Raw genomic sequence first — 72,089 nt, 5'->3', positions numbered from 1 at the left:
GTGGGGTGGGGGTTGTGGTGGAGACCTTTGCAATCTGTTCAGAATTATCAAATGGAAACACATGTTCATGGAAGCGGACATGACGGGAAATATAAATACGGTGAGATGCAATGTCAAGACATCGATAACCAAGATGTGAGGAACTATATCCAAAAAACACACATGGAGAGGAACAAAAATCCAATTTATGATTATTATATGGACGCAGAAAAGGAAAACAAAGACACCCAAAGGTACGCAAAAAATGATAATCAGGAGACCGTTGAAATAAACAATCAAACGGAGAGCGATGGGCAAGAATAGGAGTAGGCATGCGATTTATAAGATAAATAGAGGTTTCAAAAGCATAATTCCAGAATCGAAAAGGTGTTTTACATTGCCCTAAAAGAGTAAGACCTGTTTCCACAATATGCCTATGACGACGCTCTACTGTTCCATTTTGTTAATGAGTGTGGGGACAAATCAGACGATGATGAATACCAATGGTCTGAAAAAATGTGGATAGTTTTCGGTATTCACCACCCCAATCAGTTTGAACAGATTTTATTTTTAAGGAAAATTGACGTTCGACAAGAGTTTGAAATTGATGAAAAACAGAGTAAACATCAGACTTGGCAACTAGAGGATAATACGATACATATTTAGTATAAGCATCAACGAAGATAACAAAATAACGATAGCCATCTGAAGAAAAAAGAGGAGCAGGGCCCCATACATCACTAAAAATTAATTCAAGTGGAGCAGAAATTTTGTGACCAGTAGGTCCTAAAGACAAACGCGATGATTTTCCTAAAGGACAACTTTGACATTGAAAATTAAGACGTTTGTTGTTACAAATAATCTTATTTTTCGAGATTAACAATTGAAAGATACGTGAAGTAGGATGACCTAGTCGACGATGCCATAAATCGGCAGAGGCAGAAGTGCAGGGAGACCAATAGGCTTGAGGAACTGACGTGACAGAAGACTTGGTCAGGGCATAGACACCATCTTTACTCTGACCTGAGAGAAGGACTTCATGGGTGTTGAAATCCTTGACATAAAACACATGAGGGTGAAATTCAAAATAAACATTATTATCAAGACAAAATTTCTGAACAGAGAGCAGAGGTTTTGTGATTGCAGGAACATGAAGAACATTAGATAAGGTGAAAGAACGATGTGGTGTATATATTTTTGTATGACCAAGATGAGATATAGGAAGGCCCTTACCATCACCAACATGCAAATTATCATTACCAAGGTACGCTTCTGAAGCGGTCAAGGTGGCAAGATCAGGTGTGACGTGTTGATTGGCACCGGTATCTGGAAACCAATCAACAGAACCGGTTGAGGAGAGATTGCGCTACACCAGGTTGGCAGTAGGTTGTTGGCCATAACCTCGTTGCTGAAATTGAGGGCAATGGGGAGCTGTATGGCCGAAATTCTGACACAGTTGACAGCGTGGATTCTGCCCCCTATTACGCTGCCAAGAGCCTTGCCTATTGTCACCGAAGGAGGAGTTTTGGAAGCTGCGGTGATCAGGTCTGGAGCCAGCAAATCGGTTGCCTCTGCTGTTGGACTGGTTGGGATGCCAGCCACCGTTGAAGCGGCCCCTACTACGGCCAAAATTGCCAAAAGTCTGGCGCTGTGCAACAAGAGCAGAAGATGGAATGCTGGGTGTGGGCAGCAGAGGAGCATGTATGGAAGCAGAAGATTTGTGAAGAAATTCATGTGTGAGGAGATGGTTGTGAAGATCTGCATATGATAAAGGTTCAGCCTTGGTAATAAGACTGGTAACTAAGTCTTTAAACTCTCCCCGAAGACCACGAAACACATATTAATTGAAATCTTCAAGTGAAACTGGCCGACCAGCAGCGGCCAATTCATCAAATAAGGCCTTCGCTTTTTGCATAAATTGAGTTACTGATTCATCACCCTGTCGAAGATCCTAAAGAGAGCCGTGAAGTTGCATAATACGAGAGTTGGAGGTGGAAGCGAGAGCTCGCTCAAGAGTGCCCCAAGCTGAACAAGAACTTTGACAACCAACAACAAGATGCAAAACTTCCATAGATAGGGAGGAAAGAAGAGCACTTAGAATGAGTTGGTCCTGTTGTTTCCAGGTTTGAAAAAGCGGATTTACCTGAAGAGGGATACCATCATGGGCAAGAACATGTGTTGATGGACATGTGTTGGAGCCATCAACAAAACCAAAAACTCCTTGGCCTAGGAGATAAGGTAGCATTTGCATACACCAATATAAATAATTGGTGTTTGTTAATTTGAGGGAGATGACTTGATGAGTGTGAGAAAGAGAGATAATGCTTGCGGTAGTAGAGGCAGCAAACATGGGCTGCAAGATGAGGCATTCACCAGCCATGGCAGAGGAGAATCCAGGCGGTGACGTAGTAGAGGAAAGCAGAGGAGGCGCTGCAAGAGAAGAGGGCTGCACTGTTGGAGAAGAAGAAAGCTGGACTGCTGGTGCTGCAGAATTTGAAGATGTATGTGGTGGCTGTTCCATTGAAAAAGGGAGGTTGGGAGGCTATGAGAAAATTAGGTTTAATTTATTTTAGGGTTTTGTAGCTCTGATACCAAGTTGAGAATAATAGAATGTGTTGGGTTGTGCCTTAGCCAACCTTCCTATTTATATAGAGGCAGTAGAACACTGCAGTAACTGTAATGATTACAACATCCTATATTAGAATCCTATTCTGATAGATACATGAGTAACTGTAATGATTACAACATCCTATGACTCTTAGACCGCGGCAGCCGAAGACAGCTAATCTAGTTGCTTCCACTGCCGCTACTTCTACCTCCACACGGGTACTGTATTCTCCCTCTTCTGAGCCTTTTGCATTCTCTGATGCTGACCGATATGCAGTTTGGCATAGTTCTATGTGTGATGAGATCACCGCTTTACGCAAAAATCGCACTTGGTCTTTGGTTCCATTTCATCCTTCGATGAACGTTGTTGGTAGTAGATGGGTATATCGGATCAAACGTCGTGTTGATGGTAGTATTGAGCGCTATAAAGCGCGCCTTGTTGCTAGAGGTTTTACCCAGCAGGAAGGTATTGATTATTCTGAAACCTTCAGTCCAGTTATTAAGCAAGCCACTGTCCGATTGGTTTTCTCTATTGCTGTTTCGTGAAATTGGAAGATTCATCAGCTTGATATTCATAATGCCTTCCTCAATGGTGTTCTTACTGAAGAGGTCTATATGAAACAACCTCTAGGTTTCGTTGACTCTTCTCTTCCATCTCATGTGTGTAGATTGCACAAATCATTGTATGGTTTGAAACAGGCACCGAGAGCATGGTACACTCGTCTAAGTGATTTTTTGCTCTCCATCGGTTTCCGAGCTTCCAAGGTTGACACCTCCCTGTTTATCTTATCTGATGGTACTAATATCTTTTATCTCCTGGTGTATGTTGATGATATTCTGCTCACGGGTAGCAACTCTACTATGCTTCATCACCTTATACAGTTACTCAGCTCTGAGTTCAAGCTTCGTGACTTAGGTGTTGTTCACTACTTTCTGGGTATTGAAGTTCAGTCTACCAGTATGGGTTTAATGTTGCGTCAACATAAATATATTCTTGACATCCTCACTCGAGCTGGTATGACTTCCTGCAAACCAGTTGATACTCCAGTCTCCCCTTCGAAAGTCATTTTATTATCGGATCATTCATTCTCTGATCCTACACGATTTCGTCAAATCGTGGGTGCTCTTCAATATCTTACCTTCACCCGTCCAGATATATGCTTTGTTGTTAACAGAGTTTGTCAGTTTATGCATGCTCCTACAGATTCTCATTGGGCCGCTGTCAAACGTATTTTACGTTATCTTAAAGGTACGACATCGTATAGTTTCCATATCACTCGAGGCTCCTCTTTTGCTCTACATGGCTTTACAGATGCAAATTGGGCTGGTAGTATTGATGATCGCAAGTCTACGGGCGGCTATCTTGTCTTTTTTGGTCAGACGCCGATTTCTTGGAAATCCGGCAAGCAACGCACTGTTGCTCGCTCCTCTACTGAGGCTGAGTATAAAGCCCTTGCTGATGGTACCGCTGAAGTCATTTGGCTTCAATACTTGTTAACAGATTTGCAGGTTCCCTCAGTCTCTGCCCCTACCATTTGGTGTGATAATCTTGGTGCTACCTATCTCTCAGCAAATCCTATCTTCCATGCTTGTACTAAGCATGTTGAAGTGGATTATCACTTTGTTCAAGACCGTGTTGCCAAGAAAGAAATTCAGATTCGTTTTATTCCCTCTCGAGATCAACTTGCCGATGTCTTCACTAAACCGCTTCCTGTTGCATCCTTTACTGCTTTTCGATTCAAGCTTCGGGTTGATCCCCCACCCTCAGCTTGAGGGGGCATATTATAGAATAGGATTCTAATATAGCTCTGATACCAACTGTTGCGTGACCACGTGATCACGAGGTTCGCATCACTTAGGGAAGATCATGACCTCTAAGCCAAGTTTGCATCTTTAGCTAGAAAAGTCGAGGCACTAGAATTGAAAAAGAGTGGTCAATTAAAATTTGTTCAAGACATTGTGTGTCAAATCTGTGAAACAAATGAACATGCAACCAATGATTGTCCAACTTTGCCTTCTTTCAAGGAATGCCTCTATGAACAAGCCCATGCTTTAAACAGTTTCCAAAGGCCTAATCATAACCCATACTCGCAAACATACAACCCTGGTTGGAGAAATCACCCTAATTTCAGTTGGAAGAGTAATAACAACAATGCACAAACTTCACAGCCACCATTTCAAGCACACTATAATTTCCAAAATTCTCATAGATATATACCTTCTTATGCTCCACCTCCTAGAAGAAATCTTAAGGAAACATAACATGCATTCTTTGAAAAGCAAGAGACAATCAACACTCAACTTGCTCAAAGCATGACACATTTTAAAGATTCTCTTGCAAAATTCACATCTGCTCTCAGTTTTCAAGCCTAAAACAACAATAATTTTTTTTTATATACTTGACACACATGGTTCCGGAATTGACGAACTTGATCCCTCACATCATCAAAATACAATCCATACAATCAACATTTCATTTAAAAGTGAATCTTACAAAAACACATAATATTATGGTTGCATGATTAGAAGTTCATATTAAAAATATACATACATAGACATGAGTTTGCATTCCTGTCATACTAATAGCCATTACGAATTTAAACAAAAGGATCTAATAAAAGTTATACATTCAGTACATTGGTTCATACAAAATACATTATGATTTAGAATGCATCTACATGATTCCTTGCAAAAGTAGGTTCCCATACATTAGGTTTCCTAGACATTTCGTTAGTGTGACGTCCTTGCTGCAGCACAAAACATTTAAGTGAGTGCAATTAATTAATAATAATAATAATGATATTAAACGGTCTGGTAGTTAAATGAAGCATTAACATTTATAGTTTCTTCATGTACTTGGTATAAACAACATGTAGTACATATAGATACACCAATTCTTGCAACCAACCATAATCTTAAACCTGGCTATCCTCTTAAGGTATCATTTGTTGAGGTTAACCGTTCACTCACCCCGGTCATCCATTTTGGATGCCATTAGTCAAAGCTAATCAATCGTTCGATCCGGTTATCCACTCGGATGCCATTAGCCGAAGCTAATCAATCTTTCGTTCCGGTCATCCAGTCGGATGCCATTAGCCGAAGCTAATCAATCTTTCATCTCGGCCATCCAGTCGGATGCCATTAGCTGAAGCTAATCATCCATTTATCCCGGTCATCCATTTGGATGCCATTAGCCAAAGCTAATCAATCTTTGATCCCGGCCTTCCAGTCGGATGCCATTAGCCGAAGCTAATCAATCATTTATCCCGGCTATCCATTCGGATGTTATTAGCCAAAGCTAATCAATCATTTGTCTCGGCTATCCATTCAGATGCCATTAGCCGAAGCTAATCATTCACTTGTCCCGGTCATCCATTTGGATGCCATTAGCCAAAGCTAATCAACCATTTGTCAACGTTTAAGCGTTCGACAATCTAATATCTGTTCTAACACAATATGGTAACATTCATGATAAAGCATTTTATTATTCAACGTATGAAAAAGGAAGGTGCAAGTCACCTACCTGCTCCATCTGCGAGTTGTTCTGGTCTTGACGATGGTCCAATCCCAGTCGCACCACCTAAAACATCAATGGTCACAAATAAGTACATAGGTATCTTTGAATCACATTCGTCACCACACTTATTTCAAGAGTTCATATGTTTACATTCAAGTTTCCCACATTTTACATCATCATACCATGAAATTGTTACTAGCATATAATTCATTTCAGCCTAGGAGGCATATTGTAGAAATTGGCAGCGAAAACTGGTTCGCTGCAGGCTGCCAATTCAGTAGCGAAGCTGGTTTTCTGCTGGTGGCCAATTCGTCAGCAAAAACTGGTTCACTGCAAGTTGCTGATTCGGCAGCGAAAACTGGTTCGCTGCAGCTTGCTAATTCGACAATGAAAACTGGTTTGCAGACAGCTTAATTTCGGTAGCGAATGTTAATTCGCTGCAGCCGACATAGTTTTGGCAACGAATCACAATTTCGTTGTTGAACACCCAATTCGGCAGCGAATGTTAATTTGCTACAGCCGATCTAGTTTCGGCAACGAATGTTAATTTGCTGCAGAAACTCAGTTTCGTCAGCGAAACACAAATTCGCTGCAGAACACATCATTCGGCAGCGAATGCTAATTCGCTGCGGACGACACAACTTCGATAGCGAATCACAATTTCGCTACAGAAAACACGATTCGACAATGAATGTTAATTTGCTGTAGCCGACATAGTTTCGGCAGCGAACCACAAATTCGCTGTAGAACACGTCATTCGGCAGCGAGTCCTAATTCGCTGTGGACGACACAGCTTCGGCAGCGAATCACAAACTCACTGTAGAACACACAATTCGGCAGCGAATGTTAATTCGTTGCATACGATACAACATCGGCAGCGAATCACAATTTTGCTGTAGACAACTAAGTTTCGGCAGCGAATGGTCATTCGCTGCAGCCGACACAGTTTCGGCAGCGAATGTTAATTGGCTGCAGAAACTCAGTTTCGTCAGCGAACCACAAATTCGCTGCATAACACGTCATTCGGCAGCGAATGCCAATTCGTTATGGATGACACAACTTCGGTAGCGAATCACAAACTCGATGCAGAACACACGATTCGGCAGCGAATGTTAATTCGCTGGAGAAACTTAGTTTCGTTAGCGAACCACAAATTTGCTTCAGAACACGTCATTCGGTAGCGAATGCTAATTCACTGCGGATGACACAGCTTCGACAGCAAATCACAAACTTGCTGCAAAACACACGATTCGGCAGCGAATGTTAATTCGCTGCAGATGACATGGCATCGACAGCGAATCACAATTTTACTGCAGATAACTCAGTTTCGGCAGCGAATGGTCATTCACTGCAGTCGACACAGTTTCAGTAGCGAATTTTAATTTGCTGTAGAAACTCAGTTTCGTCAGCAAACCATAAATTCGCTGGAGAACATGTTATTCAACAACGAATGCTAATTCGCTGCGTACGACACAACTTCGACAGTGAATCACAATTTCGCTGCAGAACACACGATTCGACAACGAATGTTAATTCACTGCAGCCGACACAGTTTCGGCAGCGAATGTTGATTCGCTGCAGAAACTCAGTTTCGTTAGCGAATCACAAATTCACTGCAAAACACATCATTCGACAGCGAATGCTAATTCACTGCGGACGACACAACTTCGGTAGCAAATCACAATTTCGCTGCAGAACACACGATTCGGCAGTGAATGTTAATTCGCTACAGCCAACACAGTTTCGACAACGAATGTTAATTCGTTACAGAAACTCAGTTTCGTCAGCGAATCACAAATTCACTACAAAACACATCATTCGGCAACAAATACTAATTCGCTGTGGACGACACAGCTTCGACAATGAATCACAAATTTGTTGTAGAACACACGATTCGACAGTGAATGTTAATTCGGTGCAGACGACACAACATCGGCTGCAAATCACAATTTCGCTGCTGAACTCATTTTTTGGCAAGAACACACACCTCACATGTTGTAACAATTACAGCATATCAGCTGTCACTAAGTTCCAGCAGAACACACACACATTGAAATCATTAATTTCAACATATACTCTTTCAACAATTTCCAACAAGACACACACATTCAATCCATTAATTTCAACACATAATCCTTCAATACTTCCAGCAGAACACACATACATTCATGCTGGCCAACCCTATAGTTAAGGCCAGGTCTCTACCATAATTTGTTATTTCCATTTTATTCACTTTTCTTTGTTAGATGTTCTGGGAATTTGGCCTCATTTCGTTTCAATTTCCTACATAGCTAGCTTAGGTCAATTTTTCTTAGGGTCTTCTTCTTCATTTTCGGTTTTGGGTCTTAAAGAGAAGAGGAAGGGAGTTTCACGACCCATACCTTTCGAATCTAACTAAGTTTGAGAAAGGTTTGACACTATTCTATCTCTTCTCCTGCTGGTTCTCCTCCTCCTTCTTCCTCTCACGTTTTCTAGCTGCTGGTTCTTCCTCCTTCTAGGCAGCTGTCAAATCTTCTCTCAAGGTCTCATCTTTCCCTTACACGTTCACAAGGCACTCTCTTCTGGTTTGGTTTAGGTTTCTATTGGGAAAGAAAAGGGGAAGAACGACATGCAATTGTTGGAGACAGCTTTGGGAAAAGGATGGGTCATCCTCTCTCTCTCTCTCTTCCTTGTATTTATACTCCCCATTAAATGAGGTGGGTTGTTTGGGGTTGGTTTAGATATGTTCTTATCCTTGTCTTGGTCTATCTAAAACTGGTTTTACCCATCCCTCTCAGCTCTGCGTCGCTGCCGATCAAGAAATCGGCAGCGAAAACTACCTTGCTGCCGATTTCTGCATCGACAGCAAAAACTGCGTCGCTGCTGATCAAGAAATCGGCAGCGGAAACTGAGTCATCAATTCTATATATATATATATATATATATATATATATATATATATATATATATTGGGTGTTTACATTCTCCCCTCCTTAATATGAATTTCGTCCTTGAAATTTAAGAAGTTTCACACTCCATACCTGGTATTTCAAATAAATTGGGGTACTTTTTCGTCATATCAGCCTCCCTCTCCCAAGTCTCTTCTTCTATTTGAGCATTTCTCCATAAGATTTTGACAATGGGGATCTTTTTGCTCCATAGCTCCTTCACTTCCTGATCTAGTATCCTTATGGGTCTCAATTCCAGTGTTAAGTCTTCCTTTACTTCTACTGGAACTTGGGGTAGAATTCGGGCGGGGTCCACGTCAGCCTTCCTTAACAAGGAGACATGGAACACATCATGGACTTTGGCTAACTGTGGGGGCAAGTCCACTTTGTAGGCTACTAGCCCTACCTGCTGTAAGATTTTGAAGGGTCAAATGAAGCGGGGAGTTAACTTCCCTTTCAATCCAAACCGTAACATGTTCTTCCATGGGGCTACCTTCAGGAACACGTGGTCCCCCATGCTAAACTCGAGAGGTCTTCTCCTCACATTAGCATACTTCTTTTGTCTATCCTGTGCGGCTTTGATGCGATCCCTGATAGTTCTCACTTTCTCTGTGGTGACTTGGACCAACTCCGCGCCATATAACTTTCGGTCCCTAATTTCCTCCCAACATAAAGGAGTCCTGCATCTCCTACCATACAAGGCTTCATATGGGGCCATCCCTATTGTGGCTTGGTGATTATTGTTAAACATGAACTCCACCAATTCCATGTGTTCCTCCCAGTTTCCTCCAAATTCTAGCACACATACCCGTAATAGGTCTTCCAAGACTTGGATGACTCTTTCTGATTGGCCATCCATTTGAGGGTGAAACACAGTGCTCATGTCCAATCTTGTCCCTAAGGCATGTTGTATGCTCGGCCAAAGTCGAGAGGTGAACCTGGGATCTCGATTTGATACAATGGACACCAGAATCCCATGGAGCCGTACCGCCTCATTTATGTAGATCTTGGCAAGTTTGTTCACCGAGTCGGTCATCTTTATAGGCAAGAATAGTGCAGATTTTGTCAACCGATCTACGATGACCCATATCACGTCATTTCCTTTCCTCCCTTTGGGAAATCCTGACACGAAATCCATGGTGATCATCTCCCACTTTCATTCTAGAATTTGTAATGGTTGTAATAGTCCCGCAGGCCTTTGGTGTTCAACCTTGACTTGCTGACATATCCCACACTTAGACACATACTCAGCTATTTCCCCTTTTATATTAGGCCACCAATAGAGGTGTTTCAAGTCTCGATACATCTTAGTGCTGCCAGGATGTATGGAGAACTTGGACTCATGTGCTTCTTATAGAACCATTCGTTTGACTGTTTCATCATTAGGCATATACAACCGTTGTCCCATCATTAAGGATCCATCATCCGCTACCCAGAATTTTGTTTCTAGCCCCGCCTCCATATTCTTCCTAATCTTGGATCCCTCTTTGTACTGGCATTGGGCATGTAGTATCTGTTCCCAATACGTTGGTCGCACCAATAGTTGGGCTACTAACCCACCTCCTGCATTAATTCCCAAATCTGCACCCATCTCTTTCAATTCCACCAATTGCCGCTCCTTTCCCACTGTTAACCTTCCCAAAGAGGCTTTATTTTTGCGACTGAGGGCATCTGCCACCACGTTTGCTTTCCCCAAGTGGTATTCTATGGTGCAATCATAATCCTTAATGAGCTATATCCACCTTCTTTGTCGCATGTTCAACTCTTTTTGCGACATCAGATACTTCAGGCTCTTATGATCAGTAAAAGTTTGGGTTCGAGACCCATACAAATAGTGTCTCCATATCCTCAAGGCAAATACTACAGCAACCAAGTCCAGGTCGTGCAACGGGTAGTTCACCTCATGAGTCTTTAATTACCTTGATGCATAGGCGATCACCTTCCCATGTTGCATCAAAACACACCCCAATCCCTTCCTTGAGGCATCACTATATACCACAAAACCCTCGATCCCTGAGGGAAGGGTTAACACTGGAGTAGTGGTGAGCCTCCTCTTCAATTCTTGGAAGCTTTTCTCATATTCTTCCGACCACACCCATTTCTTATCCTTCCTAGTTAGCTGGGTCAAAGGGGTTGCAATCAGGGAAAAACCTTCGATAAATCTCCGATAGTATCCTGCAAGTCCCAAGAAGCTACGTATTTTGGTGACCGAAGTCGGTCTTTCCCATTTCAAGACTGCTTCAACTTTTTGGGGGTCAACAAAAACACCTTTGGCTGAAATGACATGTCCCAAAAACGTCACTCTCTTCAGCCAAAATTCACATTTACTTAGTTTTGCATATAGCTAGTGATCTCTCAAGGTTTGTAAGGTTTGTCTCAAGTGTTCTTTGTGCTCCTCGAAAGAATTCGAGTACACCAGTATATCATCAATGAATACCACCACAAACTTATCCAGGTATGGTTGGAAAACTCGATTCATCAAATCCATGAAGAGGGCTGGGGTGTTCGTCAACTCGAACGGTAGCACCAAAAATTCATAGTGTCCGTAACGAGTTCTAAATGTGGTCTTTGCTACATCCGCTTCTTTAATCTTCATCTGATAGTACCCTGATCTCAGATCTATCTTCGAAAATGCCCTCGCTCCTTTTAATTGATCAAACAAATCATCTATCCGAGGTAACGGATACTTGTTTTTCATTGTTATTTTGTTCAACTGTCGATAGTCAATACAAAGTCTATGGGTTCCATCTTTCTTTCTCACAAATAGGATCGGTGCTCCCTAAGAAGAATTACTGGGCCGTATGAACCCTTTGTGTAATAATTCCTGTAATTGAGTCTTTAACTCATTCAGTTCTGCTGGAGCCATCCGATATGGTTGTTGGGCTATGGGCGGGACTCTAGGAAAAGTGTCTATAGACCCCTCTACCTCTCGCTCCGGGGGTAGTCCCGGTAGTTCTTTGGGAAACACATCTGGGAATTCCTTCACCACAGGAATATCCTTCAGTCGTGGACCTTCATCATCAGAGTTTAAGATGTATGCGAGGTATCCTATACATCCCTTTCTTAAAAGTTTTTGGGCTGTTACCACCAATATTAAGGCATTCAGTTTGAGAACTCTCTCTCCTTCAAAAGTCATTCTCTCGCCCTTAGGTGTTTGGAAAGTAACAGTTTTAGCATAACAATCTATTAGAGCCTTGTATTTACTCAACCAATTCATGCCTAGGATTATGTCAAAATCATGCAGCTCTAAGGGAATCAAGTCTACTTCTGTTTCATACCCAGATAAACTAACCCCCACATCCACATATACAATATTTGTTTCAACCATGTTTCTCATTAGAGTTCCAATTACGAACCCCTTCTCTACTATTTCTACTCCCTTTCTCAGTTTAGTGACAATTCTCTTAGCAATGAATGAGTGGGTGGCACCCAGATCAAACAACACATGCACATTAAAATCATTCAATAGTAGTGTACTTGCCACCACATCCGATACAGCCTTGGCCTCCTCTTGTGTCAGGTGGAAGACCCTCCCAAGGGTCCAATTATTTTGTGCCCTCGGTTTCCCTCGACTGGAGTTTGCTCTTGATTGAGTAGATCTCACTAACCTATTCATGGTGACTGACTGTTGGTGGCTTTGACTGGGCTGCCTATAGCTCTGTACCTATCTGGTGTTCCTTTTGGGGCAATCCCTCTTGTAATGACCTCTTCCACCATAGTAATGACACCCTTGACCAAGATACTGGTAGTTCCTCCACCTATGACCCTCTCCTCTGCACACAAAGCATCGCCCGGGGGAAACTGAGCAGTCCCCAGGGTGTTTTTGTCCACATTTTACACAAAAAGGATAGTCAACACTCTTGCGGTCACCGGTCCCAGTTGAAGAGTTTGCCCTTGAGTGCGACTGTCCAACCATCACTCTCCCACTTGACTGTTGGTGAGGCGGTAATATCAATCTCCTTTTTTTCCCGTACTGCTCAAACACTCCACGTTTTCCTTTCTCCGGGAGCGGTGGTCTGCCACTAAAATAATCCCCATCTCTCTTTTTGCTTATACCTTGATACCCTCCTTGGCTTTCTCCAATACATGCCTCTAGAGCTTGTGCAACCTCAATTAACTCCCTCATAGATTTAAAATGCAAGGCGATCAATCCTTGTCTCAAATCCTGTCGTAAACCATCTCTCAACTTCTCAATCATATATTCCTCTATTGGCACATATTGTGGGGCGAACAATGAAAGGTCATGGAATCTCCTTTCGTACTCCAATACCGACATATCACCCTGTCTTAGTGCCAAGAACTCTTGTTCTTTCACCTTGTGATGGTACTTGGAATAAAACTGATTCTCAAACTCTGTCTTGAAGTCACTCCAAGTTAGTGTCTCGGTTGCACGCCTCAGTTAAACTATTTCCCACCATGTCATGGCCCTATCAGACAGTAACTAGGTTGCATAATTTACCATCAAACCCTCGGCTATGCTTATTTGAATCATGGTCTTTTCTACCTTCCTAATCCATCTTCCAGCTATCTCTGCATCTTGTTCCCCCATATACGGTTCACAACCCATTTCCCTCATACTCTTAACTAGTCGCACTAGTGGCACCACATTATCCATGGTCATGCTAGTCATAGGGGTTGCCTGTGGAATCTGCGTGGCGGGAGTTATTTGTGTCGCCGAACTAGCCATACCCTCCATCACTGCTTTAACTATTTGTACGAGGAGTCCCGCGTTTATGTATTGTGGGGGCACACCAGTTGGAATAGTAAATGGTTGTGCTTCTGATCTTTCTCGCTGCTCTGCTACGACTGGGGGTGCTCCCTCTATCTGGTTAGGCCTCGGGTCTTCCCCCGCCACTGCATCTTCCCCCTGCAAGGTTTCGGGTGGTATTATTAGAGCATGAGATGCCGTATCATCCAAGGGATCTTCATCTTGCCAATCTTAGGCACCTTGGTTCATGCCCCTCCTTTCTAAGGAGGGCGGCTCAGTTCATGTCCCTTGTCGGGTGCGTACCATCTTGAAATTCACCGCAGCAACACAATTATTAGTGATCCTCAAGATCCAGACCAAGTGCTCTGATACCAACTGTAACAATCCGGCTTTTCAAGCCTAAAACAACAATAATTTTTTTTATATATATATACTTGACACACATGGTTCCGGAATTGATGAACCTAATCCCTCACATCATCAAAATACGATCCATACAATCAACATTTCATTTAAAAGTGAATCTTACATAAACACATAATATTATGGTTGCATGATTAGAAGTTCATATTAAAAATATACATACATAGACATGAGTTTGCATTCCTATCATACTAATAGCCATTACGAATTTAAACAAAAGGATCTAATAAAAATTATACATTCAGTACATTGGTTCATACAAAATACATTGTGATTTAGAATGCATCTACATGATTCCTTGCAAAAGTAGGTTCCCATGCATTAGGTTTCCTAGACATTTTGTTGGTGTGACGTCCCTGCTGTAGCACAAAACATTTAAGAGAGTGCAATTACTTAATAATAATAATAATAATATTAATATTAAACGATCTGGTAGTTAAATGAAGCATTAACATTTATAGTTTCTTCATGTACTTGGTATAAACAACATGTAGTACATATAGATACACCAATTCTTGCAACCAACCATAATTTTAAACCTGGCTATCCTCTTAAGGCATCATTTGCCGAGGTTAACCGTTCACTCACCCCGGTCATCCATTTTGGATGTCATTAGTCAAAGCTAATCAATCGTTCATTCCGGTCATCCACTCGGATGCCATTAGCCGAAGCTAATCAATCTTTCGTCCCGACCATCCAGTCGGATGCCATTAGCTGAAGCTAATCATCCATTTGTCCCAGTCATCCATTTGGATGCCATTAGCCAAAGCTAATCAATCGTTCGTTCCGGCCATCCACTCGGATGCCATTTGCCAAAGCTAATCAATCTTTCATCCCGGTCATCTAGTCAAATGCCATTAGCCGAAGCTAATCAATCATTTGTCTCGGCCATCCATTCGGATGTCATTAGCCAAAGCTAATCATTCACTTGTCCTGGTCATCCATTTAGATGCCATTAGCCAAAGCTAATCAACCATTTGTCAACGTTTAAGCGTTCGACAATCTAATATTTGTTCTAACATAATATGGTAACATTCATGTGAAAGCATTTTATTATTCAACGAATGAAAAAAGAAGGTGCAAGTCACCTACCTACTCCACCTGGGGTTGTTCTGGTCTTGACGATGGTCCAATCCCAGCCGCACCACCTAAAACATCAATGGTCACTGATTAGTACTTAAAAGTGCATATTTATCAAGGTTTTATATCATCATTTTGCACTTAAAGTATCAATAACTCCTTAACTAAAGCATGTTTTATAATAACAAGTCTAATACTATAAAATGCCTTAATATATGGTAAATGTTCATCTTAAATGCAGGCCTATCACATAAATCAAAGGATTGATTGATGAGTTCAAGTATGGAAATTGAAAGGACAAAAAGAGGGCCAAACTTAGAAAATAGATGTTGGTGCAGTCCAAAATGGAACACTATCGGTAATTGGGTCATATCTCGAGTTCTAGATGTCCAAATGACCTTAAATGTTTACACAGATTCAGTAAGACATAGGCCTACAACTTTTATGTTTTCATCAAGATCTAAAAAGGTCGTTTTCAAGTCCAAATTATAGCAACAACAGAGAAGTCCAAATTTGTCCTGCAGCCTGAACATTGTTCAGTGTTTGGCCCATATCTGGAGTTCTAGAAGTCCAAATGACCTCAAATTTTCACACAGATTTGTTAAGACATTTTTGTTTTATTCAGATAAGAAGATAAGGATTTTCACAAAGTCAAGAGTTGGCCACCCACTCAACAATTAGTCATCAAATCAATAATTCCGAATTTTGGCCTATAAAAGGAGGCATTTGCCATGTATTTGGGAGCTTGGTTGTTCAGATCAAATTCATGCTCTTTATTTCTCTCTTTATATTTTTTGTAATTCTTAAGTTTTTCTTTCATTAATTTCTTATTTATGCTTTTCATTTCCTTTCCTGTCCTTAGTTAACTTGTATCTTATTTATGTTCTTGTTTTGTTTATTTATGTTTCTCTTCTTCATTATGTTTAGCTAAATTTATTATGTCAAGGTGCAAAGGTTACACTAATGGTGTAAGAACAATTATGGTGTAAACTCAACATAGACCTTAATGTTTAATATTAACATGTCTTATCTTTTTATCTTACTAATACTTAATACCTTGCTTGTTAAATGGTTAATCTAGATTTGTGTTGTATAACACTTGGTACAACAAATGCTTGGCACTCTCATAGCCCAACCGTATGGTATTACCTACACCTGGGCTATGAAAGGAACTTGATTTGTTGTTAACATCATGAATTCCTGACAATATTTAAAAGTTTGGTGTTATGTAAATAAGATAATTAATATGATCATGTTAATAATTTATAATGAGATATTAATGAAAAATCATCCGATTGGAACCTCCTTCGTGTGTGCTTTCCAAATTGAGTAATAAAAGTTTATACTATACTTGTTTGAAATACCATTGGTGGATCCTCTAACCTTGACATTTGTTTTTATCATTGATTAATCCTTACATTAATCTTCCATCTCAAAGTTCTCATTAATTTCTTCCTCCTCTTCTTTTTTTTTTTTTTTATTATTATTATTAGTACTACTACAACTTAATTTCTTGTTTATGCTTTTCATTTCCTTTCCTTTTCTTAGTTAACTTGTATCTTATTTATGTTCTTGTTTTGTTTATTTATGTTTCTCTTCTTCATTATGTTTAGCTAATTTTATTATGACAAGGTGAAAAAGTTACACTAATGGTGTAAGAACAAGTATGGTGTAAACTCAACATGGATCTTAATGTTTAATATTAACATATCTTATCTTTTTATCTTACTAATTCTTAATACCTTGCTTGTTAAATGGTTAATCTAGATTTGGGTTGTATAACACTTGGTACAACAAATGCTTGGCACTCTCATAGCCTAACCTTATGGTATTACCTACACCTGGGCTATGAAAGGAACTTGATTTGTTGTTAACATCATGAATTCCTGACAATATTTAAAAGTTTGGTGTTATGTAAATAAGATAATTAATATGATCATGTTAAGAATTTATAATGAGCTATTAATGAGAAATCATCTGATTGGAACCTCCTTTGTGTGTGGTTTCCAATTGAATAATAAAAGTTTATACTATACTTGTTTGAAATACCATTAGTGGATCCTATAACCTTGACATTTGTTTTTATCATTGTTTAATCCTTACAGTAATCTTCCATCTCAAAGTTTTCATTAATTTCTTCATCTTCTCTTTTACTACTACTACTACTATTTACATTCTTGTTATATTTTATGTACGTTAAGTATGCTCTGTGTTTGATCAAGGATCCTGACATTGTTGGTCTTGCCTTGTTCATTCGCATCAGAAATCTGTTTATATTATATAATATATCTATTTGATCTTTTCATAAACTCAGTATATAGCTGGAAACCTGTGACCCGATCTTTTAGATCATTCTCAGATATAACAACGCCACGTACTAAGTATAATAATAATAATTATTATTATTATTGTTGTTGTTGTTGTTGTTGTTGTTGTTGTTGCATTGTTATTTATAATTTATACAGTTAACCTCTCTGTGGTTTTACCCTGTTCTTGCCGTGTTATTTATTACTTCGATACTCCTGCACTTGGGAGCAGACATCAATCTTTTGGTCGTGTCATTTGACGCTGAAATATTCAGCATAAAGACTACAACTCACTCACAAACTGTTGACGAAAACTAGGACCCTCCGAACTTAGAAATCAACCTCTAAACCAAGGTCAACGGCTAACGCTGAAATCTTGAGCGCACATAGACTATAGCAGACTCAGAAACCGTTGTTGAAAATTGGGTCCTTTTAGACCCAGAAATCATCATTGCAACCCAGTTGTACGGCTGACACTGAAATCTTCAGCGCACATAGACTACTGCTTCCTCAGAAACCATTGACTAAAAATGGGACCTTACAGACCTAGAAATCATCCTCGCAATCCAGTTCATCGGCTAACGCTGAAATATTCAGCTCATATAGACTACTGCTGCCTCATAAACGTTGACGAACACCGAGTCCCTATTGATCCATAAATCATCCTCGCAACCCAGTTCAACGGATGACGCTAAAAATCTTCAACGCACATAGAGTACTGCTGACTTAGAAACTGTTGATGAAAATCGAGTCCCTGCTAAACCAAAAATCATCCTCGAAACCCAAGTCAATGGCTAACGCTGAAATATTCAGCGAACCTACACTACTGCTGACTCAGAAACCATTGACGAAAACTGGGAACCACCAAACCCAGTTCTGTTGCTGACGTTGAAATATTCAGTTCAAGTAGACTACTGCTGCCTTACAAATTGTTGTTGAAAATGGGGACCCTACGAACCTAGAAATCATCCTCCAAACCAAGTTTGATGACTGACGCTGAAATCTTTAGCGCACATAGACTACTACTGACTCACAAACCGTTGATGAAAATTGCGTACCTACGGACCTTGAAATCATCCACGAAGCGAACTTCCACGCCTGACGCTGAAATATTCAGCTCACCTACATTACTGCTGCCTCAGAAATCGTTGACGAAAACTGGGACCCACCTAACCCTAAAAAATCCACCAAACCCAGTTCAACAGCTAACGCTGAAATCTTCAGCGCACATTTACTACTGCTGACTCAGAAACCGTTGATGAAAACTGATCCCTGCTGACCAAAACACCATCCTCAAAACCCAAGTCAATGGCTGGCCTTGAAATATTCATCTCACACAGACTACTTACTGCAGACTCAGAAACCGTTGATGAAAACTAGGACCCACGAACCTAGAAATCAACCTACAAACCAAGGTCGATGGCTAACGCTGCAATCTTCAGCTCACACACCCTCTCAGAAATTGTTGACGAAAACTAAGTCCTTGCTAACCCAAAATCATCCTTGAAACCCAGTCTGACGCGTGACGCTCACATATTCACCATATATAGACTATTGCTGACTCATAAACCGTTGCCAAAAATTGGATCCCACCGGACCCATAAATCATCCTCGCCACCCAGTTCTACGACTGACACTTAAATCTTCAGCACACATAGACTACTGCTGACTCAGAATCGTTGACAAAACCAAGTACTTAATGACCCAAAAATCATCCATGAAACCAAGTTTTATTGCTAAAGTTGAAATCTTCATAGCTCACAGACTACCGCTTCCTCATTAGGGTTTTTGATGCTTTTGGTTTTTGGGTTGATGCCGTCAACGCTTGATTATGGTAGGGTTTCATCTACCTTCCAGCTCTGTAATCTGGTATAGCATGATGTTGCGCACCTCATCTTTTGGTGGTATCGGTTTTTCTACTATAAATGTCCTGTTCTTCTCTTAGCTATGCCCTATTGGAAGGCTAGGTGAATTGTTCTACTGATTTGGCTGTATGATGACTAGCTTGTTGCTTCTTTATGTAGCCTGATATGCTGGGATTTTTTAAGCCCACTAGTGTATAGTTTGCTAGAGTTGTTGTGTGCTTCCCTGGCTTGTTGCTTATGGCTTGATACCAAGGTTACTTTTTCTATCCTTCATTCCTGCTGTGTTGAAGTGGTTGGTGATGTTGCTGTTGTCAGCTTATTACTTCTTCCATTACAAGAATGATTGTTGCTGCTATATGCAGCTTGGATTGCTATGGCTAGACTTTTGGTTTGCTAGAGTTGGATCTCTGGCTTGTTCTTTCTCTTCCCTTGCATGTTCTCCTTGCTGGATATGCAGGTTGCTGCTGTCGTTTGCTTGTGAGATGCTTGCTGATGGGTGGTTATGGTTTGATGGCTTTCACTATAGGTGGAGGCTCTCTTGTTGTTGCTATATGCAACTAGATATACTGTTCTTCTTAAAGCTGGCTGGATATCCCTTGGATATACTGCTTGTTTTTGGGAGTGCAGGTTGCAGGTGTTGTTAGCTTGCTTTGCTAATGTGCGGTTCCTGGTCCATATGTTGGGCTAGTGCTGGATTTTGGGTGCAGGTTTGGACCTCAGTGGAGCAGCCTTGCTGTTTGTAGCTGGTTGCTGGATTTTATACTAGCTTTTGCTAGTCTTGTTGCTGCCATATGCAGGTTGTTTGTTGTGCTTCTTAAAGCTGCAGCTGGGTTTCTTACTCTATTACAGCTGGAGTAAGGATGCATTTGATTATGTTCTTCTAGTTTGCAACAAAAGAGCCTGTGTAGCTGCAACATGCAGCTTTGTTATGCTAATCTTTACGCACCAGAACAACGGGATGTTTCTTGTTGCTGGCTTGTTAGGATTGCTGGAGCCGATGAGTGACTCTTCTCCTTGCGGGCCTGCTTGGAAAGTTGGAGGCTGTCCCTGTGGACTGCTTGTCTACTAACTGCTGGATATTAGCTTCATATCTGTAAAAGGGAGTCTGTTCCCTTGATTTTTACCTGCATGGGGGCTGTCCATGCTTCTGTATATGGGATCCTATTCCTTTTCTCGGATTGGATGGTGCTAGGGAGAATGTTCCCCTGTACTTGTCTTTTGTGTTTACTATAGTTTGTTCCATGGAGTCTATTCCCTATGCTGATATATGTAATGTTCTGCTAGTTTCCAGCTTGTACTGCAAGCTTGTCTTGCTCTTTTTAGATCTATATATTTCTTACATTTGACAAAAAAAAAAAACATAATAATAAAGAGAGCTTTGAGATGTGATATTGATATAAGGATTAAACAATGATAAAAACAATTGTCAAGGTTAGAGGATCCACTAATGGTATTAGAAATAAGTATAGTATAAACTCTTTTTATTACTCAACTAGAAACCACACACAAAGGAGGTTCCAATCGGATGATTTATCCTTAATAGTTCATTATAAATTGTTAACATGATCATATTAGTTATCTTATTTAAGTAACACCATACTTTTAAATATTGTCAGGCATTCATGATGCTAACTTATGTTAACAACAAATCAAGTTCCTTTCATAGCACAGGTGTAGGTAATACCATACGGTCAGGCTATGAGAGTGCCAAGCATTTGTTGTACCAAGTGTTATACAACACAAATCTAGATTAACCATTTAACAAGCAAGGTATTAAGAATTAGTAAGATAAAAAGATAAGTCATGTTAATAACAAACTTTCTTGGATATAAACATTAAAGTTCATGTTGAGTTTATATTATACATATATTCTAACACCATTACTGAAACCTTTTCACCTTGACATAATAAACTTAGCTAAACATAATGAAGAAGATAAACATAAATAAACAACATAAGAACATAAGTATAGTAAAGGAAATGAAAAGCATAAATAAGAGATTAAGGAAAATATAACATAAAATAAAACTTAAATATTACAAAAATATAAAGAAAATAAAGAGCATGATCTTGATTTGATGACTAATTGTTGAGTGGCTGGCCAACTCTTGACTTGATGAAAATCCTTATCTTCTTGTCTGAACAAAACTTCATTGCTAACATCAAAATTGAAAACATCTATATGCATAAAAGTTCTAGGAAATTGTCTTATCTTTCAAGGGAAAAAAATTGAGGTCATTTGGACTTCTAGAACTCGAGATATGGGTTGAATACTGAACAGTATCTAAGCTGCAGGACGGATTCAGACTTCTCTGTTGTTGCTATAATTTGGACTTGAAAACGGTCTTTTTAAATCTTAGACACCGCATGAAAGTTGTAGGCCTATGTCTTACCTTTCCTTCCATATAAAGCAAACCTAAATCTGAGATCTACAGCTCCAGATATGACCCAATTACCGAATAGTGTTCCAGTTTGGACTGTACCAACATCTCTTTTCTAAGTTAGGCTCTCTCTTTGTCCTTTCAATTTCCATACTTGAACTCATCAATCAATCCTTTGATTTATGTGATAGGCTTGCATTTACGATGAACATTTACTATATATTAAGGCATTTTATAGTATTAGACTTGATATTATAAAACATGCTTTAGTTAAGGAGTTATTGATACTTCAAGTTCAAAATGATGATATAAAACCTTGATAAAATGCACTTGTAAGTACTAATTAAGGTACATATCCATGAGAATTTTGGAAATTATGGTGTGCTTGAAACAATGGCTGTGAAGTTTGTGCATTATTATTATCACTCTTCCAACTTAAATTTGGGTGGTTTCTCCAACCAGGGTTGTATGTTTGCGAGTATGGGTTATGATTGGGCCTTTGGAAATTGTTTAAAGCATAGGCTTGTTCATGGAGGCATTCCATGAAAAAAGGCAAAGTTGGACAATCATTGGTTGCATGCTCATTCATTTCACAAATTTGACGTACAATTTCTTGAACAAATTTTAATTGACCTTTTTTTTTCAATTCTAGTGCTTCGACTTTTCTAGCTAAAGATGCCAATTTGGCTTGGAGGTCATGATCTTCCCTAAGGTTGTACATACCTCCAATAGATGTATGAGCTTGAGTTTTACCTAGTGCCTCATAAGTGTCCGTAGTGTCCTAATTTTGAGCATTTTCAGCTAGCAAGTCTAGGTACTCCATTGCTTCACTAGGGTCTTTATGTTTAAAAGTTCCATTGCACATCAATTCCACCATTTGCCTATCTTTAGGTGTTAAACCTTCATAAAATTGTGAAACCAATCTCCATGTTTCAAAACCATGATGAGGGCAAGTATTAAGCAAGTCTCGATACCTATCCCAACATTGGTAAAAAATTTCACTTGGTTTTTGAGTGAAAGTGGTGATTTGTCTTTTGAAAGAGTTGGTTTTGTGAGATGGAAAAAAACTTCTTTAAAAATTGTTGTTGCATTTCATCCTAAGCACGAATGGATCCTGACCTAAGATTTTGTAGCCATGTTTTAGCTTTATCTTTTAATGAAAAAGGGAAAAGCTTTAATGTAATGGTATTCATGCTACAATTTAAGTCATTATAGGTGTTACAAACTTCTTCAAATTCTCTCAAATGCAAGTATGAATTTTCTAGATCTAAGCCATGAAAAGAAGGTAAAAATTGAATAATGTCTGGCTTAAAATTAAAATGAGATGCATCAGGAGGGAAAACTATCCATGAGGGTGCACTTGTTCTTGTGGGATTTATATGGTCTCTAAGTGTTCTAACACGGTTATTCTCATTATGAAGTGATTGGTTATCTTCTTCGGCTATATTTTCTGAAAATGATAAGGATACCCTACAAAGTCTACCACTTAATGTACGTGACCAAACACTCATGCACGTGTAGAAAGAGAATAAAAGGAAGAACAAAATAAAAGAAACAAAGTTAGATACAAGAAAAGTGAAAAGAGAAAATAAAATAAATACTATAATTTGTACAGAATTTACCTCCTTGGCAATGACACCAAAAACTTGACACGACCAAAAGATTGATGTCTTCTCCCAAGTGTAAGAGTGTCGGAGTAATAAATAACCCGGCAAGACCAGGGTCGAACCACAGGGAGGTTAATTATATAAATTATAGACAACAATAATACAACAACAACAACAACAACAACAACAATAACAATAACAACAATAACAAACAGTAGTAGTAGTAGTAGTAGTAATAAAAAAAAAGTTGATGAGAATTTTGAGATGGAAGATTAATGTAAGGATTAAACAATGATAAAAACAAATGTCAAGTTAGAGGATCCACTAATGGTATTTCAAACAAGTATAGTATAAACTCTTATTATTCAACTAGAAACAACACACAAAGGAGGTTCCAATCGGATGATTTGTCATTAATAGCTTATTATAAATTGTTAGCTTGATTATATTAATTATCTTATTTAAGTAACACCATAAATTTAAATATTGTCAGGAATTCATGATGCTAAGTTATGTTAACAACAAATCAAGTTCCTTTCATAGCACATGTGTAGGTTATACAATACAGTTGGACTATGAGAGTGCCAAGCATTTGTTGTACCAAGTATTTTACAACACAAATCTAGATTAACCATTTAACAAGGTATTAAGAAGTAGTAAGATAAAAAGATAAGACATGTTAATATTAAACATTAAGGTCCATGTTGAGTTTATACTTATTCTTACACCATTGGCGTAACCTTTTCACATTGACATAATAAACTTAGCTAAACATAATGAAGAAGAGAAACATAAATAAACAAAATAAAATATAAGTTAGCCAAGTAAAGGAAACATAGACTATTGTTGCCTCATGAAAACTGGGACCCACCTAATCTAGAAAACATCCACTAAACACAAATCAACAGATGACGCTGAAATTTTCAGTGCATATAGACTACTGTTGCCTCAAAAACCGTTGACGAAAACTAAGTCCCTGTTAATCCAAAAATCACCCTCGAAACCCAGGTTGATGTTTGATGCTAAAATATTTAGCGCACATAGACCACTGCTGACTCAGAAACTATTAACGAAAATTGGGACCCACCGAAACAAGAAATCAACCTCGAAACCAAGGTCGACCGCTGATGCTAAAATCTTCAGCGCACATAGACTACTGCAGACTCTGAAACCGTTGCTGAAAACTGGGTCCCTCCGAACCAATAAATCATCCTCGAAACCCAGTTCTACGACGACACTGAAATCTTCAGCGCACCTAGACTACTATTGACTAAGAAACCATTGACAAAAACCGAGCCTTTGTTGAACCAAAAATCATCCTCGAAACCAAGTTTTGTTACTGATGTTGAAATCTTTAGAGCACACAAACTACTGCTTCCTTAGAAACCATTGACTAAAAGTGGGACCCTCTGGACCTAGAAATCATCCTCGAAACCTAGTTCGATGGCTGACGATGAAATATTTAGCACACCTAAACTACTGCTGACACAGAAATCGTTGACAAAAACTGGGTCCCACCCAACCCCAAAAAAATCCACCAAACTCAGTTCAACGGATGATGCTGAAATCTTCAGCGCACATAGACTAATTCTTACTCAGAAACCGTTGACGAAAACTGAGTCCCTATTGAAACAAAAATCATCATCGAAACCCAAGTTGATGTCTGATGCCAAAATATTCAGCACACCTAGACTACTGTTGACTCAAACATCATTGATGAAAACGGGGGCCCTCCAAACCTAGAAATCATCCTCCAAACCAAGGTTGACGGCTAACTCTAAAATTTGCAGCGCACATAGAATACTACTGACTCACAAACCATTGATGAAAACTGAGTCCCTACGGACCTAGAAATCATCTACGAAGCAAAGTCCCACGCCTGACGTTGAAATATTCAGCTCATATAGACTACTGCTTACTTAGAAACTGTTGACGAACACTGAGTCCCTAATGACCCAAAAATCATCCTCGAAACCCAATTCGACGACTAACGTTGAAGTATTTAGCGCACATAGACTATTGCATACTCAAAAACTGTTAACGAAAATTGTGAAGCACCGAACCCAGAAATCATCCTCCAAACCAAGGTCGACGACTGACGCTGAAATCTTCAGCACAAATAGACTACTCCTGACTCCAAAACTGTTGACGAAAACTGAGTCCCTGCTAACCCAAAAATCATTCTCCAAACACATTTCCACGGATGACACTAAAATCTTCGGTGCATACAGACTACTCCTGACTTAGAAATCGTTGATCAAAACTATGCCCCTTCGGACCCATAAATCATCCATGAAACCAAGTTCGGTTGCTGACGTTGAGATCTTCAGAGTACATAGACTACTGTTTCCTTAAAAACCATTAACTAAAAATTAGGTTCCTCCAAACCCAGGAAATCATCCTCGCAACCCAGTTCTATAGCTGACGTTGTAATCTTCAGCGCACATAGACTAGTGCTGACTGGCAAACCAATGTCAATGGTTGAGGTTGAAGTATTGAGCGTACGTACACTACTGCTGAATCAGAAATCGTTGAGGAAAACTAGGACCCACCTAACCTAGAAAACATCCATGAAACCCAGTTCAATGGATAACACTGAAATCTTCAGCACACATAGACTACTGCTGACTTAGAAACCGTTGACAAAACCTGAGACCCACCTAACCTAGAAAATATCCACTAAACCTAGTTCATTGGGTAATGCTTAAATATTCAGTTCATATAGACTATTGCTGACTCACAAACCATTGATGAAAACTGGGGCCTTTCGAACATAGAAATCATCCTTCAAACCAAGGTCGACAACTGACGCAAAAATCTTCAGCGAACATAGACTACTACTAACTCACAAACCGTAGACGAAACCTACATCCTTCAGGACCCTGAAATCATCTACGAAGTGAAGTTCCACGGTTGATGCTGAAATAGTAAGTGCACATAGACTACTGTTGACTCAGTAACCATTGATGAAAACATGGACCCACCTAACCCAGTAAACATCCAACAGATGGAGTTCAACGACTTATGCTCAAATCTTAAGCGCACATAGACTATTGCTGACTCAGATATCGTTGACGAAAACAGAGTCCATGCTGACCCAAAAATCATCATCCAAATCCATTTCCACGACTGACGCTGAAATCTTCAGCGCACATAGACTACTATTGACTTAGAAACTATTGATGAAAATTGTGCCCTTACGGACCCATAAATCATCCACAAAACCTAGTTCTGTTGTTGACGTTGAGATCTTCAAAATACACAGACTACTATTTCCTCAGAAACCATTGACTAAAAATGGGAACCTCCGGACCAAGAAATCATCCTCGCAACCTAGTTCCATGGATGACATTTAAATCTTCAGTGCACATAGAATATAGATGACTCAGAAACGTTGACGAAAACTAAGACCCGCCTAACCTAGAAAGCATCCACAAAACCTAGTTCAACGGATGACGCTGAAATCTTCAGCACACATAGACTACTACAGACTAGAAACCGTTGACAAAAACTGAGTCCATGCTGAACCAAAAATCACCCTTGAAACCCAGGTCGATGGTAGATGCTGAAATATTCAGCGCACCTAAACTATTGCTGACTCAATAACCGTTGATGAAAACTAAGACCCATCTAACCCATAAAACATCAACCAAACCTAGTTAATAGGATGACGCCGAAATCGTCAGCACACATAGACTACTACTAATTGAAAAACCGTTAACAAAAACTGAGTCCTTGCAGAACCAAAAATCACCCTCGAAACCAATGTCGATGGCTGAGGCTGAAATATTCAGCGCAACTAGACAACTACTAACTCAGAAACTGTTGAGGAAAACTGGGACCCACCTAACCTAGAAAAAAAATAATGAAATCCAGTTCAACAAATGACACTAAAATCTTCACCACACACAGACTACTACTGACTTAGAAACCGTTGACAAAAACTAAAACCCACCTACCTAGAAAACATCCACTAAACCCAGTTCAACGGAAGACGCCAAAATCTTCAGCGCACAGAAACTACTTTTGACTCAAAAACCGTTGACGGAAACAGAGTCCCTGTAAACAAAAAATCACCCTTGGAACCAAGGTCGATGGCTAATGCTGAAACATTCAGCGCACCTAGATTGCTGCTAACCTAAAAACCGTTGAGGAAACTTGGACCCACCTAACCTAGAAAACATCCATTAGATCGAGTTCCACGCCTTATGCTGAAATCTTCAGCGCACATAGACTACTACTGACTAAGAAATCATTAACGAAAATTGAGTCTCTACTAACCCAAAAATAATCCTCCAAACCCATTTCCATGGCTAAAGTTGAAATCTTCAGCACACATAGACTACTGCTGACTCAAAAACCATTAATGAAAAATGAGCCCCTGCGGACCCTTAAATCATCCACGAAAGCAGGTTCAGTTGTTGATGTTGAAATCTTCAGAGCTCATGGTCTAGTGCTTACTCGTAAATTATTGATGAAAACTGGGTCCCTCTAGACACAAAATTCATCCTCACAACCTAGTTCCATGGCTGACACTTAAATCTTCAACGCTTATAGATTACTGCTGACTCAGAAACCTTGGACCAAAAAATAATCCATGAAACCAAGTTTTGTTGCTCAAGTTGAAATCTTCATAGTATAGAGACTACTGCTTCCTCAGAAACCATAGATAAAAAATGGAACCCTTCTGACCCATAAATCATCCTCGCAACCTAGTTCCACGGCTACCACTTAAATCGTCAGCACACATAGACTACTACTGACTCAGAAACCGTTGATGAAAATTGGGTTCCTTCGGACCCATGAAATCATCCTCGCAACTAGTTTAATGGATGATGCTGAAATCTTTAGCGCACATAGACTACTACTGACTCAAAAACTGTTGACAGAAACAGAGTCCCTACAAAACCAAAAATCACCCTCGAAACCAATGTTGATGGCTGAGGCTGAAATATTAAGCGCACCTAGACTAATGATTAGTACTTAAAAGTGCATTTTACCAAGGTTTTATATCATCATTTTACACTTGAAGTATCAATAACTCCCTAACTGAAGCATGTTTTATAATAACATATCTAATAATATAAGATATCTTTAATTTATGGTAAATGTTCATCTTAAATACAGGTCTATCACATAAATGAAAGGATTGATTGATGAGTTTAAGTATTGAAATTGAAAGGACAAAGAGAGGGCCAAACTTAGAAAAGAGATGTTGGTGCAGTCTAAACTGGAACACTGTTCGGTAATTGGGTCATATCTCGAGTTCTAGATGTCCAAAAAACCTCAATGTCTTGGAAACATTCGGTAAGACATAGGCTTACAAATTTTATGTGGAGTCCAAGATTTAAGAAGGCAGTTTTCAAGTCCAAATTATAGCAACAATGGAGAAGTCTGAATTTGTCCTGCATCCCAGACATTGTTCAGTGTTCAGCACATATCTCGAGTTCTAGAAGTCTAAATGACCTCACTTTTTTTTTCTTGGAAAGATAAGACAATTTCCTATGACTTTCATGTGTATAGGTGGTTCCAGTTTTGATGCTAGCAATGATATTTTATTTAGACAAGAAGATAACGATTTTCACCAAGTCAAAAGTTGGCCACCCACTCAACAATTAGTCATCAAATCAATAGTTCTAAATTTTAGCCTATAAAAGGAGGCATTTGCCATGCATTTAGGCATCTTGGTTGTTCATATCAAGATCATGCTCTTTATTTCTTTCTTTATATTTTTGTAATGTTTAAGTTTTATTTCATTTTATATTTTCCTTAATCTCTTGTTTATGCTTTTCATTTCCTTTACTATACTTATGTTCTTATGTTGTTTATTTATGTTCTTATGTTCTTATGTTGTTTATTTATGTTTATTTATGTTCTTATGTTCTTATGTGTTTTACTATACTCATCATAGTCTTGGGAATCTGACTAAAAAAAGACCCGGTTTGCTAGTTTTTAAGAAAACTGGATGGGAAGCCTATCCCCGACCTATAGAGGGCGTTTAAGTCGTTCTTGGACATAAAACCATGGAAAGATGTGAGCCACAATCACAACTACCTATACATTCACATGCTTTATTTAAAAAAAAAAAAAACAACAAAAAAAATGAGAAGAAAGAGAGAGAGACTCTAGTTGGCTTCTATATAGGTGATATGATTGCATTTCCTTTTTCTCATCTATAAAACCTTCTTCTTCTTCCCTTCATTTCTACTCAACCCATACATTCTTCAAGCATAGATAGGTCTTGAAATGACAGGATTCTCAGCTCTTAAAATAAAAAATATTTGTGTTTTTTGTGGATCTAGTCCTTGGAAAGAAAAAGAGTTTATAGAATCCGCAAATCATCTTGGTCAGATACTAGCTGAGAGAAAGATTCATTTAGTATATGAGGGAGGCAGCCTTGGGTTAATGGGGAGTGTGTCAACAACTGCATTCTTAGGAGGCAGTCAAGTTTTGGGGGTTGTCCCCAAAGCTTTAGCACAAGGGGACATCATTGGAAAAACAATTGTAGAGGAACTACAGGTCTCCACAATATCTGATTGAATGAATACAATGTTTAACCATGCTGATGCCTTCATTGCCTTACTAGGTGGTATGGGCACATTGGAAGAGATCTTTCATATTTCCTCTTGGGCCCAACTGCACATTCACCATAAACCTATAGGTTTGTTAAATTTTAATGGTTTTTATGATAATTTGTTATTTTTTCTTGATCAAGCTGTGGAATAGCAATTTCTAACATTTTCGGCACGACAAATCATAATCTCTGCTGCTACTGCTAAACAATTGATTGACAAACTACAATCTTTCATCCCTGTAATTGATCCCTCAATGAGTCGCATAAATTGGTCAACTATGGAAAGCCACAAAAAGTTTAAATTGAATTTGAGCTTTCGTTTGTGAAACATTGTGTCTTTTGGTATTGTTAATAACACATTATTTTTTTTTGTTATTTCTTATATTTGTTTAAGTATGTTTCAGGTTTGTTAGTGTTCATTGTTTCAGGTGATGTCTTCTATATTCCATCTTTCTACCTTAGGACATTGAGGACAATGTTTCGTTTTGGTTGGGGGGAGAGGGTAGTAGTTGACATTAAAAAAAAAATTACTAACTGTTTTTGCTATTATTAAAACCATTTGACAAAACTATTATTACTAGGATGACAGAGTAAGGGAGAATTTTATTGACTCTTGAGACGCATCTTAGTAAACATTTTCCAATGGTTATTTGCAATATTTATAATAAGGTCTATCAGAATACTTCTTGAAATATTCAGGTTTACAAACTCTCGTATTGTTATCACTTGATTATGCTCATATGTTCATTTAACAAGTATTCTTAAATCTTCATTTTCACACACACACACACACTTTAACATATGATTGTGGGTTGCACATTAGATTATTACATTTTTTATGTTCTTTTGTTAAAGGTAACAGCTAAGGGAAAGGGATAGTATATAATATGAAAAAAATAAAAACAAAAAAAACAAAAACAAAACAAAATAATAATAATAATTAAAAGGTAGATAAGTTTGGTTTCGTAGCCTCCCTAACCTAAGCAATTAAGCCTGAAGGGGTGTTTTAACACTTAATACCCTAAAGTTAACTGACTTGAGAGCTATTGGTCCAACGCTTGCTACATGAGTTGAGGAGAAAAGCTTAAGGGAATCAAAAACTTGACACAACCAAAAGATTGATGTCTTCTCCGAAGTGCAGGAGTGTCGAAGTAATAAATAACCCGGCAAGACCGGGGTCGAACTACAAAAGGTTAATTGTATAAATTAATAATAATAATAATAATAATAATAATAATAATAATAATAATAGAGAAGAAGAAGAAGAAGAAGAAGTTGATGAGAATTTTGAGATGGAAGATCAATGTAAGGATCAAACAATGATAAAAACAAATGTCAAGATGAGGATCCATTAATGGTATTTCAAACAAGTATAGTATAAACTCTTATTATTCAACTGGAAACCACACATAAAGAAGGTTCCAATCACATGATTTGTCATTAATACCTCATTATAAATTGTTAACATGATCATATTAATTATCTTATATAAGTAGACCAAACTTTTAAATATTATCAGGAGTTCATGATGCTAACTTATGTTAACAACAAATCAAGTTCCTCTCATAGCACAAGTGTAGGTTCTCCCAAGTGCAGGAAATATTTTTCTCATCTCTTGTTTATGCTTTTCATTTTCTTTACTATATTTATGTTCTTATGCTGTTTATTTATGTTTCTCTTCTTCATTATATTTAGCTAAGTTTATTATGTCAAGGTGAAAAGGTTACACTAATGGTGTAAGAATAAGTATAGTATAAACTCAACATAGACCTTAATGTTTAATATTAACATGTCTTATCTTTTTATCGTACTAATTCTTAATACCTTGCTTGTTAAATTCTTAATCTAGATTTGTGTTGTATAACACTCGGTACAACAATTAGTCATCAAATCAATAGTTCCTAAGGGACACTTAATATTTCAGCTTCAGCCATCGACCTGGGTTTCGAGGGTGATTTCTTGGTACGGAGGGACACAACTTTTATCAACGGTTTCTGAGTCAACAATAGTCTATGTGCGATGAAGATTTCAGCATAAGTCGTTGAACTAGGTCTAGTGCATGCTTTCTGGGTTAGCTGGGTCCAAGTTTTCATCAACGGTTACTGAGTCAGTAGTAGTCTAGGTGCGTTGAAAATTTTAGCGTCAGCCATCGACTTGGGTTCCAAGGGTGATTTTTGGTTCAGCAGGGACTCATTTTTTATCAAATATTTCTGAGTCAACAATAGTCTATGTGTGCTGAATATTTCAGCGTCATCCGTGGAACTGGGTTTGGTGGATGTTTTCTGGGTTAGGTCGGTCCCAATTTTCCTTATCGGTTTTTGAGTTAGCAGCAGTTTAGGTGCGCTTAATATTTCAGTGTCAGCCATCGACCTCAGTTTCGAGGGGGATTTTGTTCTACAAGGACTCAGTTTTTCTCAACAGTTTTTAAGTTAACAGTAGTCTGTGCGCCGAAGATTTCAGTGTCAGCTGTAGAACTGGGTTGCGAGGTTGATGTCTTGGTACAGAGGGACACAGTTTTCATCAATGGTTTCTGAGTCAACATTAATCTATGTGCAGTGAAGATTTCAGCATAAGTCGTTGAACTAGGTCTGGTGGATGCTTTCTAGGTTAGGTGGGTCGAAGTTTTCATCAATGGTTACTGAGTCAGCAGTATTCTATGTCCGCTGAATATTTCAACGTCAGCCATCGACCTCGATTTCAAGGGTGATTTTTGATTCAGTAGGGACCCAGTTTTCGTCAATGGTTTCTAAGTAAATAGTAACCTATGTGTGCTGAAGATTTCGACGTCATCCGTTGAATTGGGTTTGGTTGTTTTTTTTGGATTAGGTAGGTCCTAGTTTTCCTCAACGGTTTCTGAGTTAGTAGTAGTCTAGGTGCCCTTAATATTTCAGCGTCAGCCATCAATCTAGGTTTCGAGGGTGACTTTTGGTTCAGCAGGGACTCTGTTTTCATCAATAGTTTTTGAGTTAGCAGTAATGTGTGCTGAAGATTTCAGCGTCATCCGTTAAACTAGGTTGCGAGGATGATTTCCTAGGTTCGAAGGAACACAATTTTCATCAACGATTTCTGAGTTAGCAGTAGTCTATGTGTGCTAACGATTTAAGTGTTAGCTGTGGAATTTGGTTGTGAGAATGATTTCTAGGTTAAAAGGGTTCTATATTTTATCCATGGTTTCTAATGAAGCAGTAGTTTGTGTACTATGAAGATTTCAACTTCAGCACCATAACATGGTTTTGTGGATGATTTTTGGGTCATTAAGTACTCAATTATCGTCAACGGTTCTTAGTCAGCAGTAGTGTATGTGCACTGAAGATTTAAGTGTCAGCAATGGAACTGGGTTAGGAGGATGATTTCTATGTCTGGAGGGACCCAGTTTTCATCAATAATTTACGAGTAAGCACTAGACCATGAGATCTGAAGATTTTAACGTCAGTAGCTGAACCTGGTTTCGTGGATGATTTAAATGTCAGTAGGGGCACAATTTTCATCAACGGTTTCTGAGTCAGCAGTAGTCTATGTGCGCTGAAGAATTCAACGGTAGCCGTGGAAATGGGTTCGGAGGATTATTTTTGGGTCAGCAAGGACTCAATTTTCATCAACGGTATCTTAGTCAGCAGTAGTCTATGTGTGCTGAAGATTTCAGCATAAGTCGTTGAACTCGGTCTAATGGATGTTTTCTAGGTCAGGTGGGTCCATGTTTTCCTCAATGGTTACTAAGTCAGTAGTAGTCTAAGTGCCTTGAATATTTCAGTGTCAACCATCAACTTGGGTTTCAAGGGTGCTTTTTGGTTCAGCAGGGTCTCTATTTGCGTTAACGGTTTCTAAATCAATAGTAGTCTATGTGTGTTAAAGATTTCGGTGTCATCCATTGAACTGGGTTTAATGGATATGTTATAAGTTAGGTGGGTCTTAGTTTTCATCAATGGTTTCTAAGTTAGCAGTAGTCTATGTGTGTTGAAAATTTCAGCATCATCCATTGAACTGGATTTTGTGGAAGTTTTCTGGGTTAGATGGGTCCCTGTTTTCCTCAACGGTTTCTAAGTCAATAATAGTTGATTAGTACTTAAAAATGTATTTTTATCAAGGTTTTATATCATCATTTTGCATTTGAAGTATCAATAAGTCCTGAACTCAAGCATATTTTATAATAACATATCTAATAATATAAGATATCTTTAATTTATGGTAAATGTTCATCTTAAATGTAGACCTATCACATAAATGAAAGGATTGATTGATGAGTTTAAGTATTGAAATTGAAAGGACAAAGAGAGTGTCAAACTTAGAAAGGAGATGTTGGTGCAGTCCAAACTGTAATATTGTTTGTTAATTGGGTCATATCTCGAGTTCTCCCCTGACCAAAAAATAATCCTCCAAACCCATTTCCACTACTGACGCTGAAATCTTCAGCGCACATAGACTACTGTTGACTTTGAAACCATTGATGAAAACTATGCCCCTACGGATCTATAAATCATCCACGAAACCAAGTTGAGTTGCTGACATTAAAATCTTCAGAGCTCATGGACTATTGCTTACTCCTAAATTATTGATGAAAATTGGGTCCCTTCAAACCCAAAAATCATCCTCGCAACCTAGTTCCATGGCTGACATGTAAATTTTAAGCGTATATAGACTATTGATGACCTAGAACCGTTGATGAAAACTGAGTCCTTAATGACCCAAAAATCATCCACAAAACCAAGTTCTGTTGCTGAAGTTGAAATCTTTATAGCACACAGACTACTGCTTCCTGAGAAACCATGGATAAAAAATGGAACACTCCTGACCTAGAAATCATCCACAGTTCCACGGCTAACACTTAAATCTTAAGCGCACATAGACTATTGCTGACTCAGAAACCGTTGATGAAAATTAGGTTCCTCCGAACCCAGGAAATCATCCTCGCAACCCAATTCTACAGCTGACGTTGAAATCTTCAGCCCACATAAACTAGTGCTGACTCAAAAACTGTTGACGAAAACTTAGTCCCTATAGAACCAAAAATCACCCTTAAAACCAATGTCAATGGTCGAGGCTGAAATATTGAGCACACCTAGACTATTACTGACTCAGAAACCATTGAGGAAAACAGGGACCCATCTAACCTAGAAAACATCCACGAAACCCAGTTCAACGAATGACGCTGAAATCTTCAGCACACATAGACTACTGATGACTTAGAAACCGTTGATGAAAACTAAGACCCACCTAACCTAGAAAAATATCCACAAAACCCAGTTCAATGGATGACACCGAAATCTTCAGCACACATAGACTACTTCTAACTCGGAAACCGTTGACGAACATTAAGTCCCTACTAAACCAAAAATCACCCTTGAAACCGTAAGCGATGGCTGACGCTAAAATATTCAGCGCACCTAGACTACTGATGACTCAGTAATCATTGATGAAAACTAAGACCCACCTAACCCAGAAAACATCCATCAAACCCAGTTCAACTGATGCCGCTGAAATCTTCAGCGTACTTAGACCAGTGGTGACTCAGATACCATTGATGAAAAATTAATCCCTGTTGACCTAAAAGTAATCCTCCAAACCCATTATCATAGCTGACGCTAAAATATTCAGTGCACATAGACTAATGTTGACTTAGAAATCATTGACGAAAACTGAGTCCCTTCTGAACATAAAATTATCCTTCAAACTCATTTCCACGGCTGACGCTGAAATCTTCATTGCACATAGACTATTGCTGACTTTGAAATCGTTGATGAAAACTGTGCCACTACAGACCCTTAAATCATCCACGAAACCAGGTTCAGTTGCTCACGTTGAAATCTTCAGAGCTCATGGACTATTGCTTAATCGTAAATTATTGATGAAATCTGGGTCAATCTAGACACAGAAATCATCCTCGCTAAAACTTAGTCGCTACAGAACCAAAAATCACCCTCGAAACCAATGTCGATGGCTGAGGGTAAACTTAGTCCCTCGAAACCAAAAATCACCCTCGAAATCTTCATTACATAGACTACTACTGACTTAGAAACCGTTGACAAAAATAGAGTCCCTGTTGAACCAAAAATCACCTTTAAAACCTAGGTTGATGGTTGATGATGAAATATTCAGCGCACCTAGACTACTACTGACTTAATAACCATTGACGAAAACATGGACCCACCTAACCTAGAAAACATCCATTAGACCGAGTTCAACGACTTATGCTGAAATCTTCAGCTCACATAGACTACTGCTAACTAAGATACCGTTGATGAAAATTGAGTCCCTGGTGACCTAAAAATAATCCTCCAAACCCATTTCCACAGCTGACGTTAAAATCTTCAGCACATATAGACTACTGCTGACTAAGAAACTGTTGATGAAAACTGTGCCCCTACGGACCCTTAAATCATCCACGAAACCAGGTTTAGTTGCTGACGTTGAAATCTTCAGAGCTCATGTTCTAGTGCTTACTTGTAAATTATTGATGAAAAGTGGATCCCTCTAGACACAGAAATCATCCTCACAACCCAATTTCATGGGTGACACTTAAATTTTTAGCGCATATAGACTACTGCTGACTCAGAACCGTTGACGAAAATTAAGTACTTAATGACCCAAAAATAATCCACGAAACCAAGTTCTGTTGCTGAAGTTGAAATCTTCATAGCATACAGACTACTACTTCCTTAGAAAGCATGGATAAAAAATTGAACCCTTCTTACCTAGAAATCATCCTCGCAACCCAGTTCCACGGCTAACACTTAAATTGTCAACACACATAGACTACTGTTGACTCAAAAACCGTTGATGAAAATTGGGTTCCTCCGGACCCAGGAAATCAACCTCGCAACCCAGTTTAATGGATGACTCTGAAATCTTCAGCGCACATAGTGTTGCGATGTCGCGGTCGCACAAATTAATTACCCTAGCTTAAAACACACAAGATAGTATAGAGCAAGCAAGGGGTCGATCCCACGAGGAAGTTTCAAGTCAGATTTTTATGTTGTACGTTATGTAATTGGGGGGATTTGATTTGCAATAATTTAAACTATGGCAGAAATTAAACTAGCAAACAAAATCAATTGAAATTGAAATATATCAAGAAAACAAACCTTGGTTGCAAGCACACATCCACCAACGGAAATTAGAACCGATCCTTGAAACGAAACTCCAGTTTATATTATGAATTTTATCTTTTCTTAATATTGGTTAATTAACGGATCCGCCGTATAACTAGCCCTAACCAACAAACAATCACAGTGTCCGCACTAATGATTTAATCCAATGATAGCTTTAAGATCTAGATAAATTCATTAATCTTAACAACCAAGTTGTCAATTTGTGTTGCTATGATCGAATGTTCTCCCTAAGTTTAATAACGTAGTTCCGCTACAATTATCAAGCTTAGTTGCTTCACAAGTTTATATACCACAACTCCGGTTTTGATATCAAACTTAGCAATAGATTGTTCACAATAATAACTTAGAGTCTGCTCTAGCAATTATCAACAACAATCATAGGAAATATGCATAGGAAAACAAACATACTCATTCATAACATAAACTGAAAATAAAAGGAAGAATAAATCTCACAGTTCTTGAAATCCGAAGGTTTGTTGTGTCCTTGCAACCAAGAAAACGAGCTTAGCCTTACATATCGATTGAACAACTACTCCTAAAGATGAAAGAATACATAATTTCTGATTTGTAGAGAGGAGAGTTTGTGTTTCCTCACATCTTGCTCTTTCTTTCTTCTTCTACCTCCTTCTACTCACCCTCTATTTATACACAAATTGTAAGTAAGAAAATCAAAGTTCAAGTGTGAACATCAATAGATGGTGGTAGTGTGAAGGCGGCTGGCGGCTGCTGGCTGGCTGCTGGCTACTGGTTTGAGGTTGGTGGCTGCCTTGAGGTTGGTGGCTGCCTTCCTTGACCTTCTAGAATATTTACTAGAGGAGCTAAATTGCTGGTCGGTTTGGATGCTTCTGGAAGAAATTTGGATTCGTTTCTTCACGCAACCTGCTTGCTGGCAGAATTCAGCTGTCATCTTTAAAAAATCATATCTCCCTCATATGACATCGTTTTTGGCTGAAATTTGGAGCGTTTATAGATCTTTGAGTAAGGAATCCAAAAAAATTGAGTTTGCATCAATTGGACTTCTGAAGTTCCAGATATTGAATTTTGAATAGGCAAAGGTCAACATTAGCAGACTGCGAGATTTGACTTTGAAGGATGTGATTTCCATGATCTTTCTCTTTTTATTTTTCTTGCATTACATTTCCAGAAATTTATGGATGTTAGCTTTTTAATGCCACTGGAATCACTTCATTTCGATCTCTGGAACTCACGCTCTGCACAAAATACCGATTGAACGTCAAATCTGCCAATTACCTCCAATTTACTCCTTTTTGCATCTTTCATCCAAAAATGCCTTCAAAACATAAAACAAAGAATATTAAGGCATTTTATATAAATAACATATGCAAAACACTAGTTAAATACGGGTGAAACTATCGAATAATATGGTTACATCAAATACCCCCACACTTAGCTCTTGCTCATCCTCGAGAAAGGATAAATAAAATTAAATTGAAAATAACTATGATCAATCTCTTAATCTCTCATCAATGTCTAAGAGTACAAGCATTATAAACAAGAATACAATCATGAAGGATAAATAGTATAATTCTTATGAATTTATTTACATGCAAACTTCAAAACTCAATCAATCATCTGGATTTAAATGAAATCTATGCCATGCCAAAGTGATAGGTCCTCTCCTTGATATACACTCCAACACTCATGTGTTTAGGATTTATGTGTTTAAATCTCTCAAATTCAATCAAAGAGTATGTCCTACCATAAGCTTGCTTTTCAATCTCATCTCCATTAGCAACTTATTACAAGTATTACATGAATCAAACGGTCTTATTTTCCGGTTGTAATGGGGCTGAGGTTAAGGTGAGGTAAAAGAAAACAAAAGGAAAGGTTCAAACCAAAGAAAGTAGAGCATTCTAAAAAATGATACTTCAAACAAGATATTTCATCAAAACTCATAATTTTTTTCATCTTTAATCACCAATGCTTAACTCCTTTTGATTTCAAGCTCTTTCAACATAAAACCTTAAGAACATAAAGGAATACTTTTTTTTTTATTTTTTTTTTGTTTTTCTTTTGGCAACTTTGCCCATCTTTTCATCAAGCATCACTTCTTTCTTTTCACATAATTTCCAACCATAATTCCATGAGATATTACAAGTATATGCTCTACTAATCCTTGGCCAGGGGAAAAGAAAAACATATATAAAGTTAAGGCTTATACATGGATAAAGAAAAGAAAAGATAAACAAGCTCAAAACGGGCTCACTAAGGATAATATGCTTTAGGTTGGCTTTTTTGGCTTGAGGGGTTAAAATTCCTAATGCCTTTATCATCTTCATGTATATTTGTAATGGGATATAATCTCAATAAGATATGAAGCAAGTTCTAGAGATACATATCATTGAAAGAATGCACACTCAAAGAATATAATCTTGAAGGCTCAAAAGCTTGCATTGGTATAACACTATAAAGTTAACATGGCATATTCTCAAAGTCAATCCATAAACCAATTAAACCTTAAAATTTGCATGCATACTCCTTCATTTGATTTATATCTTCATCTATCTCAATTAATTTTCATATATAATACTGATATTCTCAAAAACCAATGGGAGTTAAAAAGATCAAACACAATTTTTTTTTTTTTAAAGAACAACAAAGAAAACTAAAATAAGAAAACCAACAACAAATAAAACTAAAATAAGAAAACCAAAATTCTCTCAATACCCCCACACTTAAAACACAACATTGTCCTCAATGTTGAAATAAAAGCAAAGGAACATAAGAGAATGACAAAGATAAAGTAAAATACGAAAAATAAAAGATAAGGAAAAAGAAAGCAAATCTGATTTTTTTTTCTTTTTATGCTGGGTTGCCTCCCAGTAAGCGCTTTTGTTTTATGTCATTGGCTTGACATGTTGCATGCTCATTCTTCATAGATTGGTTCAGCTAACTCTGCAGAAGCGGTGAGTTCTGTCGTCCAACCTTCGTAGAAAGGTTTCAAACGATGCCCATTGACTTTGAGTATGTTGTTAGTTTCTAAACTTGTAATTTCAACTGCACCATAAGAAAAAACATTAGAAACAACAAATGGTCCAATCCAATGAGAGCGTAACTTTCCAGGAAAAAGTTTCAAATGCGAATGATAAAGAAGGACTTTGTCTCCAACATGAAACTCCTTTCTTGTAAGCATTCGGTCATGAAGATTCTTAGTCTTTTCTTTGTAAATCCTTGCATTCTCGTAAGCATCATTTCGAATTTCTTCCACCATAATTCCAATCTTTTTGGGCACTAAAAGGATAGGCGCCACCCATTCACTGTTTGTGATGGGGTAAATGAATCTTGCATCATGAAGGACAATTTGCAAAGCTTGCAAATCCAATGTTGATTCATACATGTTTTTGGGAACACACACGTGCCTCTCCATCTCTTCTATCTTGGTGAAATCATAGCCATAACTCAAACTTATGCTTAATCCATCTTCGCAATCAAAATCAAAAACTTGCTGCACACACTTATCAACTTGGTCATAACATGTGATAGAATAAACATTGCTATAAGGATATGTCATTGCATCATGAAAATTAAATTCAATTTTTTCATCTCCTACCTCCATAGACAAGGTATCCTTACCACAATCAATCTTTGTGTTGGCAGTTTTCAAGAATGGTCTCCCAAACAATATAGGAGTGCTGGTTGATGAATCACAAGAATCATGTTCCATATCAAGAATATAAAAGTCACATGGAATAACCAAACTATCAATCTTGACTAGGACATCTTCTATCACACCAAGTGGGTAAACAAAACTACGATCCGCAAGTTGTATGACAATACTAGTTTTATCTAAAGGCTCAAGACTAAGAGAATCATAAACATGTTTAGGCATAACACTAATGGATGCACCTAAATCGTATAACGCACTTTTAAAACTAGCATTACCAATAACACATGGGATAGTAAACGCACCTGGGTCTTTTTGCTTCAAAGGCATATTCTTTTGAACAACAGCAGATACAACTTCACCCATACTTACCGTTTCATGACCTTTCAGTTTGAAAGCTCTCTTGGTAGTACACAACTCCTTTAAGAATTTGGCATACTTGGGAATTTGCTTGATAGCATCAAGCAAAGGAATGTTCAGTTCCACTTTCTTGAAAACTTCTAAAATCTCTTTTTCTTTGTCTTCTTTCTTGGACTTAGAAGAACTCACAAGAAAGGGTGGAATTGTTTTAAAACTAGAATTCATTGAGTGAGGAGTTACCTTTGGAGTGTTGGTCTTTGTTTCAGTTTGTGGAGGAGGAGGATCACTACAAGATTTCACAGTTTTACCGACGGAAATATTCCGTCGGTGTGTGATAGAACTTTCGTCGGTAAAGTATTTACCGACTATATTACCGACGGAATACTCCCGTCGGAATACCTTTTGTCGGTGATTCCACATTCCGTCGCTATATCGGTCGGAAATACAAAAAAAACTTTTACCGACGGGTTTACCGACGGACCGTGCGCGCCAAAAAAAAAAAGTTTCCCGCTTGGCATATACCGACGGAATATTTTCCATCGGTGTTATAAAAATACCGACGAACGAACTCCGTCGGGAAAAGTGTCGGTGATATTTTATACCGACCGAATATTTCTGTCGGTAAATACGACGGATTTGTTCCGTCGGTGACGGTGGCAGGCACTGTCGAATTCCGACGGAGTTTTTCCGTCGGTAAATCCCTGTGTAATTGTTTTTTTTTAATTGTTTTTTAATTATTTTTAAAAAATAATATAAATTAATGGTAATACAAACCAATTATGCAAATAAAATTTATATTAAGCAACAAAAACTCAAAGTGAAATAATATTCATTAAAAAATGAATGTGTTTCAAAAAAACATTAAACAAAATTTTAAATGTAAATAATGTTTATTAAAAATTAATATAAAGGTGGAGGAGGAGGAGGAGGATGGGGGTTAGGCGGCCAAAAAGGATTAAGCGCACATGTTCCACCTTGTGTCATGTTCATGACCATTTGTCGAAGCTCTTCATAGGCCGCTCTTTGTTGTTCAGACTCTGCTCTGTGTTGTTCGTTCGCCAATCTTTGCTCTTCTTTGAGTTGTGTGTATGCCTCTGATAGGTGGTCGCACCTTTGCTGCAAGGCCACAAACTCCTTAGATTGGGAGCTCGATACAGATTGGGAGCTCCCAGCGGTTGAAGCAGTACCGGTCGACCGCAAGTTGGCCGCGGTAGTGTTGGAGAGCCCGTAAACCCGATTTTTATCGAGTCCACCTGACGATTCAGCCTCCATCCACAAATCCGGATCGAATTCCGGATGGGTCGATAGATCGTCCCCGTATCTCTCCCTCAACCGATTATTATAGGTCTCCTGAAAAAAAAATCATCATATTCAATTCAATAAACATAATAATAACTTACAAAATAAAATGGTTGAACAAACATACCACAAAATGTTGAGCACGGTTGTCAACGAACTGTTGCGTCCCCTTTTGGCGGTCATGACTTCGCACGTGCGTCTCCACAAACAGCTCCATAGGGCTCGGCTGACGTCCAAGAGACGTAGCCTATAATGAAAAAAATGTATTAACAACAAATTAATTGAACGATATATTTCATTTAAATTAATCTTACCATCCGTTTCGCATGTGCAGAAAACAGAACGGAGCCACCGGTGTGCGTTGTCACCGAGCCATGAATTGGCCGATTCTGGTTGCCAGCACCGGACTGTGAGCGTCGAGTAAACCGCTCAGACGTCACGTGCTGAAGATAGTGCGACCATATATCTTCCGGGATGTATATTGGTTTGAAATCCCTCCAAACCGCAACATCGTTCCAGCCTTGGAACCCTTTATCCCTCGCTGTTTTTTTTTTGCTTTTTTCTGGGTGTCATACCAAAAATCACGCAACCTAATTCACGCACGAAAAAATTACATTTCGAAACATAAATAATTATGTAAAAAGAAGTCGTATTTTTTTCGATGTTATCTAATTGCCGCGTGATTTTCCCACACCCTCCTCACAACAGTGTCATGTTCATCGTCCCGGTAGAATCGATGCTGTATATAAAAAAATAATTTTTTAAAATGTTAATAATTTATTTACAATTATAACTAGAATTTATTAGAAATAAGCTGAAAATTATATATTAACACGAACCTCAAATCTACGAAACCATGCATTGATTTGAGGCATCCATTCAGGATGTCTGGATATCTGACTCCATTGAAACAATGGAATCTCCATCGACGCTTTAAATGCCGATGATATTACTCGGGCGGCCTCAATGTTTGTGAACCTGAAAAGAAATGAAATTAATTTGTGATTACTTCATAAATTATGTTTTAAATTTGTTTTTTTTATATATAAAAAAAATAAAACCTTAACAAACTTACATTGAAAGATCGTCCTTCCACTGTGCCTCGTACTGGCGGGTAAATTGATTCCGCTTCGAAGGCACGCCGCTTCTGCGATGTGAAACATCACTGGAAGAGGCAGCATCGGTTGACGGCGCAGGTGGTGTAGGTGCCTCTTCTTGAGAGGCACCTAAGGAAACATCATCATCGCTGCTAGACGAACTTGATTCGACTGGACGTGAACGACCAGCTCTGGTTTTCATTCTGCGCATCTAAACAATTTTATATTAATAATTGTATAATAAAATTCAAATGTTAAAAAAAAATTGGCAGCACCTCCCCTATACTGGATACTACCCAAATCCACAAACCTGCAAATATTAACAATAGCCACAACCAATTGAACCAATCTATACTAATTATTCCAACATATTCAACTATTAATCCTAAGATAAATTCAACGTTAACAATTACAATTCACAAATTAATCAATAATTATATTCAAAACAATAAAAAATATGACAAAAAATAAATTCAATAAATTCAACAAATTATAATTCAACAAATTAATCATTACAATTCAACATTAACAATTATAATTCAACAAATTAATCAATAATTATATTCAAAACAATAAAAAATATGACAAAAAATAAATTCAATAAATTCAACAAATTAATCATTATAATTCAACATTAACAATTATAATTCAACAAATTAATCATTATAATTATGACAACAAAACAATAAAAAAAATTCAAAATATTCAAAAAAAAAACCTACATCAATAAAAGGAACGAAATATACATACCTTAATAATGTGACAAATTCAAAACTTTATCTACATTACCCAAAAAAACACCAAAACAACAAAACAACAAAAATAAAAACAACTAAAAATAAATTAAAGTAAATAAATTAAATTGGAAATCGATAATTATTCCAACAAACGCAATTATTAATTCTAAGGTAAATTCAACATTAACAATATTAATTCAATAAATTAATCAATAATTATATAGGCAATACAACAATAAATTATATTCAATAAATTAAAAAAAAATATAGACTAACAATTAAATAACAAATATTCAACAAATTCAAAAAAATTCAAATATTCAACTTTAACTAATTCTAAGTTAAATTAACTAATAACAATTCTAACAACACAACACAACACAAAAAATATTCAAAAAATTTAAAAAAAAAAACCTACATCAAGAAAAGGAACGAAATATACATACCTTAATAATGTGTCAAATTCAAAACTTTATCTACATTGCAACAAAAAACACCAAAACAACAAAAATAAAAACAACAAAAAATAAAATAAAATAAAATAAATTATAAAAAAACACATACCTTTTAATATGATGAAGATTTACAACACCAAATCTTGCTAGAGATTAAAGGTGAAAGTGTTTAAGGATTGAGGGGAAAAATGAAAAATCTTAGGTGAAAAACGGAGGAGAAGCGAAGCAGCGGGGAGAAGAAGAAAAAATGAGGGGAAGCGGTGGGGGCTGGAACTTATAGGTCAGTTTTACCGACGGAATCACCGACGGAATTAATTCCGTCGGTAAAAGGTAAAAAATTCCGTCGGTAACAGGTCAAAAATCCGTCGGTATTTTTTGAATTTCGCCCCGAATTTTTAAAAGCCCTCCATTTTTTTCGCAGTCCGTCGGTGATTCCGTCGGTAATCTGACAAGTTCAGAGGCGCATTAATTCACACACTTTGGAAATCACGCGGTCCGTCGGTATTTCTGTCGGTAATATGTGTGACCGACAAAATACCGACGGACCAATTCCGTCGGTATACCCGTCGCTGATTGTGGCATTTTGTTGTAAATATTTTCGAACTCTCTGTGAGATACCGACGGATTCTAATCCGTCGGTATACCCGTCGCTGATTGTGGCATTTTGTTGTAAATATTTTTGAACTCTCTGTGAGATACCGACGGACTAGAATCCGTCGGTATACCCGTCGCTGATTGTGGTATTTTGTTGTAAATATTTTCGAACTCTCTGTAAGATACCGACGGACTATAATCCGTCAGTGTATGCGTCGATGAAGCCGTCGGTAATTTTGTCGGTGTTGGTGGCATTTCGCGTAATTAATTTCGAACTCTCTGTGAGATACCGACGGATGACTATCCGTCGGTATGGACGTCGGTAAGATTGCATGATGTAGGAAAGGTTGTCTTTGTATTGCCTTTTTACCTTTCTGCAGAAACTTAACTGATAAACTGTCCATTACATAAACACAATAACCACATTGCTTAAACAGTAAATATTGTGTTTTACAAAATACATCATCTATAATCTAAATTACATGAGACAAATGTTTTTACATAGGGCTTCATTTTCATAATTAGTCGGAATTTTCTTCTTCTTCCTCATCAGTTGAATTGTCATCATCTTCATCGCAATCTTCAATATGGATTTCATCTTCATCATCGACATTTGCTTCTCCGCTAGAGCTGAGAACAACATGCAACTCCTCTCCGTCAATATCAACAAGACTATCATCGAGAACTCGAAAATTTGAATTTTCTTCCAATTCAATCGAAGGAGCAACTCGATATGGTTCAACCAACTCACGAACTTGAAAGACTTCATCTCGCACACTTGTGTCTTCGTTCTCATCCTGAACAACCTCGACACGACCCCGTGGTTTCGTTTTTAAAACGGAAAACCAATCAACTCCTAAACGATCCTTTCTAAATGAAGGGGTGTATGTGTAATAAACTTGTTGACATTGCTTTGCGAAAACAAAGACATCGTTTATGTTGCGGAGTCTAGCTTTTGAGTTGATTTCGACCAGACCATGGTGCGGATCAACTCTGATTCCTCTGTCCGTTGTGTCATACCAATAGCATTTGAATAAAAACACTTTATTCTGCTCGCTATGATATTGCAGTTCGAGGACCTCTTCTAATCTACCATAGTAGTCAACTTCTAACTGGCTACTTGTGGATCCCTTAACATAAACACCGCAGTTGTATGTCTTTCTTCCTTGCCCGTATTCTTCAGTATGGAAAACATATCCATTGACAAAATACCCGTTGTAGCACCTAACTTTTCTTTCAGGGCCGAGGCTTAGTGAAGACAATGACTTGGGCGCACTCCTTCCCATTTGATAAACCTTGTAAATGAAATGTACATCAATACACGGTAAATGAACGAGAATCTCGTAATGACATGCATACGTTAGAATGAGTTTGTGATAGTGCTTACATGTGTTCTGAACCATGTGGCAAATTGTTCATCTTGTAATTGAAAGATCTGGGATTCGGTCAGCTGCGAGTTATTGGAGAGCAAATATTGTCGATGTTGCCTGCAAGTGATAATGAGTGTATGATATTACAATATATAATTAACAGTATATTACTGACAAAGTTTAATTAGTATTACACATATATAGACTTACTGAATAAATGGTATCAGCTCATCACAGTTAAATAGAACATAGTTGTGTGCTTGTTTGAATTCTATTTCCGACAAATATCTTCCTCTTACGGCATTTTTAGGTGTGGGTCGTCCAGTATTGGAGAATATTGACAAGTTCCCATTGGAAGGCACTTCACCGCCATCGTCATGCCGTGGAACGCGATTGATTCTTGTTCTCAGATGAGGTTCGAAATAGTACGAGATAAATGTTGATATCTCTTCAACAATATAGGCCTCAGATATCGAAGCCTCAACATGCGCCTTGTTCTTAACCTTTTTTTTTAGATTAAACAAGTACCTGCATTGAAGTACAATTCAAGTATTTTCAAATAAGAAAAACATAGAAAATACTTTAAGATATGAATTCCATTGCAACTATAATATCTCACCGTTCGAATGGGTACATCCATATATACTGGACCAGTCCTCCAGCTTTTGCCTCGAACGCTAGATGTATAGGGAGATGCTCCATTGAGTCAAAAAATGAAGGAGGGAATATCATCTCAAGTTTGCATAGTGTCTCGATGATATTCGTTTGAAGCATCTCAATGTGCTCAACATTCATCTTGCTGGAGCATATATCTCTGAAGAAATGACTGATCTTCGTTAGTGCATCCCATATTCCCTTTTGCAACAAATCACGAAAAGCTAATGAGATGAGTGTTTGCATAAACACGTGGCAGTCATGGCTCTTCATTCCATACAATCTGCAGTCCTCTATGTTAACAAGCCTTGATATGTTCGATGCATGTCCATCCGGGAAACGCAGACTCTTAAGCCATTTGTAGACTAGCAGTTGTGCCTTTTTCTCTAACACGAAGCTTACCCTTGGTTTTGCAACCCGTGACTCGTCATAAACCAACTCCATATTTTTACGGTTACAGTATAAAGCTATATCCAATCTAGCCTTCATGTTGTCCTTTGTCTTCCCCTTCACATCCATGACGGTGTTGAAAATATTCTCAAACACGTTCTTTTCGATGTGCATGACGTCAAGGTTATGGCGGAGAAGATTAGTCTTCCAATACGGAAGCTCCCAAAAGATACTTCGCTTTACCCAATTATGGGTCAAACCAAAACCAGGAAACTTTTGCTTACCTGATTGAAGGCCAAACACAATGTCATCGTACTCTGATACAACATGATGCAATTCTTCACCAGAAAGACGTGGGGATGCAACATCTTTTTCAACTCTACCAACAAAGAAATCTTTTCTGTTCTTTCTGAACCTGTGATTAAGTGGCAAGAAGCGACGGTGACAGTCAAAAAAAGAAGCTTTACCTCCGTTTGCTAGCGTGAATGCCTTGTTGTTTTCCATGCAGTATGGACATGCGAGTTTCCCATGCGTGCTCCAACCAGAAAGCATTTCATAAGCTGGAAAATCACTGATAGTCCACATCAAAGCCGCCCTCATAAGGAAATTTTGTTTCCTCGATATATCATAAGTCAGAGATCCGGAGGACCACAACTGCGCCAGCTCATCTATCAAGGGTCGAAGACAAACATCTATATTCCGCCCCGGGCTGCTTGGACCGGGTATGACAGTAGATAGAAACATGAACTCCGACCTCATACACATTCCCGGTGGCAAGTTATAAACTGTGATAATGACCGGCCAACAAGAATAGGGAGCAGCAAATGACCTAAATGGGTTGAACCCGTCTGTGCACAACCCAAGTCGAACATTCCTTGATTCAGCAGAAAAGTCAGGATGAACACTGTTAAAGCGTTTCCACGCTTCGCCGTCAGAAGGATGCACCATCACACCATCAACGACATCGTGTGTTTGGTGCCATGTCATGTGCTCAGCAGTCCTTGGTGACATAAATAACCTCTGCAGTCTAGGTGTGATCGGGAAATATCTAAGTTTTTTATATGCCACTAGAGTCTTCCCCCTGCCAATTCTGGGTTTGTAACGGGAATGCCCGCATGTCATGCACTCGGTCATCTCAGCATTTTCAAGGTAGTATAACATACAGAAGTTAGGGCACATGTCAATTTTCTGGTATCCTAAACCGAGAGGTTTCATCATGGACTTCGCAGCATAGAAATTCTCTTTGAGCCTGTTCCTTTCAGGTAAAATGCTTCTTGCCCAATCAATAATTTTGTCATACCCAGCCTCACTCAACCCGTGATCTTACTTGATGGTGAACACCTGTGCCACGACCGATAATTTACTGTGGTTTGTGCAGCCATCCCATAATGGTTCGTCAGAATCTTTCAACAAATCAAAAAACCTAGCTGCCTCTGCATTAGGTTCTTCTTCTACGATTGGACATTGATTGACATTATCTTGATTCATTCTCATTGCATCCATAACCATGTTTCTGTAAGGATTAGTGTTGTCATTTGCCGCTTCATGCACGTTGCTAGCACTAGAAGTTGACCCAACCACCGTTTCTCCCATTCTCCTATTACTAACAAATACCTCTTCATGTGCATACCAACACTCGTAATCCTCCACAAACCCTTTATGTAGAAGATGCATCATTACAACATCTGGATGCAGATACTTTTTATTTTGACACTTCCTGCATGGACACCTAATACCGCCTCCAGTAAAATTTCTGGGAATAGATGTTGCGAAATTAATAAAACCCTGAACCCCGTTACAATAATCCATCCTCCGCAATCCTTGGGGTGAATCTAGATACATCCATGATCGATCATCCATGACTTCTATCGAACCTCTATAAAAAGGACCCATTAAGCAAGCTCTTAATTATTTCAAAACATAACATGTAATTCGGTAATTCTACAAATTAAGTTTTAACAATTTTCAAACAAATACAATCTTACAAAAATCTAAAACAAACCATAACAAGTATAAAATTATACATTCATATACTACAAGTTTGTTTGAGAAATAACAATAAAACATGTACATCTACTAAAAAAAAATACATATACTAAAAAAACAATAAAATTGACATTTAAATGTTAAAATTTTGAAAGATAGAATTACTTACAAAAAATGATAAAATCCGTCGGTAAATCAGAACACGGATGTTGTGACAACAAAACTTCAAGAAATACAACTTGTTGTGCTGAGATGAGGAAGATTTTTGTTTTGGGGCCAGGGGGGCTGGTTATTTTACAGATGGGGAGGGTTAGGATTAGGAAGAAGAAGGAGAAATAAGGGAGGAGAGTGACGGCTTTGATATATTCACTTTTGCCGACGGACTTACCGACGGTTTTATTCCGTCGGTGAATCCGTCGACGAAACCGTCGGTACTTCTGACGCGCAATCAACACGTCACCGCACGGACCTGCTATTCAAATCCCTCGGTGATTCCGTCGGTATTTTTGACGGTGCACCGGTCACGTCACCGGTACGGATCTGGCATTTCAAATTCGTCGGTGATTCCGTCGGAAAAATCACCCGCCAAAACCTCCGCGCCACCTACCCGCCCTTTTTTCATTAATTCTGAATTTTCTGTCAGTAATTCGGTCGGTAATTACCGACGGACGTACCGTCGGTAATTACCGACGAATATTGTCCGTCGGTGATTTCGGCCGAAAAATACCGACAGAAAAAAGTCCGTCGGTATTTCCGTTGGTATTTAGCGAATTTCTGGTGGTGGATGATGTTCCTTCTTTGTACTCAATTCAGTTTCTATCTCTTCTTCTTCCTTCATCTCAATTTGTTTTGACCTTTTCTCTTCAAGTTCTTTCCCACTTCGCAGCATGATCGCACTAACATTCTCTTTTGGATTAAATGCTTGGGAGGGCAATTTTCCATTCATTTGTGCTTCCAATTTCCCTACACTTGAAGCTACTTGCCCCATTTGCTTTTCCAAGTTGTGAATACTTGACCTTGTTTCCTGTTGAAAAGACATGATATTTTGTTGCAAGGTAACAATATTAGAAGCCAAAGTTTTCATCATCTCACGAAGATCATCATTGGATGACGACCCCATAACATTGGAGTTTATGAATGGAGGGGGTTGTCTTGCTTGATAATTCTGTTGGGGCTGAAATCCATTAGGATGGAATTGTCGGCCTTGATTGCCTTGTTAAGGTTGGTTCCCATACCATAGGTTAGGATGATCTCTCCATCCAGGATTGTACGTGTGGGAAAAAGGATCATACTTACGCTGAGGTTGTCCGCTGAATGCTCCATCAATTGCATGAGTTTGTTCAAAGTAATCTTCTTGCATTGTTGGGCACATATCCGAAGCATGTCCTTGAAAGGAGCATATGCTACAAACTTTCACTTGCTGCACATTTCCACAAGCCAAAGAACGCACAAGAGAAGTAAGATCATTAACTTTATTTTCAAGGTTAGAAATACTTACCTCATTTACTCGTTTGTTGGAGAAGTCTCCACGAGTGCCAAACTGTTTTGAGTTGGCTGCCATGTTTGAGATCAATTGGCGTGCAGCCTCGGGTGTCTTATCCACCAATGCGCCTCCACTTGTAGCATCAATGACACTACGGTCAATAGGTATCAATCCTTCATAGAAATATTGAATGAGCAGCTGATCGGGTATTTGATGATGAGGGCAATGAATGCATAGTTGCTCAAATCTTTCCCAATACTCGGAGAGAGTCTCTCCATGAGATTGCCGAATCCCACATATTTCTTTCCTTATGTTGGCAACTCGAGATGCTGGGAAATATTTCTCAAGGAAAATCTTCTTCATGGCATTCCAAGTTCCAATAGATCCTGGGAGAATAGAGAAAAGCCATGCCTTTGCTGCCCCCTTTAAAGAGAAAAGGAAAGCTTTCAACTTAACTTGTTCTTCATCAACTCCATTCGGTTTCATGCCAACACAAACCATATGGAACTCCTTGAGATGAGTATGAGGATCTTCTCCTGCAAGACCATTAAATGTTGGTAACAAATGTATAAAACCAGATTTGAGCTCAAAGTTTACATTATTGTCAATGTTTATGCACAATGGTTGATTTTCCACGTGAGGAGCAGCAAGCTCCTTGAGTGTTTGCTGTCGTGCAATCGCCATGTTGTTGAGGTGAACTTCCTTTCTTAACCTACGTAAAGTGCTTTCTATTTCAAGATCAACCTGCACTAGACTCTGATTAGTAGAACGGGTTACTGGCATCAATCGCTAAGAAAACTCAAAAGAAAATAACCACACAAGAGATAAAAAAAATATGCAAATTATATGAAAATCCTATGCTAAAAAAACTAAAACTACCTAAAAAACCTTAGAAAACAGTGGAATTTGGCCTCGATAGGGTGGGGCTAGTGACCACTAGTCTTGTTCAGAACGTCGTTTCACTTCAGAAAACAAAGGCTAAAAACCTAATTCCACAAACAATTTTGTCTTCAACAGTACCGCTGCGGCAAGTGAACAGTAACTCCGCAAGCAAAAAATTATGTTTTTTTTTTTTTTTTTTCAGAAATGTAAATAAGAATCACAACAACTAAAAATAACAGTACAAGCACAAGAATCAACTAAAATTACTTCCCAGGCAACAGCACCAAAATTTGTTGCGATGTCGCGGTCGCACAAATTAATTACCCTAGCTTAAAACACACAAGATAGTATAGAGCAAGCAAGGGGTCGATCCCACGAGGAAGTTTCAAGTCAGATTTTTATGTTGTACGTTATGTAATTGGGGGGATTTGATTTGCAATAATTTAAACTATGGCAGAAATTAAACTAGCAAACAAAATCAATTGAAATTGAAATATATCAAGAAAACAAACCTTGGTTGCAAGCACACATCCACCAACGGAAATTAGAACCGATCCTTGAAACGAAACTCCAGTTTATATTATGAATTTTATCTTTTCTTAATATTGGTTAATTAACGGATCCGCCGTATAACTAGCCCTAACCAACAAACAATCACAGTGTCCGCACTAATGATTTAATCCAATGGTAGCTTTAAGATCTAGATAAATTCATTAATCTTAACAACCAAGTTGTCAATTTGTGTTGCTATGATCGAATGTTCTCCCTAAGTTTAATAACGTAGTTCCGCTACAATTATCAAGCTTAGTTGCTTCACAAGTTTATATACCACAACTCCGGTTTTGATATCAAACTTAGCAATAGATTGTTCACAATAATAACTTAGAGTCCGCTCTAGCAATTATCAACAACAATCATAGGAAATATGCATAGGAAAACAAACATACTCATTCATAACATAAACTGAAAATAAAAGGAAGAATAAATCTCACAGTTCTTGAAATCCGAAGGTTTGTTATGTCTTTGCAACCAAGAAAACGAGCTTAGCCTTGCATATCTATTGAACAACTACTCTTAAAGATGAAAGAATACATAATTTCTGATTTGTAGAGAGGAGAGTTTGTGTTTCCTCACTTCTTGCTCTTTCTTTCTTCTTCTACCTCCTTCTACTCACCCTCTATTTATACACAAATTGTAAGTAAGAAAATCAAAGTTCAAGTGTGAACATCAATAGATGGTGGTAGTGTGAAGACGGCTGGCGGCTGGCGGCTGGTGGCTGGCTGGTGGCTACTAGCTTGAGGTTGGTGGCTGCCTTGAGGTTGGTGGCTGCCTTCCTTGACCTTCTAGAATATTTACTAGAGGAGCTAAATTGCTGGTCGGTTTGGATGCTTCTGGATGAAATTTGGATTCGTTTCTTCACGCAACCTGCTTGCTGGAAGAATTCAGCTGTCATCTTTGAAAAATCATATCTCCCTCATATGACATCTTTTTTGGCTGAAATTTGGAGCGTTTATAGATCTGTGAGTAAGGAATCCAAAAAAATTGAGTTTGCATCAATTGGACTTCTGAAGCTCCAGATATTGAATTTTTAATGGGCAAAGGTCAACATTAGCAGACTGCGAGATTTGACTTTGAAGGATGTGATTTCCATGATCTTTCTCTTTTTATTTTTCTTGCATTACATTTCCAAAAAGGTATGGATGTTAGCTTTTTAATGCCACTGGAATTACTTCATTTCGATCTCTGGAACTCACGCTCTGCACAAAATACCGACTGAACGTCAAATCTGCCAATTACCTCCAATTTACTCCTTTTTGCATCTTTCATCCAAAAATGCCTTCAAAACATAAAACAAAGAATATCAAGGCATTTTATATAAATAACATATGCAAAACACTAGTTAAATGCGGGTGAAACTATCGAATAATATGGTTACATCACATAGACTATTGTTGACTCAAAAACTGTTAACGAAAACTTAGTCCCTACAGAACCAAAAATCACCCTCTAAACCAATGTTGATGGCTGAGGCTGAAATATTGAGTGCACCTAGACCAATGTTGACTCAGAAACCGTTGACAAAATAGAGTCCCTGCTGAACCAAAAATCACCCTTGAAACCCAAGTCGATGGCTGACGCTGAAATATTCAGTGCACCTGGACTAATACTGACTTAGTAACCTTTGACGAAAACATGGACCCACCTAACCTAGAAAACATCCATTAGACCGAGTTCAACGACTTGTGCTGAAATCTTCAGGGCACACAGACTACTACTGACTAAAATACCGTTGATGAAAACAGAGTCCCTACTGACCCAAAAATCATCCTCCAAACCAATTTCCCCCGCTGACGCTGAAATATTCACCGCACATAGACTACTATTGACTCAGATACCATTGCTGAAAATTGAGTCCATGCTGACCAAAGAATTATCCTTCAAACCCATTTCCGCTTCTAACACTGAAATCTTCAGTGCACATAGACTACTACTGACTTTGAAACCGTTGAGTGAAAATTGTGCCACTGCGAACCCTTAAATCATCCACAAAACCAAGTTCAATTGCTGACATTGAAATCTTCAGAGCTTATGGACTATTGCTTACTCGTAAATTATTAATGAAAACCGGGTCCCTTCAGACACAGAAATCATCCTCGCAACCCAGTTCCATGGGTGACACTTAAATCTTCGGCGCATATAGACTACTGCTGACTTAGAACCTTTGACAAAAACTGAGTACTTAATGACCCAAAAATCATCCACGATCCGAAGTGCTGCTGCTGCAGTTGAAATCTTCATAGAACACATACTAATGCTTCCTCAAAAACCATGGATAAAAAATGGAAACCTTCTGACCTAGAAATCATCCTTCCAACCCAAGTTCCACAGCTAACACTTAAATCGTCAGCACACATAGACTATTGCTGATTTAGAAACCGTTGATGAAAATTAGGTCATATCTGGAGCTATAGATCTTGGATTTTAACAATGACATTTTGTTCAGATAAGAAGATAAGGATTTTCATCAAGTCAAGAGTTGGCCACCCACTTAATAATTAGTCATCAAATCAATAATTCCAAATTTTGGCCTATAAAAGGAGGCATTTGCCATGTATTTAGGCATTTTGGTTGTTCAGATCAAGATCATGCTCTTTATTTTCTTTATACTTTTGTAATGTTTAAGTTTTATTTCATGTTATATTTTCCTTAATCTCTTGTTTATGCTTTTCATTTCCTTTACTATACTTATGTTTATCTTCTTCATTATGTTTAGCTAAGTTTATTATGTCAAAGTGAAAATGTTTCACTAATGGTGTTAGAATATGTATAATATAAACTCAACATGGACTTCAATGTTTATATCCAAGAAAGTTTGTTATTAACATATCTTATCTTTTTATCTTACTAATTCTTAATAACTTGCTTGTTAAATGGTTAATCTAGATTTGTGTTGTATAACACTTGGCACAACAAATGATTGGCACTCTCATAGCCCAACCGTATGGTATTACCTACAACTGTGCTATGAAAGGAACTTGATATGTTGTTAACATAAGTTAGCATCATGAATGCCTGATAATATTTAAAAGTATGGTGTTACTTTAATAAGATAATTAATATGATCATGTTAACAATTTATAATGACCTATTAAGGATAAATCATCCGATTGGAACCTCCTTTGTGTGTGGTTTCTAGTTGAGTAATAAAAAGAGTTTATACTATACTTATTTGTAATACTATTAGTGGATCCTCTAACCTTGACAATTGTTTTTATCATTGTTTAATCCTTATATCAATATCACATCTCAAAGCTCTCTTTATTTTTTTTTGATCGAATGTAAGAAGTATATAGATCAAAAACCAAGCAAGACAAGCTTGCAGTACAAGCTGGAAACCAGCAGAGTTCAGAATATATACATAAATACAAAAAGGGAATAAACTTCCCATAAAACAGAAACTGAAAATCAGCGAAATACATGCTGAAAACAGCAGGCCTAATCCTAACAGCACCCCCGGCCAGACCAGCTAACCGAGGGAGAGAAAACAAGCAGCATCTTATCCCCAGCGAGAGAAGCCAGGAATGAAATATTCTGCATAAAACAACAACAGCAGCACCAAAAGGGTGTATAGCATCGAAACTAGCATTGCATCAGCACTGCATCAGCCCTACATCAGCACCCATGCAGAAATAAGCTGCGTGAAGTAGCACCCGGCCAGCCCCAAGGGCCATGACAAAGCTCTTCTGTAGCATACCGGAAGAGCATACTCTAATGCAATCCTACGCCAGCTCAAAAGATGGAGTAGGCCACCCAGCTGCAGCTAGAAGAGGTGCAGCAAACAACCTGCATATAGCAGCAACAAACTAACAAACCTCTCAAGACAAAGGTTGATAGAGCAAAGGAACATGCAATGAGGAGACTTCATCATCAGCAATGAATCTACCCAATGCAGCAGTAACAAGAAGCCAGAGAGGAATCCCCGACTGTCCATGTGAACGAAGGTAATCTCAGGCTGCATAAAGCAGCAACAAATAATCCACAGTAGACAAAGAAATCCTCAACAAGCAGGACTCCACTCATATCCAAAGCCACATCCACTGCTATACTCGAGCTGCACAGAACCAGCCAACCAGAGACTATAGGGGCATACAAGCAGACTAAGCTGACAGCATCAGCAGGAGCAACAGGATGAAGAAACCAAACAGTGGCTTACCAACATCCCAACATAAGGCTCCCCGGTCCACTAAGCAGCACGTTTGTCTCCAGCGGCTAACAGCAGTTCAGTTAAGCAGAGTAGACATGGAAGAAGATAAGCTGAGTCACCAACCACTTCAACCCAGCAGAAAAGCCAGGGAAGTACACAGCAAGGGCTCAAAGAAACCCAGCATACCAGGCTACATAAAGTAGCAACAAGCTAAACATCCATTCAGCCCAATCAAAGCAATGCACCCAGCCAAAATTACCGAGCCAGAAGGGAGATGAAACCCTACCGTAATCAGGCGTTGATGAAATCAACCCATATACCAAGAGAATCAAAAACCCTAACCCATCTAGTGCTAATGGAGAAGGCATCGCCGATGGTTGAATAGTACAAAAGAAAAACAAGAGACCCCATCGGGTCCCATAAGAAACAGATCTGGGATAATAAGAGAGTGGAGAGAAAGAATCAAACCTCCATCTAATTCAGAGCTACCAGATCATAAACAGGATCCCTTTCAGCAGAGACAGGAGCCCGATCTCTCCATGGCATGATTGACCAGCGAAATCCCCATCATCGGGAAAGTCAAGCCGTACACCCATTAGGTTTAGAGGAGAAGCACATCGCGGGGTCGCTGATTGCTGGAAAAGGGACACCAATGTTGGACTGATTACGGGAGACATGAGGAAAGAGCCTCACGGAGTTCAGTAGCAGCAAATCGGGAGGAGAAACTTCAAGGGAAGGAGAGCATCTCTCTCTAAATTCTATCTCCTGCTTAACTAACTCGACTGAGAGCCTCAAAGCTCTCTTTATTATTATTATTATTAGTAGTAGTAGTAGTAGTAGTAGTAGTACTATTATTATTATTACTATTGTTGTTGTTGTTGTTGTTATTTATAATTTATATAGTTAACCTTCCTGTGGTTCGACCTTGGTCTTGCTGGGTTATTTATTACTTCGACACTCATGCACTTCGGATAAGACATCAATCTTTTGATCGTGTCAACTACTGCTGACTCAGAAACCATTGATGAAAATTGGGTTCCTCTAGACCCAGGAAATCATCCTCGCAACCCAGTTCAACATATGACACTGAAATCTTCAGCGCACAAAGACTACTACTGACTCAAAAACTGAGTCCCTGCTGAACCAAAAATCACCCTCGAAACCCACGTCAATGGTTGACGCTAAAATATTGAGGGCACCTAGACTACTGCTGAATCAGAAACCGTTGAGAAAAACTGGAACCCACTTAACCCAAAAAAAAAATGACCAAACCCAATTCAACAGATAACGTAGAAATCTTCAGCACACATAGACTACTGCTAATTCAGAAATCGTTGACGAAAATTGAGTCCCTGCTGAACCAAAAATCACCCTTGAAACCCAGGTCGATAGCTGACACTGAAATCTTCAGCGCATATAGACTACTGCTGACTCAAAAACCGTTGACGAAAACTATGTCCCTCCGTACCTAGAAATCATCTATACAACCCAGGTTGACGGCTGACGCTGAAATCTTTAGCCCATATAGACTAGTGCTGTCGGAGAAACCATTGACAAAAATTGTGTCCCTCCTCACCCAAAAATCATCCTTGAAACCCAAGTCAACGGTTGACGCTAAAATCTTTAGCGCACATACACTACTTCTGATTTAGAAATCGTTGATGAAAACTGCATCACTACTGACTCAGAAATCTTCACCGAAACCCATTTCTTCGACTGACACTTAAATAATTAGCGCACAAAGACTACTACTACTCATGCAAAAACAGTTGATGAAAATTGAGTCCCTACGACTCATAAACTATCCACGAAACCAAGTTCTATGGTTGATGTTGAAATCGTTAGAGCACATAGACTGCTACTGACTCAGAAATCGTTGATGAAAATTGTGTCCCTATGAACCCAATAATCATCCAAGTAACCCAGTTATACGACTGACATTGAAATCTTCATAGCACATAGATTACTGCAGACTCACAAACCATTGACAAAATATGAGTCCAAGCATACCCAAAAACCATCCACGAAACCAAATTATATGGCTGACGTTGAAATCTTCTGAGCACATAGACTACTACTGACTCAGAAGACGTTGATGAAAAATGAGTCCATGCGGACCCAATAATCATCCAAGTAACCCAGTGTTGATGAAAAATCTTCAGCACGTATTAATTAGTACTGAAAAGTGCATTCTCATTAAAGCTTTATATCATCATATTGCACTAAAGTATCCTTAAATTCTAACAAAAGCATGTTTTATAATAACAAGTCTGATAATATAAGATATCTTTAATTTATGGTAAATGCTCATTTTGAATCTCACAATACAAAGGATTGATTGATGTGATTAACTATTGAAAGTGAAGAGACAAAAAGAGGACTAAACTTAGAGAAGAGAAGCTTGTTCAATTCAAATTGCAGCACCATTCAGTTATTGGGTTATAATTGGAGTTGTAGACCTTGGATTTATGTCTGATTTATCTTGATGGAAAGCTAAGACATAGACCTAAAACTTTCATGAAAAGTCCAAGGTTCAAATCTCCCGTTTTCAAGTTGAAATCTTAGCATTAAAAGAGACGTTTGAATCTATCCTGCAGCCCAGACACTATTTGATGTTCAGCCCATATCTCGAGTTCTAGAAGTCTAAATAAGCTCTGGGTTTTTTTTTTTTGTTGAAAAGTTGAGACAATTTGCCACAACTTTCATGAAGACTATGTGCTTGAATTCTAATGTTAGTAATGATGTTTTGGCCAGTCAACAATATCAATAACCAACCAACAATATAAATAACCAGCCAACAATGTCAAAAACTAGCCACCAAATCAATGGTTGGCCACCAACTAAATAGTTAGTCATCTAATCAATAGTTTTGAATTAAAGCCTATAAAAGAAGGCATTTGCCATGTATTTAGGCATCTTGTTTTTCAGATCAAGATCATCTTCTTGCTTTCTCTCTTTGTAATTTTCAAGTTTTCTTTCATGCTATATTAATCTCTTGTTTATGGTTTTTCATTTCCTTTCCTATACTTAGTTAACTTATATCATAATCATGATCTTATATTGTTTATTCATGTTTCTCTTCTTCATAATGTTTAGCTAAATTTATTATGTCAATGTGAAAAGGTTTCACTAGTGGTGTTAGAATAGGTATAATATAAACTCAACATGGACTTTAATGTTTATATTCAAGAAAGATTGTTATTAGCATGTTTTATCTTTTTATCTTACTAATTCTTAATACCTTGCTTGTTAAATGGTTAATCTAGATTTATGCTATATAAGACTTGGTACAATAAATGATTTATCCTTCATAGTCTTCAGCTGACATTGTTGTTATGAGAGAAACTTGATTTGTTGTTAACATAAGTTAGCATCATGAATACATGACAAAATTTGCAAGTATGGTGTTACTTAGATAAGACGATTAATATGATCATGTTAATAATTTATAATGAGCTAATAACGATAAATCATCCGATTGGAACCTTCTTTGTGTGTGGTTTCCAGTTGAGTAATAAAAAGAGTTTATATTATATTTATTTGAAATACCATTAGTGGATCCTCTAACCTTGACAACTGTTTTTATCTTTGATTAAATCTTTACATCAATATCACATCTCATAAGTTCTTCTCAACTTTTCTCACCAGTTAAAAAAAGAAAAAAAATAGAGAAAAGCGGATAGAGAGAGTTGAAGATTTTGGAGAAAAACCAATAAAGCTCCGTTGGCCATATCTCTGGAATCCACCGTTGGATCATGCTGAGTTTTGGATATGTTGTTCTTATTACAATCCTCTACTACCTGACCTGAGGGATTGGAAAGAACACAATTTGTTTGACAGAAATAATCATCGAACATTTCTTGGAAAACAAAAAGGAAATGCACCTGCAGGGCAATTTGGTCGCCGACCAATTTCTCTCTCGTCCACCGTTGGATCATGCTCATTCTTGGATATGTGGTGTGCCTAGATGTTGCCTTCATTTTTTGTTGGTGGATATCCAAAACACATTCTTCGGCAAGGTTTCATGCATGTTGAATAGTAGCTCGTCCATTTTAAGCTAAGCTCGGTTTTATGCAGATCTAGGGAGATCTAACCGTTGGATCATTATGATTTTGAGATATATTATGCAGAACTTTATGATATGTAGTCTGACCGTTGGGTGTAAAATAATAATCAGAGGTTGATGACGTATTGTGTTTTGAATCTATTGCTAGTTTTGGCAAAATGTAGTAAGCTTGATTAAATACATGTTTTGATGAAATTAGAATTGTGTGGGTGTAGGTTTTATAGAAGATGTAATGGTAAAATATGTTCTTATTATTAGTATTATTATAGATTAATTATGTATTCTTTATATGAGGGGAATAATGATTATTGTGTAAGAATAGTAAGGAACATTGCTATATGAACATATTGATTGAATACAAAGCTAACTTGTTGGTTGTGTGGATATAAATGGGGTGGAACCATGAAGAAAATGAAATGAAATAAATTTGGAAAATAAAACATATTTAAAGCTAGCCATAAGTATTTTTGGCAAATTGATTAGTTAATGAAGATTATCATGGATTCCAACTAGTAGGGTGAAATTGTTGTTGTGATAATGATCTAAGAATATTAATTGTTAAGGTTTGCCGCATATGTTTAATCGACGAGGAGAAAGCGAAAGAAAATGAATAGTTCATCATTTTTTTGTATTAGTAATAATAATAGGAGAAATCCCAAAAGGAATGAGTTTCCTTATTTTGGTCTAATCTTGCTATATTGTACAGGTAAGGAAATTGTTTGAATTTTTTGCTTTAGAATTGGTTTGAATTTGTGATTTAATGATGCCAAATGACCTTGGATGATGTTGTTTTTACATGAAAATAAGTTGGAAGTTGAAAAGGATTTCTAAGGAATGAAAATCCTCGTTGTCCAAAATTTTAGCTATAAATGAGGGGCTATTGTGATTGTTGATTTTGAACCTTAAAACAAAATAAGTTGTATTTCCATGTTTTAGCCTTTCATAGAGATAAATCACACCCAAAACTGAGTTTATAGCTCTAGTTATGATTAAGACACTAGATAGTGCTTTGGGTTGGTTAAGCTAAATTGATCGGAATTAGATAATTTTTAATCTTTGCTTGAAATTGTTGTTGAGTGATGGTTTTGATAACAAAATTATAAGAATGAATATAAACATGAAAATGAGTAAGAGTATGAGATGTTAAAGCAAATTCCTTGTGATTGGTTTGAGAATACTAGTTGAATGAGAATTAAATGAAGATGTGATGTTGGTTGTATTGTTGATAAAAATTAAATCCCTAGTGGTACAGGGGGAGCTGTGGAGACTAGACAATTGCATGGAGTGGCAGCACGTGCACCTATTCTAGGTAGGTGATTCATCACCTTATTTTGTAATTATTAGTTTTTCTTAAATATATGTGTTGTGTGTTTAATTGATGTTAAAAGAATGAAACAAATGAATAAGTTGAGTGATTATTACAAATGAGAATTATTGGTAATTTAAGATAAATTACCGAAATTATTTGGCTAACAAAAGAGGTTAGCCGGATGTGGGGTAATTCGTATGGAATTACTGGATTAATTGACGTTAGAGGTTAGCCAGATGCTAGGTAATTCGTATGGAATTATTGGATTGATTTTGGCAAACAAGATGGGTTAGCAAGATTTCTTGGGTAATTAAGAGAATTACCGGGTTTATTGGTTAACAAGGAAATTAACTGGATATGGGTAATTCATATGGAATTACCAAATTAATTGGCTAACAAAAGAGATTAGCCGGATGCTAGGTAATTCCTATGGAATTACCGGATTGACTTTGGCAACCAAGATGGGTTTGCTAGATTTCTTGGGTAATTAAGAGAATTACCGGGTTTATTGGTTAACAAGGAAGTTAACTAGATTTGGGGTAGTTCGTATGGAATTACAGGATTGATTGACTAACAAAAAAAGTTAGCTGAAGGCTGGGTAATTCATATGGAATTACCAGATGTACTGGTAACCGAGGAAGGTTAACCAAATATGTGGGTAATTATATGAAATTACCAGAATTACTGGCAATCGAGATGAGTTAGCCGGATAGTTAAGTTTTGAAAAGATTATGTGAATTAATTTATTGAAGTTAGAAGTAGTAAATTCTAAATGTTATGAGTAAAATAATTAATATATGACTAAGATATTAAGTAAATTAATTAATGTGGTTATTGGGTAGACACAATGATTTGGAGATTGGAGAGGGATTGATAGATAATTTGTTATCATAGTGTTGGTGGCTAAGGATACATTATAATGATACTTAACACCATAATGATGGTGGCTAAAGGTATAAATTGATACTTGGCACTGTGATGAGGGTGACCAAGGTTATCTGAAGGAAGTTTAGTGATCGTAGTGTTGATAACTAAGATTGTGTGCAAATGATACTTGGCAACCATGGTTACAATGCATATGATGTTAATAAGAAAAATGAAAGGGGTTCGGTATGAATGGAAGAATCAAATGGCATTGATTAGCTATCCAGGTTTAGATTGCTAATGGTATCAATGAGGTTTCATTGGTGCCAGTATTTCTTAAATTGATTAGTCTAGCCCAATATTAGAAGAGTAAGGATACTAATGAGATTTATTAGTTTCGGCGATTACCTTATAGCAACAGATTCAGAAAAGGGAAAATATTGATTAATTATTCCAAAAGAGTGAGATAAGCTAATGATACCAAGAGAGGAATATCTTGATATCAAGTGAGAATTGATTTATACGGAGATGGTGTTCGCAAATTGTTAAGTTGTGTTGAGATTTCCAAGATGGAATTATTCTTGGCAAATGAAATAGGATATTGGTAATAAATGGAAAATATATGTTGTAAAAGAGGTTTATGCCTAATTTTATATATCAAAATAAATTTCATAGAGATTATTGTCTGCCATTGTTATTGCTTGTTACTATCTTATATATTTATGTGTACATGTTAATTTCTATTTTCAGGTCTATCAGGGTCGCGTCAAGGGTAATACTAGTTTAGTTATCTTTTGCTTTTGACCATGAAAATTATTTGTAAATTAAAAGACTTTATCTCCTAAAACTTGAGATGTAATCTTAATTTGTAAATTTGAATGTATGTCTTTAATCTGATGGTTGAAACTCTTAGTACCTATTTGACCATGCATGTTTATAGTTGAAATTGAATATTTCATTTGAACTACATTATATGATGTTATTGAATAAGATGTGTTGTGTTGATGATAATGCTAATGAGTTGGGTTGAGACCCAGGATGATTGGGTTGTGATTTTGAGTTATGAGATGTGCGATATTATAAGTGTAAATAGGATATATGTCGATAAGTTGGGACCTACCAGTATAGGGGAGACTTTGCCGAAATTTTGGTATAAATTTTGGTGGAACCTGTATATCAAAAAAAAAAATTACCTGGAAATTTCCAATATATTGCAAAAAAGAAGGTAGAAAAATCAAGGTTGTTACAAAAATCTTCAAAGCATATAGACTACTGCTGACTTAGAAACTGTTGATGAAAACTACGTCCCCGTGGACCCAAAAAAATCCACGAAACCCAGTTCAACATCTAATGCTGAAATCTTCAGTGCACATAAACTACTACTGACTCTGAAATCGTTGACAAAAACTGAGTCCCTCCGAACCCAGAAATCATCCTCCCCATCCAGTCCGGTAAGGCACCGCAATACTAGTCAATAGAGGTTATACGAATTTTGTTATTTACTTCTTTTTGACTTGTGGACTTCCTATTTGGTTAGGATTCTTTTTCTACAGGGATATGGCAGCTAGTTTTGGGAATTTCCTAGTTCCACAAAGATCTTTAATCAGCTGCAATATAATCTCCAAGTGTGACAATGATTCATTAATGTTTCAAAATACTTTTCTTATAAGAATTCCTTATTCCTCCTAGCTACACAAGGAAAGAAGGGCTAGTGGTATTTAATGACAAGTTAGTTATTATATTTTTTTTTCATGTTTGGGCTTAATTAATACTTTGTTTTTAGTTGGAATCCAAGGCTTGTTTTGAGTTATGAGCTTTTCAGTTTAGGGTATATGGGTCAATTCAGCCCATAAGGGTAGATCCATTAAGGTTACTTTTAAGAACTATTTAAACACATGTAACCTAAATTTCAGCAGCCCTTAATGATTATTACTTCTAAATTTTTTAGTTTTAACGTGTGAGAGTGATTCTTGCATTCTTCAATTCTTGAACGAACTGAATCTGACTTATTGAAGATTAACTGGCTTTGTGGCATCATTCTACTCATTCCAATAGTGTTGGTGTCTTGGGGCAAGTTTTCATTGTGTCACACTCCTATCAAATCTATTTTGGCTTTCTAGGATCAGATCTCAATCTTGATTGTGGTTGCATGACCACATGATCACGAGGTTTTCATCAGACACGAATAAAGTTTATGATACGAAAACTCTGATTTGAACTAAATCTATACCGTAGAGGGTTTAAATTTGAGGTTATTCCAATATCATTTGGTATAGGTTTCAATTATGGTACTTAAAATCAGGTAATGTGTTAGATTTATAACAGGATATAAAAATGTGTTTACTACTATTTATTTTGACCTATTTAGTTTATTATGTTATTTTTGGATTATTTAGGAGTCAAATAAGTTTTATCATTAATTCTTGGCTTCTGTTTTATTTCAATTCTTCGTATCGTCCATATTTCATATGAATTCCCTTTGTTACTCACGAAATTGTAATTGTAGTTTTGTTTTATAGTATCTTATTCATTGTTTAGTAACTTTATATGTATTTATTGCGTTACAATAACCATTAACCGTGGTTCGTTGATTTCAAGTTTCGAAGAACTGTAAGAAGGTGAGCCGAGAGGTAAAAGGCGTAGTGAGAACAGTTGAGTGAACAACCTTGAATCTTGTGAAACATGAGCGTTGTAAGGATATATTTTTCTTGCTACTAATCAATATTTTCATATTCAAATATGTCTGAAAATAACGACTCCACGACACCGAAAGCACATAACACCTTTAAGGTGCAAGCTTTCACCTAACAACTTGGGCTTCTTACTAAGGTGACAAAGGATCTGAAAGATGAGATGGGTTAAATGAGACAATAAGGCAATAAGATGGATGGATTGAGAATGGGGTCTAATTGGAGAGGAAAAACTATCCAAAGGGCCATAAGGAATGTTAAAACTAACTTTGTTGATTTTACAGATGAAAACGCATATGTACATGATGATGACCATGACTTCACATCCGAGGGTAATAGAGATTAATTTGTGATGCGAACCTTATGATCTTATGGTCATGCAACCCACAATTAAGATTGAAATCTAATCTCGAAAAGCCGAAAATGGTATGGTAGGAGTGTGACACAATGAAAACCTATCCCAAGGCACCAACACTCTTGGAATTGAATCGAATGACACCACGAAACTGATTAATCTTTGATTAGTCATTTTCAGTTCTTTCAATAATAAAGAAAAGAGAGAGAGAGGTTAGAGAGAGGTTAGAGAGGAAAGATACATAGGGGCGGTGCTCCGATAGCCATATCTCCGGCGACCACGGTTGGATCAAGCCAAGATTTGGATATGTTGTGCACTGAACTATTGTCTACATTCTGACTGGAGGGATCTTCTAAAGCTGCCGCCGTTTAAGAATTCTGGACAATTGAAATTTTCTGGAAAACCCCCTAGTGCTGTCAGAGTCGCCGGCCGATTTTGCCTTGTTATACCGTTGGATCCAGACTATTTTTTGGTATGTTGTGAACATCTATATTGCCTCCAATATGTCCAGAGGGATCTTCCATATTGGATTCCTCCTGCGGAAGCTAGCCATTTGAACATTTCTGGAAAAATCCTTCTCAGAACAGTCAGAGCCGCCGGCATATTTCTCCTTTTTCCACCGTTGGATCAAGCTTATTTTTGGATATGTGATGCGTCTGGTTATGATACACATTCTGAACGGTGGAGATTAGAAATTAAGCCTCCAACAACGTTTTCTACATGTTCAACAGAAGGTCGTCATTCTGAGGTCAGTTTCGATATAATCAAGATCTGCAGAGATCCAACCGTTAAACTGTGCTGCTTTTTTAATATGTTATACATAACATGTGTATCTACCTTTGAACCGTTGGGATTTTTTACCGAACAGATCGTTGTTCCAATCATAGTGCTGGTTGCTTATTAGTGCTTCTTGGACTGAGTTTGTGTCCTTAGAACGTTCTATCTAGTATTTGTATGCTGCCACATTGTCTTTGTATTCTGCTGTCGAATTTGTTCCAATGGCTAGCTCTGACATTGAACAACACAATGGAGTTAAATCTGGCCATACCTTACAATTAGAGCTCCAAGCTATGCTAAATAGTCATGACATGAATCCTGTGTTGGGTTCTAAAGTTGATGAGTTGAAGGTTGGGTCTAAGCAACAAGAACAGCTACACCTTAGCCCCAAATTGAATTTTTTAAATGCTTTGAAGGGCTCTGATGTTGATGACAATAAGGGTAGGATGTCCCTTGATATGAATCCAGTCCGTAACTTGCATTTTGCTCCCCTTGCAATAACTGATGGTCGTGTGACAGTAGCTCCTCCACTTGATGTGTTTGAGGATGGCTGTGAACTTTGGAAGTCCACTCTAGTTGGTCATTTCGTGGGTCAGAAATTACCCTATCCTGTTGTTAATTCTATTGCCAAAAGAATATGGGGCTCCCATGGTCTATCCGAAGTTTTATCTTCTGATAATGGATTCTTTCTCTTCACTTTTGATTCTGTTGATCACGCCACTAATGTTCTGGAGAGAGCCCCATGGCACATGGCCAATAGACCTTTGGTGCTTAAACGTTGGCATCCGAACATGCAATTTTTGAAAGATGATCTGGATAGAGTTCCGGTATGGGTTAAGCTCTATAATGTTCCTCTAGAGTATTGGATTGTTAAGGGGTTGAGTTGTGTAGCGAGTGCTATTGGGGTTCCCCTTCATGCTGACCTTACTACATTGTTGCGTAAAAGGCTTAGCTACGCAAGAGTTTGCGTTGAGATAGAAGCTTCGAAAACGCTGGTGAAGGAATACGACCTTCGCTGTCCAAATGGGTTATTCATAACAATTTCAGCGGATTATGAATGGATACCTTCAAGGTGCAGTAATTGTAATGTCTTTGGACATACCACAGCGATATGTGCTACCAGTAAAGTTAATGATCGTACAATGGGGGTAGAGGGCAAAAGGAAAATAGGAGTTGTGAACTCTAAACCCGCAGATAATAAGCAGAATCAGCTTCAATGGTAGGTAGTTGGTAAACGAAATAAGGGTGTTACGATTGGTGAGAATGATTGTTTGGCATCTAAAGAGCTTAATTGTAATGAGAATGGTTGTTTAGCATCTGCTTTACATATTGCTGATTGTAATACGAATGAAACTGCGACATCAGATGTGCCCAATGCTGGTTGTTATGAAGATGAAAATCCTACCTCTCCTCTTGTTTTGAAGAGCTTACGAGCAGACATTGTGCCGGAGGAAGGGGATGCATGTACTTCTTTAGATCAAAGTTCAACCATTTGTAATACAATTGCTTATGCAACCATGAACCCTGTTAGTCATGAGGTGAATGTTGATATTGGAGCTATGGGAGGTGATACAGGCAAGGAAGATGATGATAAGGAGTCGACGTCACTGATCCCAACAAGTCCACAAAGTCCGATTTCTTCTGACGGGGAAACTTTTATTAATCATTTAGCTAGCAAGGCTAGAGACTCTCTAGAGAAAAAGAAAACGGGTTCTCCAGGCTTTTCAAAGAAGAGTAAGAAATCTGGCTCCTCGAGGGGGGCAAGTCAAGGTAATCAGTGTGTTGCTGTTTGGTACTCCTCTCTATTTCCCTATGATTATTGGATGTTGGAATGTTAGAGGTTTGAATGATCCCATAAAGCATTCAGAACTGCATCAGCTCATCCATCAAGAGAGGATGGTTTTTTTTGGTTTGGTTGAAACTCGGGTTAGAGACAGGAATAAAGATAATGTTTCGTAACTTCTTCTGCCTAATTGGTCATTCTTGTATAATTATGATTTCTCTTGTCGTGGTCGTATTTGGGTTTGTTGGAATGCTGATTTGGTGAAGGTGGATGTTCTGGGAATGTCAGACCAGGCTATCCATGTTTCTGTCATGATATTAGCTACCAATATCTGTTTTAATACTTCAATCATTTACGGAGACAATAATGCATCCTTACGTGAGGCTTTATGGTCTGATATTGTGAGTCGTAGTGATGGATGGGAGTCAACCCCATGGATTCTCATGGGCGACTTTAATGCTATCCGCAACCAGTCAGAGAGGTTAGGAGGGTCTTCTACGTGGGCTGGTCATATGGACAGATTGGAAACATGTATACGTGAAGCGAAAGTGGATGATCTTCGGTATTCAGGTATGCATTATACTTGGACGAACCAATGTCCTGAGAATATGATTATGCAGAAACTAGATAGAGTGCTTGTGAATGAGAAGTGGAATATGCGCTTCCCATTGTCGGAAGCGAGATTCTTGCCTGCTGGCATGTCAGATCATTCTCCAATGGTGGTAAAAGTCACTAGCAATGTTCAGAACATAAAGAAACCATTCAGATTCTTCGATATGTGGATGGATCATGACGAGTTCATGCCCTTGGTGACGAAAGTATGGGATCAGCATTCGGGAGGTTGTCCAATGTATCAACTGTGTTGCAAACTAAGGAAGCTAAAACAGGAACTTAAACATTTCAATAAGACTCACTTCTCCAATATTTCTGATAGAGTCAAAGATGCAAAAAATCACATGGATAAGGCTCAACAAGCTCTGCACACAGAGCCTGAGGATCCAACATTGCGTATGCGAGAAAGAGATGCTATTCGTAACTATGCTTCTACTGTCAGGGAAGAAGAGAGTTTTTTCAAACAAAAGGCAAGGATACAATGGCTTAGCTTGGGGGATCAGAATACTAGCTACTTCCACAAATCAGTAAATGGTAGACATAATAGAAATAAGCTTCTCTCGGTTACAAGGGAGGATGGAGAAGTCACTGAAGGACATGAGGCAGTCAAATCAGAAGTAATTGCATACTTCCAGCGTGTATTGGGAGTGAAACAGATGCCTAGGGTCCTGAACGAGGAAGTGATGCAATCGGCAATTAATTACAAACTGTCGTCAACTCAACAACATGTACTAGCACAAGATGTAACAAGAGAGGAGATTAAGCATGCTATGTTTAGTTTGAAAAACAACAAAGCTCCTGGTCCGGATGGCTTCAACGCAGGTGATGTGCATCATGGGAATTATAATCCATCTCGTAAAGCTGAATCTAATATGCAAGAGGATTCAGATGGTCCAATGACAAGAGCGAGAGCGAAACAACTACAACGGGCCTTGACGAATCAAATTGCAATGATTGAAGCTGCGTCAGAGTTAAAAATTAGCAATCAGTTTGAAATTGGTTCAAGGGTGCTTATTTGCCTACAATTGGAACTTGGAGCGAAACAGCTTCAATCATTGCAATTTGATTCGTCAAGGCCCGTTGTAGTTGCTTTGCTCTCGCTCTTGTCATTGGACCATCTGAATCCTCTTGCATATTAGATTCAGCTTTACGAGATGGATTATAATTCCCATGATGCACATCATCAGCCCCGGGTTGAAAATGATTTGTCCTCAAATCAGAATCGTCATCATCATCCAAGTACGGAGATAAGTCTTTCACATTAAAAGTAGCTGATACGTTGTAATCACCAGGAAGATCTACCTTATACGCATTGTCATTCACCTTCTCTATAATACGAAATGGACCGTCAGCTCTTGGCATCAACTTGGACTTACGTTTGCTTGGAAATCTGCCCTTGCTAATATGAATCCAAACAAGATCTCCAGGTTCAAACCTGACCATCTTTCGCCCCTTGTTAGCTTGTTTAGCATACTTTGTTGTTTTCTCCTCAATATGTAGTCGAACCTGCTCATGTAGTTTCTTCATCAATTCTGCCTTTCTAATTCCATCCATAGATGTCCTCTCATCAATTGGAATATGAACAAGATCAATAGGAACACAAGGATTAAAGCCATAGACAACCTTAAATGGTGAAAATTTTGTAGCCCCATGCACACTACGATTATATGCAAACTCCACAATCGACAAACAAGTATCCCAACTCTTCAAATTCTTATGTATAACAGCTCGTAACAAAGAAGATAAAGTTCGGTTTACTACCTCAGTTTGTCCATCAGTTTGTGGATGACATGCCGTACTGAAAAGTAACTTTGTTCCAAGTTTCCTCCAAAGAGTCTTCCAAAAGTGGCTTAAGAACTTTGTATCACGATCAGAGACAATGCTTTTAGGAATTCCATGCAAACGAACAATCTCTTGAAAGAACAAATCAGCAACATGTACTGCATCGTCAGTTTTCGTACAAGGAATGAAATGGGACATTTTGGAGAATCGATCAACCACCACCATTATTGAATCCTTCCCACGTTGTGTTCTCGGTAGTCCAAGTACAAAGTCCATGCTAATGTCCATCCATGGTTGCTCTGGAATAGGCAGTGGCATATATAGTCCATACGCATTCTCTTTACCTTTAGCTCTCTTGCAAATAGCACATCTTTCAATCACCTTGTGTACATCCCGTAACATACTAGGCCAAAAAAAATGTTCTTTCAGCAGCTCATAAGTCTTCTTCTCCCCAAAATGACCACTAAGACCACCACTATGAGCCTCTCGCACAAGCAACTCCCGTAACAAACCTGAAGGAATACACATTCTGCCCATTTTGAACAAGTAACCTTCATGCATAAAGAACCCATCACAAGCTCCCTTTGCACATTCGGCAACCACTTTAGCAAAGTAGGAATCATTGGCATACTGATCCTTCACCTGTTCAAAACCCATCACCCTTGCATTCAACATAGAGATCAGTGCATACCTCCTAGAAAGAGCATCAGCAACCACATTAACTTGCCCTTTCTTGTACTTTATGACATAAGGAAATGACTCCATGAACTCCACCCATTTAGCATGTCTTCGATTCAACTTGTTTTGCCCCTTAAGATACTTCAAGGCTTCATGATCAGTATGTATAACAAATTCTTTAGGCAACAAGTAGTGCTGCCATACCTCCAGAGCCCGAATCAAAGCATAGAACTCCTTGTCGTAAATAGAGTAGTTCAAACGCGCTCCATTTAACTTTTCACTGAAGAATGCAATCGGTCTCTTTTCTTGCATCAAAACAACACCAATTCCAACCCCGGAAGCATCGCACTCTATTTCGAATGTTTTAGCAAAGTCTGGAAGTGCTAAAACTAGAGCAGTACACAACTTTTCCTTAATTATCTCAAAAGCTTTCTGGGCATCTTCACTCCATCTAAA

General features: G+C 38.1%; 1 protein-coding gene across 1 annotated transcript; it reads right to left on the bottom strand.

Annotated features, from left to right (window-relative positions):
* Window positions 1-43,028: 43,028 nt before the first annotated feature.
* LOC140956082 (uncharacterized) lies at window positions 43,029-43,680 on the bottom strand. The gene is made up of 3 exons (XM_073412256.1): window positions 43,440-43,680; window positions 43,204-43,342; window positions 43,029-43,103 (listed from the first exon to the last, which is right to left on the bottom strand). The coding sequence occupies exons 1-3, from the start codon at window positions 43,670-43,672 to the stop codon at window positions 43,029-43,031; spliced, it is 447 nt and encodes a 148-aa protein (XP_073268357.1). The 5' UTR covers window positions 43,673-43,680.
* Window positions 43,681-72,089: the final 28,409 nt, after the last annotated feature.

Source organism: Populus alba, chromosome 11, assembly GCF_005239225.2.
Source record: "Populus alba chromosome 11, ASM523922v2, whole genome shotgun sequence".
NCBI lineage: Eukaryota > Viridiplantae > Streptophyta > Magnoliopsida > Malpighiales > Salicaceae > Populus > Populus alba.
This window is presented reverse-complemented; position numbering and strand designations above follow the sequence as displayed.

Bases quoted from the DNA above. Each gene is read 5' to 3' on its own strand.
- LOC140956082 (XM_073412256.1), bottom strand. From the start codon at position 43,672: ATGCGCAGAATGAAAACCAGAGCTGGTCGTTCACGTCCAGTCGAATCA. The intron at 43,343-43,439 runs GTAAGTTTGTTA...ATTTCTTTTCAG, and splicing joins TGGAAGGACGATCTTTCAAT to GTTCACAAACATTGAGGCCG. The intron at 43,104-43,203 runs GTTCGTGTTAAT...TTTTATATACAG, and splicing joins CATGGTTTCGTAGATTTGAG to CATCGATTCTACCGGGACGA.